The sequence below is a fragment of the Dryas octopetala genome, chromosome 5 (assembly GCF_963921425.1).
Source record: "Dryas octopetala chromosome 5, drDryOcto1.1, whole genome shotgun sequence".
Classification (NCBI taxonomy): Eukaryota; Viridiplantae; Streptophyta; class Magnoliopsida; order Rosales; family Rosaceae; genus Dryas; species Dryas octopetala.
Window position 1 is genome coordinate 10,776,003 of NC_141370.1, and position 72,089 is coordinate 10,848,091.

General features: G+C 37.1%; 2 protein-coding genes across 5 annotated transcripts; one reads left to right on the top strand and one right to left on the bottom strand.

Moving 5' to 3' along the window:
* Positions 1-20,029: 20,029 nt before the first annotated feature.
* Positions 20,030-20,742, bottom strand: LOC147284219 (hydroxyproline-rich glycoprotein family protein). Its single transcript, XM_086245200.1, has 2 exons — positions 20,387-20,742; positions 20,030-20,259 (listed from the first exon to the last, which is right to left on the bottom strand). Exons 1-2 carry the CDS (start codon positions 20,624-20,626, stop codon positions 20,086-20,088), a joined length of 414 nt encoding a protein of 137 aa, XP_086101326.1. The 5' UTR covers positions 20,627-20,742; the 3' UTR covers positions 20,030-20,085.
* Positions 20,743-29,759: 9,017 nt separating this feature from the next.
* Positions 29,760-35,184, top strand: IAA9 (indole-3-acetic acid inducible 9). 4 transcript variants are annotated; one of them, XM_086244497.1, is made up of 6 exons: positions 29,760-29,928; positions 31,229-31,901; positions 31,990-32,216; positions 32,428-32,569; positions 33,886-33,947; positions 34,760-35,184. In XM_086244497.1, the coding sequence occupies exons 2-6, from the start codon at positions 31,258-31,260 to the stop codon at positions 34,795-34,797; spliced, it is 1,113 nt and encodes a 370-aa protein (XP_086100623.1). In that variant the 5' UTR covers positions 29,760-29,928; positions 31,229-31,257; the 3' UTR covers positions 34,798-35,184. The 4 variants fall into 4 exon arrangements, with proteins under 4 accessions (XP_086100623.1, XP_086100624.1, XP_086100625.1 ...); XM_086244498.1 differs by having other exon boundaries at positions 31,234-31,901; XM_086244499.1 differs by having other exon boundaries at positions 31,239-31,901.
* Positions 35,185-72,089: the final 36,905 nt, after the last annotated feature.

The window sequence follows — 72,089 nt, forward strand, 5'->3', positions numbered from 1 at the left end:
TTAAAAATAAATCAATATGTCACCTGAATTTAAAAAAAAATTGTAATATTGTTCCTCTATCCAATTCTCTTAACTTTTTCGTCATTTTCAAGAATTTTTCGTCATTTTAAGCCTAATTCTCATCTCCACCGATCTTCAGCCACCTCTCTCTCTCTCTCTCTCTCTCTCTCTCTCTCTCTCTCTCTCTCTCTCTCTCTCTCTCTCTCTCTCCTTTCGAAATCGACAATAGCAACAATATAGAACCAGAATTGAGGTTCAGATCCGAACTCAAAATCTAGTCCCAATTAAAAGATGAGAATGTTGGAGGAGAGCTTCTTGAATCTTGGATCCATTATGTTTCCAAAAAAAGAAGGGCTTGCTGTGGAGGTAGAGAGAGAGAAGAGTTTGGGGTGGCTGGAGATTGGTGGAGATGGGGGATTAAGCTTGGAATGACTAAAAACCCCTTGAAAATGACGAAAAAACTGACGGAATTGAACGGAGGCATGACATTGCAAATTTTTAAAATTCAAGTGGCAGATTGATTCAACTTTTAATGTTTTGACAAACACTTGAAATATTGACCATTTAATCAAACGGTTAAATAGTTTTCCAGTTATTTAAATTTTTGTAAGGTTGATCTTCCAATAGATACTTAAAAGATAGACGATTTCGATCGTTAAATTACAATGTAAATGTAGTGAGTCTACAAGAGATCCCTTATTTACCATTTAAATGAGATGAGATTTCTAAATAAAAAAGGCCTGATAATTAATGTATTGCTATAAGAAAATGTAATGTATAGCAAAAGAAAGGAGAATTTTTTCAATGTAACTGATACCACCGTCATCTGGTGTAACCAATCCAACGTGTAATTACACTTACACCCCCTGAGGTTTATCGTTTTTTCACATACACCTCCTGGGGTTTCAATAATTACACATACACCCCCTGAAGTTTCAAAACTATTGCATATAACCCCCTACAAGAGAAAAAAATAAATAAACAAAAAAAAATATTTGTATTGAGGTTGGACCTTACACCTTAAGTAATCTTATTAGGCCATTTACCCCTTAGCATGCATTTTTGCATAATTTCTCATCATTTTTTATCTCACTATAGGGGGTTATATGCAACAGTTTTGAAACCTCAGGCGGTGTATGTGTAATTATTGAAACCTCAGGGGGGGTGTATGTGAAAAAATGATAAACTTTAGGGGGTGTAAGTGTAATTAACTCATATTAATAGAGTATAGTATTAATAACATTCACTCATATTATGACACATATACTAGTTACACCACGTGGCGGTGTATCGGTTAAACCGAAAAACTCTCCAATAGCAAGAGATCTGTATGTGCCATAGAAATCCAATAACAAATTAACAATTTTATTCAAGTTATAGGTTAAAGTATTGCCATATATCTCTTGCTAGATTTGGCAATTAATATTGCTATATAAATCTTGCAATAGATAAATTAAACCTAGATGTTTACATGCATGAGCAGAAATAGGTAGAATTAATCCTTACCTATCACCTCTTCCATTATAAATAACACACGTTTTGAGCCCCCAATTCATTGAACTCATGGAAGACACGACCTTGCTCTACACCTGTCTTCTCATCTTGTTCCTAATTTACACTTTAAAGTTTTTGTTGTTTCAAACAATACCCAGCCCACCTTCTCTGCCACCGTCTCTTGCAGTAACTACACTAAACTGATACATCCTAACTCATATACTAACACATTTGTCATTTGATGACTGCACTGTTGGTGGATTCAACATTCTACGTGGCACAACGGTAATGGTCAATGCATGGGCCACACATGGGGACCCTAAAGCTTGGGATGACCCTGAAAGCTTTAAGCCTGAGGTTTGTAATGGGTGAGGATGGTGAGTCACACAAGCTTATTCTGCTTGGGCTGGAAAGGAGGGCTTGTCCTGGAGCGGGCCTAGCCCAACGTGTGGTGGGCTTGACTTTGGGGAAATTGACATGACTGAAGGTGGACTCACTCACCGTGCCTAAAGCTGTGCCATTGGTGGCCATGTTTAAACCACGCTCCATTGTGAACAAGGTTCTCTATTGATTAACAATAATACTTAAAATTAAAATAGGTTTAGAGTTGAATTGCTCTGATGTAATTGAAAATAATATATATTTATTTATGTATAACTGTTAGAGATTTCATATTATTGTTATAGCCAAATAAAATGTCTCATTCACATGTAAGGTTGAGATCGACTATAACACTCATCGTCGTAACTGAGACGAGATTTTCAACCTTTGGCGTGAATGCGGGTGTGCCATTATTCGGCGTAGATCAGTTAACCGAATAGAAAAAAGAGTGGGTAAAAGATTAATAAAAATAAATATGCCACGTCAAATGAAAAATCTAATCTCTAAAACGATTATACAATAAGAAAAAGAGGAAAAAACTTATCTACATTCTTTTCTTGCCTAAATTGACTAAGACTTTAAGCATGAACAACAAAAACTAAAGAGAAACAAATATTTGATTAAAAACTAATAAAAAGATGACATTAATATAGAATTGAAAGTAAGAGAAAGTTCAATCTTAAAAGTTCAATCTTAGTAGAGCAACAAATGAAAACTATGAAAACCAAAATATTGAGAGATTTTGATAGCAAAAATTTTGCTGGGATAAATTGATATTTGTTGAGTTGTTGGAGGGATTATGTGTGTAGAGATCCTGGAAATTGTCTTGTAAGCTTCATTTTACCCCAAGGTTTTGAATGTCGGGACAATATGTCTTGCACTTGAAGTGTTAAACAATTGTCCATAAGCTGGGTAAATTCAAGAATGTCTCATAGTCTAGTGAAATAGTGTCTGCCAAGAGATTTCAAGGATGTACACCGAATGACATGGAAGGTGGCCAACCGACAACTTTTCAATATGGCTGGTCGAGGCTTTATACTGCATTTGGGCTAATGCTTTGTTGCTCATCTGGTAATCTTGACTAACTGCAACTTTGTTGATTATTTAATTTATAGTCATTCTTCTATTTCAACTATGGGAAGTGTTGAATTTAACATCACACAGTACAACTCCTAAGGCCCCATGGAAAGCTCTCCTTGCATCTATGTTACTTTTCGTCATCTCATAGAAAGAAAACCAATTTGAAACCAAACATTATTCATGTGGCCATGATTAATTTTGGGAGGGGTATGATGGAATGAATAATTGAAAAGTTCATGTCTTTCATTTATACAAACGTTGCATGCACTGCAAACTTACTGTTACCTCTCAAATGAAAAGGTATGATTTTTATGTGCAAAAACAAAACCAAAGTTATGATTTTTGTTTTTTTTGGTGAATACACTAGCTAATTGGCTATTGACAAAACGGACTCTAGAGAGCCCAACATAATCCTCAATGAAGATGTTCACAATCCTTAAGTAGGAGACTTGTCAAAAACAGTAAATCTCACCTCAAGTGAATGTCCAATATTTGCAAGCCCATCACCCATACAATTCCATCCTTGGTAGGTATAAGAGCAGGGCCGGCCTAAGCCCAAGGCAAGGATGACATGCTGTGGGCCACATTTTGAGTAAAGGGTTCGGGCCCATTTGGCATTACTTTTATAAGAAGCACTCTTGTTAGAAGCACATACAAAAGCACTTTTAGTTGTATGTGCTTCTTGCAAAAGCACTTGAAAGTGCTTCCTTCACCATGTGCTTTTCAAAAAACTACTTAAAAACACTTCTACAACTCATAACCACTTTTAATTATTTATGTCAAATGCTATCAAAAGTGCTTTTATTGATCTAAAAGCGCTTTTGGTATTCTAAAAATAGTGTCAAACGAATTATACCTACACTTTTAGAAAAACACAAATAGGAACAACAAAAAAATTAATGGCCTAGAATAGAATGAAGCCCAAGCTCTTGGGGTTAGGCCAAAGGGTGAGGGTGGGCAGAATGTTAAAAGTTAGGATTAGGATAAGTCCAAATTCAATTCCCTCCTATGTAAACAAAAATAGCAAAATGCCCAAATGTCTAACGTCGAAAAAGTTAAAACTCTATTCACACTCTTCTCCTCCCTAAAACACAAGTAATAAATTACTCCCCAATCCAGTTTTTGACAGATTTTTAAGTGGAAATTTAGCCAAATAAAAATTAAGTTAAAGTCTAATTTATTTGTCTGCGGGGGCCTGAACACCAAAAACAAGCTAGCGAGTGCTCGGCAGGATGCCGAGGGCTCGGTACTCTTTCCGAGACCTCGGTGGGTGCAGATGCATCCTCCATCTGCATCTGCAGTTTTTAGGTTGCAAATACATCTTTTATGATTGCAGATGGCAGATTTTAAGTTGTACATGCATGTTTTAGGTTGCAGATGTAGGTTGCATATGCAGGGATGAGGTCTCATTTGCAGGTTGCAGGTTGCAGGTTGCAGGTTGTATCTGCAACTGCCGAGCGCTCGGTGGTTCTTGCCTTACAACTTAACTTTGGGGCCAAGTGGACTTGTGCTTATCTTTCTTTCTCATTTTGAGCTTCTACTTAAAACACTCTTACACAAATGCACGAATAGATGTAGGTTGCATAAGAAACAAAACTTACCTCTTTCTTGACTTTTCATGCGTCAGAATAGGGGAAAACCAAAAGTTCTCCCTTCATCTTCTTTGATGTAGTCATAATTAGAGAGCCTGCTCTTGGCATGGGCGGGAGGGGCAACTGCCCTAGGCCAAACATCGAAGAGGGCCCAAAAAAATTTTAGTACAAGGTTTTTTTTTTTTTTTTGAAGAAACAAGGTACATATAATAAAATTGAGATTAGTTTGTGTGATTAGATGTTGACCTTCCAACTCAATCTCCCAAATCTCAGATTATATTTTGAATTGCTCTCACTCTAACAAAGTCATGTTACTCAGCGGCAATATCACCAATGTTTTTATTGGCAATAAAATCTAAATCATCTAATATATTCCTTTTTTCAGTTTTGATCCCGTATCCACATGTGTCAATCGACTAGAAGTAAAAATTGTCTAGAGTTTTTCTTGGTAGATCGATTGGCATATCTTTACCAATTATTGTTGCTTTCAAAGGTTGGACCAATTGTCGTCGCTTTCAAAGGTCGGCAATAGAATCAGATTCATTGTAATTTTCACTCTATATATATAACATGGTTGTAATTGTCGCTCAATTACATGTTGTAACTAAATTAGTAAATCACAAAATTAGGGTGCATGTGCTTCATTATTCTTGTACTTTTGTAGTTTGTGTTGTTGTATTAATTTTACTCATATATATATGTAATAAAAAGACAAAAGACATATGTATAAGTATCATTTTTATACGATGAACAGGTGCCAGTCGATTCAAAATAAAATTTTTCCGAAAGTTTTGTTTGGTAGATCAATTGGCATACTTTTGCCAATTGATCATCATCTCTTAATTAAATTTGGCAGGAGCATTGGATTAATTATAACTATCATGCAATAACATAGTTAGCAATAAATTCCTTAGCCTTAGCTTCAACCACACAAATCAGACCTAGTACTTTTGAAGCTTAAGTCCTTAAACCAGTAGAACCTCAAAAGAAAGGATTGTTTTTTATTAGAGAATAAGTTGCCAAAACTTTAGTGGGAAACTAACTTCCCTAACCAAAACCTAAATTAGGAGATTCTTCAAATAAGAAAGCTTGCTCCAAAAAGGAGGAAAAATTTTAACTATGGAATTACTCTCAAATGGCAGCTTGTTCTTAAGGAATTAAATGGGCAAAACTTTAGAGAAGCTCTTGATCTCAACGCCAAAGGTTGAGAGGCGCAGCTAAATGAGTTGGGAGGCCATGGTATTTATAGAAAAAATTCAAGCAATGATCGATCAGCGTAAGCTATCTTGGCGGCTTAATGTGCTGTCTCCTTCAGCTTCTGACATGTACATGTCATTGTTGTTGCTAGGGGTGTGCATGGTTCGAAAAATCAAACCATAAAGGAATAACCGTAACCGTAACCAAACCAATATTTTCGAAATGGCAAATCTGAGAACCAAAACCAAACCAAACCTAGCCCAATCTGACTGGTTTGGTTAACCGTGAATATTGGTTTGGATGATTTGGTTGTCCAAAAATCAGATAACAACTGGGCTAACATATAATAAACATATACAAAATTACAAACATATATAAACTATAATAGGAAATTTGGTTTGCTCTATAATTAATAGGTATTAAAATCATATAGAATAAACTATACAGTATTATAAACTATAATAGAAAATTTGGTTTACTTTATAATTAATAGGTATTAAAATCATATATAAAACAATTAATATATATTATCAGGGGTGGTTCTGTTTGGTTAAAACTAAAAATTTTCATATTGAAAACCAAAGCCAAACCACAAAGTTCAGATTGGTTTGGTTTGATATCCAAAAACAAAACAAAAATAAAAAAAGACCGAACCAAACCGATTCGAAAAAGACCAAACCAAACCGATCGAATCGGTTTGGTTTAGTTCGAAACTCGATTTTCCGATATTTTTGCACACCCCTAGTTGTTGCCACTTGTCTCGTGTGCTAGAGTTTCCTCATCCATCTTATGAGAAGAACTTACATATCCCCTCATGTGATAGCACATGGCATCCCTTCTCTCTCATTGGCTCTTTCTCTTCTCTTCTCTTTTCTCTCTCTCTCTCTCTCTCTCTCTCTCTCTCTCTCTCTCTCTCTCTCTCTCTTTTCTCTCATCTCTTGTCTCTATTTCTCTCTTCAAGAGATACCACATCACTACAACATGGGAATAGTTAAGTTTTTTCCCTATCTTATTGTTGATCTTCATGCTGATCTGATGTTGCTCGTTGCACCATGTGTCACACTAAGCAAAAATCTGATTGTTTTCTATTTTCCAAAATTTGAATTTGACAGAAGGTGCAATTTGAGCCATTCAGATATGCAACTTAATACATTTTGATGTGCATCCACCTTGAGACTCCCCAGGTGAACCTTTAAACAAGAAAAATTATCTTGATCTTGATGTTACCAAAATCATAAAAAATAATAATATATTAATTCGAACATTCATTCCATACATAGTGAGAAATAGAGAAAATAAGTCTTTTTTTTTTTGTGTTTGACACTAACTGACTTATTTAGTATTTGTGTTTGCATGTCATGTCATATACGGATTCGTACCAAGTAATGGTCAACTTAAATTTACTAAATTTATATCACGTTCTACTTATTTCATTGTGTCGTATTAAAAGTTGTGACTCCTAACATAGCTACACAAATAAAGCGGGAGGATAGGTATTCCTTGATTTTTTTTATTTTTTTTCGGTTGAAGGTGTTCCTTGATCTGCAAAATCAGTAATTTATATGGAGGACATTCCTACCGATTATTCATGAGAACATTAGGGTCTCATGAGAATACCAATTCTGTTATTGATATATACTCTACACAACAGGACAAACATAAGGTGTTGTATTATGTCATGTGATTCTTTATTAATGATTTTGAATTTCTAAAAAATAAAAAACGACTTAAGGTCTAGTGTGGATTACTCGCCCAGGCCGGCTCATAAATTATTCCTAGTTGAATGAACAACGTTATATATTCTAAATACACCATGAAATGGGAAGTAGAAAACAAAGGCCTATGAAATATACAATGCACTGTACAAGTTTTAGAATCCTCATGTCAAGGGAAAGACACAAAAAAATATACAAAATACACCCCCCACACCAAACCAAAAAGTGAATCAATAGAAAAGAGTGGAGGCTAGGATATATCAATATGAATGTGGGAGCAAGTATCCCACTCATACAACTTGATAATATCTGACTAAAATATTTTATGGGAATTAAATATGAAACTTATCTAGCCAAGTTTGTGATTGGCTAGGCAAACCCCATATTATAACCTTTAAATCAAAAACCATAACCTATATGGCTATAAGAAATATAAGATATAGTAAAATATATATGATACCCTTTTGGCTACTAAGAGATCAAGCATTTTGGTTGGTTCCAAGAATTATTTGTAATCAGCAGCACCTCTCTTTAGATTTGGCCAATCTGCCGTGTGCCAGGCCACTAGCTAGCTAGAAAGGAAAGAATGAAAATGTTCACTATATATGCATCCTTTTTATGATTTAAACCTAACTTTTTAAAGGGATGTCCACTATAACTACAACTAATCCTGGGACAAGTTTTATTGATGGGGTTCTTGTGCCTGCAGTGCCCCACTACATCAACATCATCAGCTTAATGAGCTTCAAGGAGCAAAGACCTAACCTTCCCAAATGTTAATGTTTCTCAGCTGCCCTTTTTGTTATGTAGTGGTGCCCTAATAACTTAATAAGGTTTGATTTCAAATTTTTAATACAATAATGCTAGTTGTCTCACATTTGTATCTCACCTGATGTGTCATTACTTTACTGAAAGGGTATTTCCTTTTTCTTTTTTAGGTTGTATTTTTAAATTTTTAGTGTCCAATGTATGAATGTCATGTAAGATGGTATGAAATTGTGGTATAAAAATGTGATAAGTGTAACATATACTGTTTTTAAGACAAGAAAAATCTTTACAAAGCACAAACTTATATTTATGTCATTTAACTCAAAAAACACAATCAATTATACCCTAATGTTATTGGTAACGGCGCAGTCACAATTTACTCGTTTCTGATTGGTATTGGCAATACTAATAACCAGTAGTGCTAGATATACCACATTTTTATACCATAATTTCATACCACCTTATGTGGCAACTTACATGGCATTCATACATTGGATACTAAAAAATAAAATAAAAAACCCAAAAAGAAAAAGAAAAATTCTGTCCAATAAAGTAATGACACGTGAGATGGTATAAAAATATGGTATAAGAATGTGGTAAGTATAGCATTATTCTACTAATAACATAGGACACGATTCTGAATTTTGTGTCATGTGCGTAAAGGGACAAATACAAAAAATGTCTCGATTTTAACAATCACATTACCAATCAATTTCCCATTTGATGAGACATTTGTACTTGATATGACATATTACGGTTACAAACTTAACACAAATTACATGATTGTGCTCAATAAATTATATTTTAATAGAAAAAAATATATGGGACATTAGTTACTTGATGTAACTAAACTAAAATGAATGTAAATAATTAAATATTAATATTGAGTTCAAAAAATCTATTGGATAATTTTGAACAGTAAAACCAAACAGATCTAGCTAGAGTTGAAAATTAACAAAGTTTTACCAAAAGAATCAACAATATTGATGAACAAAACAAAAGGTGAAGAATCTCCAACAACATTTAATTGGAAATCAAGTTTAAGATTGAGAGAGAAGCCTAGACTTTAATTTCTAGTGCCTTCTGGTGCCCCCTACTTAATGTACTAAGAAGCATGGTCGTTTTCCTAGCATCACCAAGATCTTGGCCTCCTTCTGCTACTAGCCGAGCGATGAAGAATCCCATAAGAAAAACTATTAAAAAAAAAAAAGGAAGAGGGAGAGAGAAAGACAGATCGATCAAATCCCTTCTCCAGTTCTCCCTCCCTCCCTATTACCCACAACATCATCGTTGGTCTGCCACCGTCGCCAGATCACATGTGCCCTAAAATTGAATGGCATATGACTACTTGTATTTGTGTTCAATGTTGAATATTGTCTCACAAAACCATATTTGTGTCTCTTTACTTGTGTCTTATAAGCCTTTTTCTTGTAGTGGTTTATTTTTTTCATAATCTAATTATAAACCTTACAAAATCTATCAACATGATTTAGTTTGAAATGATTGTGAGAATGGAAACTCTAACTATTAATTGTGAACCAAGTATTGATATATATATATATATATAAATAAGTGCTATGTAGAATTTGCATACATCAATAGTTGACAATATCTCAATTATCATTGAAATAAATTTCTTATAATTTAGTTCTCTTACAAATTAATTGTAATGGTAATTTAATTTTTGTGGACCATTAATGAAAACAAACCTCTTATGAAAGAAAAGAATAATTAACTTTTGAAGCCAATTAGTTGGTTTCCTTTCTTTAAAGAAGTTTTAACTTAATTTCTGACATGGCTTTGTGCTTCTTTTGGCCAACAATATTATGATATTACTAGTGCTCGTAGCCAATTCCGGCCACAAATACTAGCGGTGGGCACGGTGCGGTTCGGCTCAGTTTACCTCAAAAACCATGCACCGCTCCAGAAGTATTTTATCGGTGTTGTGAACCGGACAAAATGGAGAAAAACCAAACCAAACCAAACCAAACTATTGCAAGGACGGTTTGGTTCGGTACAACGTGCACGGTTTTAGGCCCAAAAGTTTAGGCCTAAGCCCAATTATTTTGTTGGTACTCACATTTGGTTTTTGAACTTTTTGGCCACACAATTGGGTTTTTGAACTACCATAATTACCATTCTACCAATTAAACAAATACAAATACAACTTTGAACTTTGCTTAGCTTGCTTAGTACTTAAAATTTTAAAATAAATACAACATGCTTAAGTTATAAATTATAACTATATATAAGATTATATATAACTACAATAGAGTAATGAGTATAGTATATATATAACTATATAATACTATAGTATACTACTATAACTATATATTACTTATATAGTTATATATAACTACTTTAATATGTATACAACTATATACTAAGTTACTAACTATATAGTTATATATAACTAACTATACTAAGTTACTAACTATATAGTTATATACTAAGTTTATATAACTCTATATACATAAAACATTATTAAATATATAGAATATTAAACTCATAGGGTTATATAAAATATATTTTAGGGTCTAAAAAAAAGTATAAAAATGTGCATAAAAATATATAATTATATTAAAAAAAAATTACACGGTGTGGTTCGGGCAAAATGAGAATGAAACCGGAACCGGAACCGTCCATATACGGTTTGGTTCGATTTTTTTTACGGTGTTGACTTTTTTGGTTAACTCGGTGTATTTTCGGTTTTTATTCTGTTGGTTTGGTTCGGTGTTTCGATGCGTCGATTATTATGCCCACCCCTAACAAATACTGTGGGTTGGGATAAAAAATATTATCCTCTTCATTGCTAAATCTTAATTAAGAAACAAAGTGTAAGCTAGATCTGTAGTCACTATTAGTTAATACTATTCTTATAATCGATCAATGCATATCTTAATTCCACTCAAAATAGTCAATCAATAAAACATCAATAATGTTTCATAAACAAATTTGCTTTCACAAATCACATGGAAATATTCATTCCATTGGTTTGGTAAATATGAATTAAAGATATCATAAATATATAGATGCAATTTTATATACAATAGCGTCATAATGGATAAATTATTTTGTATAACTAATATATTGACACGTGCTATAACCAGTTTATGTGTTATAATATGAGTGAATGTTATTAATATTATACCCTACTAATATAAACACATCGTCTAATAATATATTTACACGTTGAATTGGTTATACCGAGTAGCGGTATATCAGTTATACCCTATAATTTTTCGTCCTAATGAGCACCTAAGTTGAAAACTTAACTTAAAAACTTGTACCCCAACTGTTAATTAAAATGCATCTTACCTGTTAAAATTGTACATCACATCCGTTTATATCTTATCTAATGGTCGAGATGCAAATTAAACATTTTCTCTTATACAAAGGAAGTCCGAAGAGAAGAATGAGCTAGCTAGATACGAATTTTGACATTATATGTAGAGGTAAATGTTTCCTAACACTAGAATTACAAGTTTTTGCACCATCTTTATATTAGATCATCAACTTAAGTTCTTAGAAAAATTATGCTATCCATTTTATGTAATTTATAAAATAAGTTTGTGCATAAAAAATGATACAATTTATATTCTTTAAGTAATTTCAACGATGCAGTTGTTAGATAACCTAGTTAAAAGGGTTGTAGAATTATTAACTCTGCACCAAAATTTGATCCGTCCTCCCCTAAAAAAGTAAAAAAAATAAAAAAGCACTCAAACAACTTAAAGAAACTAGTTTCTTATTTCATTATTCGGGAAGCATGCAGCTCTTTCCATGCTATGTTAACGATTCTTGATTCTTGTTTTGATAATTGATATTATATATTATAGTAGAATAGCCATCAAGATCCAAGAATATTAATCAACCACTCTTTTCTTTTTCCGTGAATGATGCTCAACCCCGCCATTATTAAAGCAGGAATTAACAAAAACATTAATCAAACATTTGATTAGGACCAGGCTATGTGGGTCATGGCTTGCTTATAAGAACAAAAATGCATGTTCATCACCAAGCACTGTTGAGATAAGACCACTAGGGAATAGGGATTCCACTAGCAATTGTCCATCAAAAGCCTCTCTGTCTGTCCCCAAGTGATTTTAGTGCATTTGGGGCCCCATTGGAGGATAGCTTGCTTATCATCCGTACGTTTACAAATCATACTTTTCACTTGATTTTCTTTGAATATTTGGGAGCCAATTTGGGTCTGGCAGACCGGCAGAGGCAGAGAGGCTGCTTTTTTGGGGCGGCCAGCTATTCTATGCTTTATTAATGTAGTTGGTGGCAATGTGGCAATGTGGCATAGAAGGACAAATTTGAAATGAGATCTTTGAAGAAAACTTCAGTCGGGCAGTTGGGGTTATGTAAGATTAATTTTAAGATTAATTTTTTTTGGTCGAATATGTAAGATTAATTGATTATCTATTTTGTGGTAGTTTCTCTTTGTAATTTGCATGCCATACTTGGGAAATTGGTCTCCAAGCATTGGATATACAAAGTCACTTGGATTATCAATCATCATGGTAAAAGGTCTACGTACCTTATATAAATGTGTAGGAATCTTCTTTGAAAGTGATTTTGATCAAACAGAAAAATATGATTTAACCATAATCCAATTGGGTTTTCTTCAAAATTAGAAACAAGTTATACCTTAGTGGCCAAAAATAAAAAGAAGTTATACCTCGTTTTCATTTTAGCTACCAAAATGACTTGAAAATGTCTACAAGGATGATATTTCCTCTTCACCTTCTTTAAATTTGAGAGACCTAAATTGTGAAAAAGAAAGACAAATTGTTCTGCTCAAGGGCCTTACATGACAACATTCAAAAGAGTAAGGTTAAAGAGATTACATTTTGAAAACCACGCTATATGAAAATTGATGTATACTTATTATATTAATCATTAGAGTCAACTAGTAATTGACACATCAATTGATCTATAATGTGAATAGTTCAATGTGATAAGAAAATATAATTGTTATAACATTACTCCAGTATATACAAATATAAACTGACAAAAAGCAAGATGACAGAAAATCTAGATCCGTGGGGTTTCAATAATATAGAAAAAAAAAAAAATAGGAAGATATGATTGAAGAGTAGAAAGATTTTGAGATGTTTGTTTGGCCCCTATGCCCAATTTATGAGAATTAATGTGGGTGAATAAAGAAGAGAAATTTTAATCAATAACCTCTTTTAATACCCCACAAACTATTTTAACCCCTGGTCTCAAATTTAACTTTTTCTACCCTTTTTCTTTTTGTTCAGACCAAAATATCCTTATATAAATACACTATGGCGAATAAACAGTCCTCCTGGCGACCATGTGATGAGTCGAGTTATTGTAGCAGCCAAACCTTCCTCCATCTTCTTCCTGCAGGCTGCAGCAATTATGGAGAACAAACTCCATCATCGGCCAACGTCCATCATCTCCTCTTTCTATCTTTCTCCTCTTCTCTCTAAAATCAAATATGAAAAAAAAAAACAAAACAAAACAAAACAAAACAAAAATTCGAAAACCCAGATTTGGGTTTTTCTCTAAATAAGTTAAGAAGGAAGGAGAAAGAGAGAGATAGAGAAAGAGAGACAAAGATGAGATGTCATTGGGGCTGGTTGAAGATGATGGTGGGCACCGGCCAGCAACCCATCATCTTCTCTTCCAACCCAAATCTAAAAAAAAAAATTTGAAAACTCAGATTTTGTGGAATATGCTATAGCCAGATCTGGTTGAATTTTTGGTCGCCACATGGTCGAATTTGTGGTCACCACATGGTGGAATGTGTTATAGCCATGTGGCGATCACAAATTCGACCATGTAGCAACCACAAATTCAACAAGATCTGGATTTTTTAGTGAAAAACTCATTTAGAGAGTATTGCTGGTTTTTTTTGTGGGTTTTTTTTTTCATTAGATTTTGCTGCTGCATCTGTTGGGTTTGCTGCATCTACTGGGTTTGCTGCAGTGGCGGGGGATAGGGGTGCCGACTACTGGGACAGCGAGTGGCATGGCGACGATGGGGCAGTGGTTGATTGGGGAGGGAGGGAGGGAGGGAGGGAGGGGCATTGGTTGGCTGGGGAAGAGAAAAAAAAAAAGTTTTATATGAAGAGTATTATGGATATTGCAAATGCAAAAGGGTTTGAAAAGTTAAATTTGGGAGGTCAAAATAGTTTGTGAAGTATTAAATTTGATTATTGATTAAAATTTCTCAATAAAGAATGTGAAAGGTGATTTTCACAAACACACCAAGGAGTGCCCACTTCGTGTTGTGATAGTAACAAAGGATTATCAAAATGGCACTGTTGGTGAGAAGTAAACTGGAAAAGTGATGTCATCTGGCGGCAACAACAACAATCACCATAACATCAAGGAAGAGAGGAGAGTACAGATTCCAGTACTGGGAGGAAAGGTGTCATGACTCATGAGGTATGATATGTGGATTTGAAGCACCATGGAATTGAATTGAATGGAAGCATACGTGGCCCATGGAAACAGTAAAATTAGGACATGAAAGCTACTTTAAAGTCTAAAAGTGGTTGAAGAATGTAGAGTCTTTGTTGCCCATCGAGAGCAGATTTGGTATCAAGGTCATTGATCTTGAAGAGAGAGAGAGAGAGGGAGAGAGAGAGAGAGAGAGAGAGGGAGAGAGAGGGCTAAGATCAAAGCCTGGTACCAGTCTGGTACCAAAAACAGGGTACCAAATACAGGGTACCAAATCTGCTCTCGTTGGGCATCAATATCATGTACTCTCACTTTTTCATGACGTCAAATTTAGCGGCCAGAATGTTTGAGTATTATTAGAGATTTTAGATTTTTTTTATTAAATTTGAATTTCGATGTAAGAATGTTTTATTGAGTCAAATATAAGTTCACTTTAAAATTTATTTATTTACCACAAGTGAAATACTAACATAATACAACCTATTATTTGGAATTCAAATATAATACACAAACTTAGTATTATTCAAAATGTTTTAAGTTTTTTGAAGATTCTTACTTCCTGCTGCGTGTCATATCATTCTTTATCTCATGTTTTCTCATTTTCAGATCTTTTTTCTTTTGGGTTGTGGGGTTTATATATTGTTCTGAAAATAGAACCAGCATCATGATCCAAACATTCAAATAAAACTATAGAAGACGCGTACAAGTCGCGGATGGTGTTATTCTTTCATTCTTTTATAAGGAAAATTCAACCTAATATCTATCCACTCATACCACTTAAATAAGTGAGGGAGTCAAAAATTTGCTTTTAGGAAGGCATAATGAACAAATCTTTTGAGACATTTCATCAAACAGTTTTTGCTTCATTCATTAAAGAAAAGATCATTAGAGTTGAAAATAATAACTAAGATTTTGTTGGGAGCTAGAGATCATAGTCCAGAGATTTTAATGAAAAAAATGTTCCTTTAGGAGTAGTTGACCCACAAAACGTAGAACCGGCCACTCGCCAATGACTTGAGCTCGTTATTCTTTCATTTTAATCGTTCAAGTACTACTTGTACTAATAAATTATTGCCAAGTTATGTTTTTAAAAGATTTTAACTACAAACTAAGTCAATTAAAAAAGTAAGTTTCAGCTTAATATGTCTGTATACACGCACGTGAGGATGAAAAAATACACTACCGAGAGCTCGGTGGATGCAGTTGCAACATTTTTTAGGTTGGAGATGCATTTTTTTAACTTGTAGATGCATTTTTTTAGTTTACAAATGCCTTTCATAGGTTGCAGATGACATATTTTAGGTTTTAGATACATGTTTTAGATTACGGATACAGCTTTCAGATGCACACATATGTATTTGCTGAGCGCTCGGTGGACGGTTTGAATTTCTACTTAATTTTTGAGCCGGTTGAGGTTTGGCCTAAATTTATTTTTCATTTTGGGTTTATAATTAAAGCACCCTACTTGTTTTGTGTATGACCAAGCTAGTGCACCAAATTTTCACACAAAAGTTTGAGATCAATTCGTAAGGATAGCAAATTGTAAACTTGTACGTTTTAGGTTTGCACTCTCTTAAAAACATTTGAGTTCACCTGATACTTATGATTTATGCATGATCACATATATTTGACATTTGCCTTAAAGTCTTATACTGAATAATGGAATTGATCATTAGGGTTTTCCTCGTTACCATCGTACATTTAAGGTTTCACACATATTTTTGTGAATCTGGCTCACTGCGCGCATTCCCATCTCACACAAAAATTTCTGTTTGTGAAACCATTGTCTCGTGTACAAGTAGCTAGCTTACCTATAATAACTCTTGTGTTTTAAATGTGTTTCAAATCGAAGCATGATTACACTCATACCTAATTGATTATGACAAACAAAGGGAAGGAAGAGGAGGTCCATACGAATTTGAGAGGGTGCTCACTTTGTGTTGTCTTGTTCACAGGTAGTGGTACTTGCTAGTCTTGATTGGGTACTATGCCACGGTGTAACAAATACACTTTTCGGCTCAATATTGGGTATGTTTTCGGGGACAAGGATCCTCTGCCAAACTTTTCCTACCAGACTTGTGCCAGCCTTTTGATCTTGATCATTGAAAGGATCCAATGGTCATGACTGCACAACATTTTTAAGGCCAACCTACTATATAAAAATAAAACTAAAATAAAAAAAATGCAGAAACAATTCTCAGCCCATCCCCAACTCACCTCCCTCCCTCTCCGGCCACCAGCAGCCCCACCGCCGGCGACCCCACTGCTGCATCTCTCTCTAAAAAGAAAATTTTGGATTTAAAAATAGAAAGAAAGAAAAGAAGAGAAGGATTGAAGGGAGGGATTAAGAGAGAGAAACAAAAGCCTTTGTGAAAGAGCTTTGACTCTCACTCTCTCTGCAAATCCGTGACGTTTTCACACTTTTAGATCGCCTTTTCTCTTTCTTCCCCTTCCCAAATCTCATATTTCTTGTTTTAGCTTGAGCGCTCTCTCAGAGAGATGCAGCAGTGGGGCTGCTGGTGGCCGGAGAGGGAGGGAGGTGAGTTGGGGATGGAGCTGAGAATTGTTTCTGCATTTTTTTATTTTAGTTTTATTTTTATATAGTAGGTTGGCCTTAAAAATGTTGTTCAGTCATGACCATTGGATCCTTTCAATGGTCAAGATCAAAAGGCTGGCACAAGTCTGGTAGGAAAAGTTTGGCAGAGGATCCTTGTCCTGTTTTCGGATAGTTACTATTAAGCCATAAGCACATCTCCTTCACAACTCAAGAGTAAACTACTAAATTCTGGCTTTTTCCCTTTATGGAAGACTTTAGGCCACTAGTAGATTTTCTGTCTAAAAAAGGCCATACCAAGTGGTTTGAAAGATTTTATGTTCTTGGCAACCAACATTAGCAAAATAAATATAATAATATTAGACTGATCAAATTTGACAACTCTTGTTATATTTTCTTATTTACTTATATGTATTGATTTTTTGTATTAGTATATAAATTTGAGATAATTAGGCTTAGGTTCTTTAGAAAAATAATTTTTAGATGGAGACCGGGGGTGTTAAAATTTATAAGAAAATCATTTTAATCCATAATAATTTATAATAAAACCCTTTTAATTTATAAGAAAATTCTTTTAATTCCTAATAAAGTCATTCCCCGATTTGAAAGGTATTTCCCCCTATTTGAAGGGTATTTCCTCTCCTAAGGTATAGAGTGGGCTTTGTAGAGGCTGCATATTAGGTTTTAACTCCGAAAGTCCAAAATCTTGGAGTTAAAAACTAACATAAAGCCGTCAAAAAAGAAAAATAAAAAGACTTAATTAAAAAATTTATATTACTACCAGTTTTAATCTAAGAAAGTCTCATAAAATAGACTGAATTCTAAATCTTTCTATAAATTTTCCACATATAATACATATTAAAAAATTAAAGAAGGTAACTGAGAAAGAGTTATAATAGGGTAAGTCAATGTGCATTCAAACGCCATCATTTCGACTTGAAAACTGCACACATAATATTTTTTCTTTTCTTAGCTGCATAGTGCTTGACTTTGTATTTTGTCCTTGTATGAAAGTATGAAACATGCCCTAAAAAAAGCTATACACTCTTATCAATTTCTTTTTTAACTCCAATAGACATATTACCCTAATTAAAAAAGGATTAAGATTAAAATAATAAATAAGAATGATTAAAAAAAACCCAATGGTACGTAGTCAATCAATAAAACAAAATAAAAAATTGATTTAGCAAAACAAATATCTTAGTCTTAGAGCATCTCTAATCATGTTTTGAAACTATCTTTATTTTAGAGCACCAAAACAACATATTCTATCCCTACAAAATTTCACCTTCACCCATTCTTGATCTTTTAATATCCAAAATAACATATCTTAAGAATATTCTATCATCCAATTATTTTTTTCTTTATAAAAACTAATAATGATATCATTCTCTTCATCATCCCTTTTTTTATAATTAATTAGAAAATTGAAACTATTAGAATATATATTCAATATTCTAATTGTATATTTTTTATAATAATTAAAAATTTTAAATACAAATAATTAGTATTAGGTCAAACAGGAAAAGGGGACGTGAAGGGAATCACTTTTAGTTACTGTTAAAAACAAAGGGTAAGCTTAGTATTTTTATTTTGAAAAAGTGATCATCTAGCTCCAAAGTTTACAAGTGCCTACCAAACTTCCTCTAATTAAATATAGAGTATCCGGTATAATCTCTACAATACGTTTACATCTGTTGGAAGGCTTTTTAATTATCAGAATTGATTCCTCACACATTGCCCGATTGGAGCAACAAAGTGAGAGAAACTTCAAATCTGAAGACTGGTGGAAATGCTCTTAGTTATTTTCAATAGGGTTTTTTTTTCTTTCTAAATTGGTAACGGCATGCAAAACAGAAAACAACATTTTAATATGTCTTGAAATCCAACTTTATTACACTCATTAAATAAAATGCTTTTGCATTATTTTCTGCAAATCTTCCTTTCTTTATACAGAAATCGCAAAAGGATAAACAGACAATATCTTCCATTGTTTTTAATTCATTTTTCTAAGTAAATATGGGTAGTTAAAATAATGAAAAAAGTTTAGAGTAAAATTTAATTCCACATGGGTAGTCGTTAGAAAAAGAGACATTGATATACACTTTTAAAATATAAAAAGAGAATAGGATTATAGGCGCATAATTTATAACATGTTGATTGAAGGGGTATGATTTAATGCTATAAACAATAAATAAACGTGAATGTGGGCGTTGATATGATGCCAACATGGTGTCGATACATCATGAACTGCTGCAGCACATTTCGATTTTGTGTATCGACACTATGTCAGTATCCGCATTCATGCTTATATTACTATTCATCTGCATTGAATCCTTGCCGTTGATTGAAACAACCATCTCTGGTTGAGATAATTACTTTACTACCCTCCAAATCCAAAGGTGCCAGGTGGTGTTCATTTCGAGTTGGCTATTCAATGGAACTCCAAATGGCAATCCAACTATCCAAGTGTCCAAATTTTCAAATTGGCAGCAAATTATTGCACCGAATGATTCACTCTAGAAGAAGTCAAACAACATTTACTCTCAAAATTTAATTTTATTCACTCATAGTCCTTGGAGAAATGTTTGGCTAGAAGTCCAAGAAAAAACATTGCAATTTGCAAATTAGCAAAAGAAAAAAGAAAAAGCTTGCGGCACTGAAACAAATAATGGTTCTTACCCAGAATAAAAAATGGTGAAAGTGGTCACATATACTGATATACACAACATTGCCTGATGAGTCTGCCTTGAAAAACTGAACCAAAAATCTAATTGAAATTTTTTTTTTTTTGGCCAACAAAAATCTAATTGAATGGACATTATATAAAATTACTATGTACACCCAAATGGGTCAAATTGCTAATTATAATACAGAGGTACAGGAAAGCGAGGTGGCTTCTGCTGCTTTTGCACTTTGACAACTATTTTTTCTTCTCTTGGAGGTTCTCGTGGGCATGGCAATGCCATGAACTTTGGGATCTGATCCCCAGGCATTATCACAGGCAAGCTTTGCCTCTGTTTCTGCTTCAAATCCTAAGAAACAAACAGTTTAAAGACATAATATTAGCTAATGATTAACTTTCGGTTTAAATTTACAGTATGACAACGTAACACGTTTTAAATTTAAGAGAATAATAAGTGAATTAATGAGTGAAATTACCATGTGGGTGGGCTTAGATTTGGAGGGTGATTGTTGGATTTCGATGTCGTCGGAGTCGGGATTGGAGTCCTCCTGGGAGAAAGATCTGCGGAGTGATCTGAGCTTGTCCCAGTGGTAGCAGCAGGAGAAGATGCCACTCAAGCTGAAGATGATGATCAGGAGGAGTGCTGTGCCAAGAGGGAAGCCCAGGGACGGCCGAGATGCATCCACGTGGGGTGGTGAGAAATCCTGGCTCTCCATCACTTGAATCCGATGATGATGATGATGAGGGTGGTGATGGTGGTGATCCTCTTCCTTCACTCATGTGTTGGGGAGGGGGAGGAGGAGGAGGAGGAGGAGGAGGAGCCAGAGTTTGGGTTGAGAGGTGGGTGTTTGGGGCAGTTTTGACAAGAGTGAAGGAGAGGGGAATTTATAAAAATGAGGGGTTAAAGGTACACTCAATGTCCGGGCCAAGGTACGGAATGAGGGTGGGTCCCACTTAGTGGTGCTGCTAACTGCTAAGCACAATGAATTAGGTAATGCAAATTAATATTGTAAGACATTATAAATAAGGAAAATTTTAAATTACAATACCTAAATTTTGACCCTTCTTATAAAAATGTGTATGTATAATAAGTGCTTTGCTTTTGCTTATGTGGAAACAAAAAGTTGGGAAATTGGATCTTAGTGTGAAAACGATTAAAATCAAATTAAGAAAATGACCATTAGCTGGCTGCCGTTGAAACCATCTAGACTTTGGAGAAGACCCATTGATTTTCATGTATGGATGGCCATGCTCGCATGCACCCAAGAAAGAAATCAGATATGTATTCTGGAAAACCCATTTTAATATGCTTCAAGCCTTCAAGTTCAAGCATTTCTTTAATTAGCATGTGTGCATTAATTGGTAGCCAACAGTTTAATATTAGACTCCGTGGGACCATGAGATTGGTGAGGGATTCGGTGCATAGAATTATATGTTCAAAAGACATTTATATGGTGCTATGGTGAAAGATGTGAAGCATCTAATTCATTACCAATACTAATTATTGGAAGAAGAGACCACAAAATTATAAAAGTGATAGATGTACCACATGTGTAGTACAAATTTTACATTCTTGTATTATATGTATATCATATTTTTAATAGTAGACCCACTCATTTATATAAGTGAGCTTTATTTTCATTAAAGAGATAGTACATATATGTTACAAAAAATGTGATACAATGCTAGGTACTGTACATCTTATATCACTTATGAAATCTATTGAAAATAGTACATATGCGGTACAAATTAATAGCTTTATTCTTAGAGTAAATTATTACAATAGTTATCGAATTTTACCCTCAACTTGTTTTCTGATATCAATAGTTATTCGTGGATCACTTTGATATTGAATTTTACCCTCAACTTGTTTTCTGATATCAATAGTTATTACAATAGTTATTCGTGGATCACTTTGATCCACGAACTTGTTTTCTGATATCAATAGTTTGTCAACTTTCACATATGTATTACTTAAGTTCATTTCATCAGTTTTATTTATTTTTTCCATCATTTTGAGTCACGTGTTAAGCATTTAAGTCCCTTTTGAAAGTTAAAAATGGTAACGCACCTCCTCTTTCTTCTTTCAACGTGATATACGTGATTAAAATTAACAAAAAATATTGATAGAATTGACTAAAGTGATATACAAGTGAAAATTCGTAGACTATATAATTCAAAAAATCAGTTTATAAACTAGAGTGATACTTGAGATAAAATTCGATGACTATTGCTATATTCTCTCTTATTCTTATATATTGTAGGGCCGATTTTGTTTTTCTAGCGTAAAATATACTCTCAACAAAAAGAAAAGTGATGAGTTGCGATGCTTATCTCTTAGAGTCTTACCATATGGGTGGAGCCTTAGGCAATAGGCCCCTTCTTTTGCTCCTCTTTTTGGGCTAAAATGGTAGACACCTAAGATACACGAGCTTTTTCGAGCAAAAGTAGCCAAATAGATAGTTTGGTGAGTTTTCCAATGATAACGTTGGTGGCACTTTTGTCATACAAAGCTGCATACTCAACGTGACGCCCAACTCATGGTTAAAGAAAATGTAGGTTGTTGTCTTGTAGATGATGAGCTACTGAGCTAGTATACTAATATATATATATACTAGCAAAAATGAGTATATATTTTCTGTGCCTGCTCAAATGTTTTGAATGAAAGGTCCATTGCTTCTTTATGCTTCCCTACCTTCGTGTTTTTGTATGTGCATGTTTTGCACATAGTAATTACCATGGTTCTGGTAAATGCATTTTTCCATGACTTTTACTTATGCCGAAGCTGATGGATGAGGCTTCCTTCTTTATCTATCAATAGATAACTCTTTACTTAACATGACTGTAGTCTAAGCCACTTTTTACAACATGTCCTACAAAGGAACAACGATCACATCATCCCATAGAAATAATGTTAAATTTGCAAATATCTATAAATCCAAAGTCAACAATATGTGAGAGACGTCTCATTCACGCAAGCATAGTCAGCTTGAAATGCACCAAAGATGGTCCCAAATTAGGAATGGGAAGACCGGGTGACTTAGAGTCACTTCATTTGAGTGTTGTAAAGAGATGGTTAAGGTTGTGGAAATTAATTACAGATCGAAGCTAATGCACCAAAGCAGCCAAACACCGACTATCAAATACGGCACCGATCTCATTAGTCAGCGACCATGATGGACATGAATTGATCAACACAATTACACAAAGGATGCTGTCTTAGAAGATATGCCGTGTGGAACTCAAATTCATAAATGTTTACTAGTACAGATTTCACCAGTTTTTTTGACTTAAACACTTAAACCCCATTCCCTTAGACAAAGACTAGTACAAACCTTCCGTACTGTTTTTTCTCCAAGATGTGGACTTGTTAAACAAATGAAGCCAAAAATTGACCCAAATGATCTCCTTAAAAATGTTACTTCTTCCACTTACTCTTTCCATTTGTACGCTATGCGTACTCACTTTTAAAAAATATTCATTGTTCATTTCTCAATTATATAAAAAATTACGTCTTTTTAGAAATAAATGTATACACATATTTTCTAATTATACAAGTATTATACATGTGTTATTTATGTATTCTTGTCATATATGTGTATAATACTCATATGCACTCGTGCTTGAGTGTTCGAACGCTGCATGCATTTTTCGTGTGTTTGCACTGCAGGCTTACACCTGGTAATTATTTTATATATAGATGAACAAAATGTTATCGATAAACACTTGAAATGATGACCATTTAATTAACGGTCAAATGGTTTATAATTTATCTACTTTTTTGCAAGAATGATTCCTAAATTAGACAAAAAACATGTGGTTTGATCAAAATTCAATGTACAAAAAATTCTTTAAATAAACTTATTTAATAAATCTCCTAATAGAAGTGGCATATACAAATATTATATACATGTTATTTGAAATGGTTTTGGCCTTCTTCCACCAGAGCGAGACCTGCAGACCCACTGAAGGTATATTGGCTTGCTTCCCAAGAAGGGCACCCAAATTAACGCAGTCTGTGGAGCTAGCATGATTCCACACCAAGGCAACTTCTTGGTAGCTTCGTGATTTTGGCTTGACATCGCCTTCTTTGACATTTCAAGAAAATTTCATCCTCGTGAATAGGCCAAAAAAAGCTTGAGGAAGCGAAGTAAAGAAAAGGTTGAAATTGCATGGTAAAGACTATGGCGTGTAGTGGAAATTGTATAAATGCCAATTTCACCCACGCCCTTTTTACTATTAAAAGTGCCGTGTTTGAAATGTAATGCCCTAATAAGTAAAGATCTCGAATCTCTACTTATTTTTTGGGTTGATTTTGTACTATAAATTTGGTGGTTTTAGATTTTTATATAATTATTTTTAATATAATTTGTTAATAATAAATTATAAACTCAAATATTCAAAGGCTTAACTTTAAGGGCCCGTTTGATATGCAGAATAAAATTTTTGAAAAATCAATTCCTATTTCCTATACATTTTCAAGAGGAAGAGAATGAAAAATTCACATTCCTGTGTGTTTGGTAATGCTGGGAAAGTAACTCAAAAAATACATTTTCATTTATATTCTCATGTTTGGTTTGTGGACGAATAGAAAATAAAAATTGTACAGTTTTTCAATTATACCCTCATTTATTATAAATAATAAATGAAATGAATGTGAACGGTTTTCTTGAATATGGTATTTTTAAATTTTGAAAGGGTATAATTATCTTTAAAAAGTGTAATTAATGTTTTCTCATGGGAAGGAAAAACAAAACCCAAGCTTAGTGAAGAGATTCATTTTTCCCCTTTCCAAGGCATTAGATTCCCATGAGCAAGAAAAAAATTTCTCATGCCTACACTTACCAAATAAAAAATTATTTGGTTACTATTTATTTGATAACAGTTATATGATCAAATGATTTCCAATTTGATTGATTTTTTACAGAAATAATCTACAAATGGTGATCTAAAAAACGAACAATTATGATATGAGACTATACTACGAAATGAAAATAACAAGAAAAGATGTCAAAGAAAATGTAAATTGAGGAGGGTAGTTAGCACTTCTCTTGGAGTCATTCCCAACTTTGTAATTTTGCAGAACAGAAGGACCCTTCTTCATTATCTTGAAGCCCATTCACAAATCAGGCTTCAAACCAAAATGTGTTATACTAAAATATTAACCCAACCCAAGAGCCCAACCAGATATATATATCATACTCAATACAGAATTGGCCCAACAGGGTCCTCTCAGTTTTCTTATAAAATTGGACCAAACCTTCTGTTGGACTCTATCTTCCACCATTTCTCTGGCCCATATCTTAAAAACTCACCCCTTCATCTCCCAAATACCCAATTATCTTATGACAAAATCGTCATTGGTGAGTTGGTGAAATAAAGAAAGGAGGTGAGTAAAGAGAAATTTTCCATTTTTTGCGGCATATGAAGACTGAAGGTAAACAATTTTTTTTTTTTTTTTTTTCGTTTGGCTAGAGAAATAAAGCTAACAATGACATATATACAAACAACGTATCAAAATTTACAACATCGATAATTGAGAAGATTGAATCTAACTAGTTTAGTGAACAAGTCATTAAATTTGTCCCATGTAGAACATGATTGACCATTTACCAGATCAAATATATTGCGGATCATCAATTAACTTTTTCACTTTTTCAACTTGAATATGACGATATCCATGATCAAAAGCGCAAAAAACCCTTTGATGAAGAGCATTGCATTTAGCAATTAAAACTAAAAGTGTTACTAAGATGTTGGACCTGGGTGCCAATTAGCCTGCTAGCAGGGGTGATTCGAGGGTGGGTGAATTAGTGAACAGTCTTGACGGTTTTTAAATTTTATAAATCTCTTATGCGTAATGTACATAAAAGGAGGAAGACCACAAAGTTTATAGTTCACTTCTATTAATATTTTTCTATAATGTTTAAGAAGTCTCAAATAAAAAATGAGGTATTGATGGAGTCTTTTTTTTGTTATCAATTGAATAAGTTAAAATTAGCATGATCTTTGTCTAGAATATAGTAGCTACATACGAGTCTAGTAGATTATTCAGAAGCTGCCTCGAATAACAAGTATGATCCATGCATGTTGAACCTTTAAATACAACTCACAGATGCTTGGCAAAGCCCAAAGAGCTAAATAAGCAGTGAAGTAGGTGCAATAGCAATGCAAGTGACGTGGGGTGATGTTAGGGTGATGATGGACAACATCACAATACCAGTGGGTGTAGCAATTGGCAATTTGGCATGCACCAAACATGAATGCTTGTGCCCAAGCGTGCAACACCAGTCCTGCCAGTTTAATGATGCTGCTGAGACCCAACTAAACCAGCATTATTTTATTAATTTCAGACACTAATAATTATAATAAATAATAAAATAGACAATAAACAAATAATTTAATAGAAAACAAAAAGAGAGAGAAGGGTAATTAAGGAATAAAATAAAAGTGAGGGAGGACTGGAGGACTGGAGGAGGGAGGTTAGATGTCCGGGTCACCACCCGGCAAACCGACGTCAAGTGCCGCTTTGTTGTCCCCCAATCACACTCCCTCCCCCTGTTTTTCATTGTCCCCACTAAATCTTAATCCCTACTCTCTCCCATTTAATGTCCCTTGCGTCACCCTCACCCACTCCAATTCTTTTTCCTCCTCTTTCCTCTTTTAACCCTTATTACGATTCAAAATTATCCCAATCCTATCCATCATTTTATACTGGTACCACCACCAACATAAATACTAGATTTATTTGCACATTTATTTCTTGAAATTATAGTAACGTCTTACTTTATTCTCTTAAAATTTATTATCTCAATTTACCCTATAAGTTTTATCTATGTCTTACATAATTCAAAATCGTCAAGTTTTTTCATTCCACCGTTTGAATTACCAACGTAGTACGGATAAAATGACGGTAGAGTTGACGGTCTTAATAGTTTCGGATTATGTGAGACACATGAAAAACTTATAAAGGGTAAAGTGAAACAATAAACTTTAAATGAGTAAAGTAAAACAAAACTATAATTTGAGAGAATTAATATGCAGATAATCATAAATACTAACATAAATATGTAGCTTCATTTAAGAATACTGTTAAGGCTTGCATGATATTGTTGCAGGAATAATTTGCTATTTTGAATAAGTAAGTGGAAAACTGCTTTCAAAAAATTGTGGGGGGAGTCGGGGAGGTATTGAATTGTGAGAAAAGTTGTTTTTACTTTATATTTACCATACTATAAAATTATGATTAATCTAGAATTGTAAGAAAAAGCGGCTTTTAGTTCCCAAACCACAACCCTCTACAAGGCCAAAAGAAGCTTATTTGTAGGGCTCACTCCATATGTATTTTAAGGTTCTGAACCGTTTATTTTTTAGTTCTTTATTCAAATGTTAATTTCGTAAATTATTAGATAAATCAAAATTATTTAATTGTTTGATTAATGGTCACTATTTCAAGTGTTTGTCTAAAATTACTCGTCTATTTATTTGATTAAAATTAAATATCTTAATAATTTATTATTTGTCTAATTTTTACAAAATTTATTTTTCAATAGATACCTAAAAAATAAATAGTTCAGATTTATAAATACAATACTAGTGAACCCTACAAGAGATTTCTTAAATAAAATTATTTGAGAAATCTTTTAACATGAGTTAACTCCTCTAGTAAATACATGATATTTGGTATATTAATTGGATCAATTTGTCAAATTTTTATAAAGATAATTTTTGAATAGAGACATAAATAATAAGCAACTCAAGTGTTGAAATACAATACAAAATAGAATTCACCAAAAATCCCTTAACTTAATTAATTATTTAAACAATCATTTAATGGAAGCTCCTCCTAAAGTTGGATCGTCCAACATTCATTTTATAAAAAGAGAATAGTATTTTTAGTATTTATTGTTGCTGAAAAAGACAGTAATGAACGACCAATTAACAGAATTGATTTCCTACCTACTAAGTATAAAATTATAGAAAATCAGTTAATAACTTAAAAATTATAGAATATCAGAAGCTTTCACTCTTTAATTATCAAATCACATTCCTGGTTTAATGCATGGGTTTACTCTTCTGAATATGACAGACAGATATAATGTGTCGCCCACTTTTGTTTGTTTGTTTCTTTTCTTTTGTTTCTTTAAAACTGAATATATATAATATTTGGTAAAATATATTGTTGTCAACTTTAAACTCTCTATTTTTTTATAACCTCAAGTTTTTAAGTTTAAGATTCTAGAAACGTTTACCTTGTCAATTTGTTACAATTTGGTATGCTTATATAGAAAATGTTTTTGTTCAGTATCATTTTTATTAAAAGTTTTTTTTTCTTGCTAAAATTGTGATAATTTCATTAAAGCACTATATTCATTTATTTATTTTATCAAAATTATATGTATTAATAGATTAAACCGGAAAAGTGAAAACAGGTCAAATTTGGATTGAATTTACCTTGATTCAAATCAAAATCTATTTATAATTAGATCATAATCGAATTATCAAATTAAAATTACAAATCCAAATTACGTTAATTACAACGGGTATAGATTAAAATTCGGTCCATTTTCAAGTCTAATTCCAATATTCTGCGATAAATCTTATCTCATATATAATTTATTTATAAGGTCATGTAATTTTAACAATTTTATTTGTTTTCTTTTAAGTAAATTATTTTAAAGTCTATTTTACAATTTTTAATGATAAATAAACCCACCTAAAATGTTGAAATAACAAATAGGTTCACTTTTTGACAAATATGCTCACGTTATAACTTTCTCTGTGTTTTTTGTGCCTAGCGCTAGGCGTGTTTTTTTTTAGCAGGGCAAATTTCCACTGTCGAACAGTGAAAATAATTAGGGCTGAGATTTTAAATAAAAAAAAAATCGTAAACTGACTTCTAAACCACAACCGAACCAATTGGTTTGGTGTGCATGTGTGAGTTTTTTATTTCAGTTGGACAATCAAACCGTTTTGATAAGATCGAGGTTGGAAGCGGTGTGAATACCACCTCCTCGAACTATCAAAACACTCAAACCGCACTGCCTATCGAACTCGAGAAGTCGGTGACTGACTTACTTTGGTTTGGCGTCGGTCCTGCTTTGTGGCATCCATTTTCCGTCGGTACGGTGTCGGCTTCCTCTAAATCGGTTCGATCACCGACAAATTCCACCCCTAGTAATAATATTTGACAGTGACAATTAGTAATTGTCATTTTTACATTATAACATGGGTGAATGTGATTTTATAAGCTTAAATTTTGTGTTTTATATTAATTTTATTAGTTTTTGACATGTTTATGTAAAAAAAGACATAAAATATATTTATAAATATTATTTTTATGCAGTTCAAATAACTATTATTATATAATGGCAATTATCGAGCACTCAATAAATAGTATCGTGCGCTCAATACTATTCACTGAGCTCTAAGTGAGTTCCGTGTCTTAGGCATTTTATTAAAGTGAATTGACTAGAAGTGCATTGTAATGCGTTGACTGAGTTATCAATCTTATTTTTCAATTGAATTTTTAAAAAATAACCTTTTTCTTTTCACGGCTCATTTGCGGAACTAAAACCGGAAAAAAAAAATATTGGTATTTATTTCTCACTACACCCAAGAATTGACGGCTGAGATTCATTAGATTGTAGTCAATCTCAGCCGTGCATCCCACTGTTCCTGTCCCAGATCGGCGCCGTGCAAAACCAGCCGGTCCGTATTTCGCAGACAAACCATATATAAAATAGTAAAATACAATAAAAAAGGCAACCTTTTAGCTGTATTTCCTGTTTTGCCCCCTACTAACCTTCTTTTTTTCAAAAAAATTATTTGTGAGCTTCGAGTTCCTCGGCGACCACAGCCTAAAAAAGCTTTTGTTGCTTTCTGCTCAATGGAAGGACCTTAAACTCTCTTTCTCTCTCTCTGCTTAACTTTCACACTCTCTCTGCATTTTCTTTGAGAATTTAGAAAAGGGTTAGTCGGCCTTCTCATCTTTGTCTGATCAACACAAGCTCCTCAGGTACTTACTCCGAACATTCCTTCTTTTTTTTTTTTTTTTTTTGGCTTCTTAAAAAGCTCTTTTATGCTGTTATTACTTGTATATAATTTAGTATGTTGTTCATGCTGAGCCTTTTAGCTATGGTTGAATTCTGGGTCTCTTTGTTTCGAGATCTTGGTACTGTTTAAGTTTGAGTTCGTTCTGGAACTCAGTCTTCTGTGATTTCTCTGTGACCTCGCCTTTCTGGGTTGGTTTTGTTTTTGGTTTTTTGGTTTTTTGTTTTTTCACTTTTGCATTTTTTTTGTTCTACATTTCAAGTCGAGTTCTCGAGCATTTACACTTTATTCCCCTTTTGTAGTGGATCCCTTTGAGTTAAAAATTTCTCTTCTTTTTGTGCTCAAAAGAAAAATTGTTTTACTTTTTTCCGTAGTCTGTTTGGTTTCCTAGAAAACTTGGGGAAATGAGAGAAAGGAAATTAAAAGTTTTTAAGATAAGGTAAAGCTTAGCTCATGTAGAAAAATCCTAAACACCGAGTTGACCTTTTCTTGGGATTATAAAGAAAGTAGAAAAACATGTGTTTTTTATTTTTATTTTTTTATTGTGCATTTGTCTTGGCTTTTGATGGAATTTCATTACAAGTAGCTCTGAATGCTATTTTTCTTTTAAGCTTCAGAGGTTGATGTTCTGGAGGCCATTCGTTGTTGCAACTTTCTGTTGGCAGTGAATTTAATTTTGCATTTTTTGGTTGTATAATTTTTTTGTTGACATTATTTTAATTTTAGGACCATCTTAGGCTTTTACATAGTAAATTAGTATGTTCATTTCTTTGATTTCCTTTTTTGCTTTAGAAAGTAGTACCCTATTGAGTTTGGCTCCTAAAAGCATTCTGAACCTAAAAGTTGGACTATGGTGGTTTGTGGTATGAATCCTTTATAATTACGTGTTATCTGATTTATTGATTATAAGGCAGGTACCAGTGGCCACTGACCCAAGCTGATCATTTTTTCCTTTAATAAATTTAGTGGCCAGAGCTGTTAGCAGAAAAGTTTGTCTGCTTAAAAACCCATTATTCATGCCCTCAATGATTTTGGTGGGCCAATCATGATGAGCAAATACATAATGTCCCATCAATCAAAATTTATAGAACTCTATTTATTACTTTTTGTGAATTTAATTTCCATAAGATGGTAAACTTAGTTAGAACCTTCAATTAATGTAGCTTTCCCCATTTTGTGCTGTCAGTTTTTTTCATATTTTGGTTTGAGTATTAATTTTGCAAGCAATAAGATCTGTTGATTTGGTTATTTTTGTATCCATTTAGAGCAGTGCAGTTGATAATTTTGTAGTCTGATGTCTCCACCACTGCTGGGTGGTGAGGAGGGAGGGAAGAGCAATGGGTCTACAGTAGCTTGTTCACGCTCTATTGACATTATCTCCCAGAATGGCTTGGGACTGAAAGAACGTAACTACCTTGGGTTGTCAGATTGTTCTTCAGTTGACAGCTCCACAGTCTCGAACTTGTCGGAGGAGAATAAGAACAATCTGAACTTTAAGGCTACAGAATTAAGGCTCGGTCTTCCTGGATCCCAATCACCAGAACGGGAACCCGAGCTTTGCTTGCTGAGCTCAGGGAAACTCGACGAGAAGCCACTGTTTCCTTTGCTTCCTTCGAAAGATGGAATCTGCTCCTCATCACAGAAGAACGTTGTTTCAGGCAGCAAAAGGGGCTTTTCTGACACCATGGATGGATTCTCAGAGGTGAAAAGCTCTGTATATACTGAAGGAAATTGGATGTTTCATGCAGCTGGGTCTGATTCTGAATCTCCAGAATCTGTGGGACAAGGGAAGTTTCCTGTGAATTCAATCAATGTAATGCTATCATCCAGGCCTTCTGGGGCTCAGCCAACCATAATGAAAGAACAGTCTAATGCTACAAATGGAGCCAGCCATAACCATGTGGGTGCTTCCAACAACAGCAGTGCTCCAGCTGCTAAGTAAGTTAGAAATTTTGACAGTGAATTTTGAAGCTTTATATGAAATTGTGGTTCATTTGTAACTTTATCTGCTTTTTATTTTTGACAGGGCACAAGTTGTTGGGTGGCCTCCAATAAGATCTTTTAGGAAGAATTCTTTAGCCACCACTTCAAAGAACAATGATGAAGTTGATGGAAAACCAGGTCGCGGTGCTCTTTTTGTCAAGGTCAGCATGGATGGTGCTCCCTACTTGAGGAAGGTAGATCTGAGAACCTACTCTACATATCAAGATCTCTCTTCTGCTCTGGAAAAGATGTTCAGCTGTTTTACCATAGGTGAAGTGTTGCTCTAGTTATATTTAATTGTGATATCATGCCTTAATTTTCTCTTGTTTATTAATGTGCTCATCTCATTCTTTACATATTGATAGATGTTTGCAATCTGAGATGTCTAAAGTCCAAATACATTGACCAAAAAAAAAAAGTCCAAATACAGAAAGCATCCAATTTGGCATGGACCTAATTTCTGCACTTATTGTGTTTTCAGGGCAATATGGCTCCCATGGAGCTCCAGGGAGGGAACGACTAAGTGAGAGTAAGCTGAGAGATCTTCTTCATGGATCAGAATATGTGCTTACATATGAGGATAAGGATGGTGACTGGATGCTTGTTGGAGATGTCCCATGGGAGTAAGTTCGGCTTCACATGTTTAGTCTTCGTGTATTTCCCTTATTGCTTTTCCTCAAAGTCAAATCTTTTCAAACTGATTTAATGGAGAAACATCGTTGCATTATTTTGGGAAGTTCAAGCTTTTTGTTCAGAGTTATATATGTTATATCATATCTTAGCCTTTCTTCATACAAAATAATGGTTAAAATTTGATGTATTGGGGTATATTTTACATGTATGGTTGAGTGAGGAATATTAGAATGCATAATCCCAATATGAGAAGGGCTAGGGCTTTATCAATGAAATGCTACATTATCCCAATATCAGGAAACACATAAATGATTGCAGATGAGTATGTTGCACGTGATTGTGTTACATGCATGTGACAGAGTATCTAGAAAAATATCACTGTTCAGGAATTGTAAACTCATTACCTGTTTCTCATTAACTTTATTTTACACTTTAAAAATCCAAGAAATCTGAATCATCAAAGACTGGTTTAATTTACATTTAATCCTTCTTAATCTTAGATTCTTAGATTGTTCCATGAAATTATATACATATGATGAACAAACATATGCAAATTGTATATATATTGATTATATTCATATGATGCAAGTTTAAGGTCTTATAAAAAAAATATGCAAATGATCCTACATTTGATATGTGACTCAAGATGAATCATGAGATGAACAAAGCTACCATGTAATCTTTCATCGCCTATTTACAGAGAGATGAAAGCCACTTTGACTAAGAATGTGAGGTTGACCATCATAGTGTCATTTATTGTGTTGATGAAACTATGAATATGTGCACGAGTCTTGTTTAATTAACTTATAATCATCTGATCCCCAGATGAAGTCCTGCATAGACTATTTAAGTTATACATCTTATACTTCAATTTCCGTGCTGTTCATTGTAGTATTAAACTTTAAATGCAAGATAAGTTTTTCAATTGATAAAACTAACTCATAAAAAATTAGAAAATGTAATAGTAGGAATGAAACACTTAAAGTAGTTATTTATAATGAACTACAAACTCAAGAAAGCCTTATCAAGGAATATGCTAAATTAACCTCTTCTTTTTGGTCCAATTTATATCCTTCTACGGGTGCAAAATTTTTCAACAGTTTAAGCATTAAAGGGAAATCAAGAGTAGTCTCATTATTCTCAGCCAAAAGAGGAAGGGAGTAAAAAAAAATAATAAGAATAGTTTCATTCTAATATCATGTATCTTCTAAGTCCCATAGGCCATTAGACTCATCTCATATTCATTTTTATATTTTGATTTATGTAATGCATCTACAATCTTACCTCTAATTCAACGTTATCACAGGATGTTTATTGATTCATGCAAGAGGTTGAAGATAATGAAGGGCTCCGATGCCATTGGCTTAGGTTTGTTTCTAGTTTAATAATCTCTCCTACTACTATCTGCCCTTTGACTGATAATTACTACATGATATGGTCGACCATATACATTCATGACAGCCAGAGAGTGTTATGTCTGCAGTGGAAATAGAAGTGTAGAAAGTTACATATCTAGGTCTTACCAAATTTCTTTTTATGTTGCTAGCATGCTCAGATGGGCCATTTACAAATATTTTCATGGCCTTGTCTGTTCGATGTAGGAACCAAAAATTTGTGGAAACATGTCTCTGTTTTCCTATGTGTGATGGCAGTGTGCCAGTTGAGGATTGGAATCCAGTAGTGAATGGATCCCTTGTAATTGACTCGATTTCTTAAGGCCAAGATGATCATGTGATTTAGGAATATCTTTGTCGACACCCCGGAGTCCTAGAATCAAAGGTCCAATTGGCATTTTGACATTAACTATTTCCTAGAAACTAAGTAGAATTCTGCACCATAAAAAGTATGGCATCAACGGGAAGTAGAATGCATTGGAAGTGAGGTTTCTGTTTAATGCATTGTTGCCACACAACTTCATTTAGCCTTGTAGTAGACAATTGCATTTGTTAATGCTAGTTTTCTAAGGATTACTGTGCATGTTTGCAATGCTTATTAAGAACCACAGCTTCAAATTAGAATTCAAGATTATAACAGGTCCCAGCTTATATTTTACAAGATCGATTCATTTCTGTTAATCTTGGTTAGTAACCTGTAGCATTTATATTCATTCTGGTCATTTCACCTTGTGATATGATAAATTGTACTCTTATCTACCCTATGCTGTTGGTTTGTGCCATTAGCTCCTAGGGCCATGGAGAAATCCAAGAACAGGAACTAGACCGTGTCTGGAGACGACTACTTCTGGTTGCCAAGATCAAAGTGAACATCTGAGTTATGTGGGGAAAGAGGAGCAAGCTGTAAAAGTTGGAACTTGGAGGGAAGAACACTGACTGGATGGCCTGGGCTGCATGGCAGTATCATGTTACGCATCTTGTCTTGTTAATGTTTTGATTGTTCAAAAAAAAAAAAAAAAAAAGAGAGACAAGTTTGTGTCGGTCTTTGTTTTGAGTCTATTTATTACAGAACATCTTAAAACTTGTTAAGAATATTAGTATTTGTGGAGTCCATCATGTTATTTATAGCCAACTAGTTGAAGTTGTTTAATCTGATGAATCTGTGATCTGTATTATTGATGATTCTCGCATATCAAGCTGCTTCATCACTCTCATCGTTAGCTCCCTTTACAATTATGGCATGATTTTCCCTTAGATGGGTTCTTAACCTCATGTTTAGGGATGCTCTTCATTCATGGCAAGATTGGGCTGGGTTCGGACTGGGCCATAACTGTTTACTAATAGGTTTTGGTATTACCCGGCCCGGCCCAACTTTCACAGATTTATAGAGAACATGCTCTACAGGCCTTGTTAGTTTTCATTCCACAGAACGAATTTTATAAGATTGAGTATACAAAGGTAGTCAGAGATGTATTTTCAGCATTATATTCCAATGACTCCAAATGGGTTTATTGGTGGGCACATACTAAATGTGCTGATTCTGTTCTCTGTGCCTTGACTACCGCCCCATGTGGCCAAACGGTAGTCTGGTTGTGTCCTATATTAAATTTGTCATTCCATGTGTTCATATTTATTCAAGTGATTCCTAGTATAGTAAGTACAACAAAGATGCTGTTGTCTGTTCACAAGCTGATGCATTAGATTGCTCTGATTCCAAAATGGGGTGGGTCTAATCTGGGTTTGCTCTTAGTTGACATGTTTTTTTTTTGTCAACTCACCTTGGATGAGTCTTAAATGGTTCTCACAACATGATAGTCTCACTCCATGTGAAAGAGTTGAGCAAAAATTAAGTTCTAACAACATTTTTTCTTAAATTTATTATGTAAAGTCTTTTTAGAGTAAGAAGTTATGTACTTATGTGTAAGCATAAATTATGATGTACAGTGGGCTATCGTTTAAAATTTGATATCAAAAAATTTAAAATGTGGATTTTACACCTTAAAATATGCAATTCTAATGAGAATATAATAAAAAATTTAAAAAGTTGCCAAATTTCTAAAACTCTTATCGATCCACCTCCTCCGACAATCAATCAGTAATTAATGAACTTAAAACTATTAATAAATGATAAAATTATGAATAAAAACAATACAAATGAAATGAACGCACTAGATTTGAAATCAGTTCAGAGTGCATCTGTGCAAATATACACACCCAATGGGTCGAACTTGAGCCTGTTTTTTCTTAGGCCTTATTTCCTCACCCATCATTAAATTTGAAAAAAAATACAAACACACTTTTCATACTTCTTATTATTCCTACAATATCCTTTAATATACCAACTCAAACACCTACCTAGTAAACACTCTTCACACCTCCGTAACTATCATCTCACCCACCCATTATTTTCTATAATTTTTTTCTTTCAAAAACCCTAATTCTACTCTATCACCAAAACTTAAAATCTATGATACTATTTTGTTGATGCCCATGCATCTATTAAAATATTTGATTATTCTATACCCTAAACCCTTTTTATTTATTTATTTATAGTTTTAGATAAAAAATTCATTCCATTTTAATGTTTATTTTGATTTAAAAATTGAATATTAATCTTAGGGATTTAATTTAGAATTTATGAATGAATTATAGGATGGGTATAAGATATTTTTCTTCTATTTGGAACAAGATGGGTGGGTGAAGTAATAGTTAAGGGGGCGGGAAGAGTGTTTAGTAGGTAAGTATTTGAGTTAGTATATCAAAGGGTATTATAGGAATAATGGGAATTGGGAAGAGTGTTTCTATATTTTTCTCAAATTTAATGGTGGATGTAAAAATAAGTGGGTGGAGAAATAGAACAAGATGGTCGAAATATAAGCACTTATAAGAAAATAGGGCCGACATCTTTCTCCTTTTAAAAAAAAAAAATGCAAACCCACTTTCTCTTGAAAACCACCACATCTATGACATGTTTAGTCACAGTCAAAATATAAAGGAATCAAAATAAGAAGGAATTGGAAAGAAGTAGAATCAGAGTAGGAATGAATTGGAATAAGGCATTTGCGATTTACCAATTAAGATGTGTTAATGCAAAAATCCGCTTGGTGAAGCAACAACTTAAGATGGATAATATGGCTGATGAAGAAGCCTTGTTGAAAGGTGATTATGATGATGACTTGTGATGATCAGACTTTGTTGGATTACTGGTTGGTGTTAATGAAATCTTCCTGTGTAAACAAAGATCAAAGGAGATAGAACTAATGTGGTACCAGTCAAATACACTATGATGATGAAGTCATTGAAATGTATATGATGGTGTTTGAGCAAGAACAAGTGATGAACTTGAGAGAATATGGAAGAATAATGTAAGATCTTCTGGGTTATTCTCAACTGCTTCTGTGTAGTTTTGTAAGGATTTTGTGAACCTTTCCTTTGTGCATATAAGTGAGTTTATATAGGCAAAAGAAGAGGTAATGATTAAGTTACCTACATGTGGATAAATGGATGAGGAGATGCTACGTCTCCGGTTGGGAATAGTAGCATGCACAGCTACCAAGTGCCTTTGTATTCAATACTGCATTAAATGCAAGCATGGCTAAATCAAGTTAGATGCCCTAATAGTCATGGCCATGAACTGGGTTGTCAAGTCTGTCAGAAGGTCATGTCAAGTACATTTGAGTATAGTGGTTCGTCCCAACTAGATCTTCTAGGATGGCAGTGGAAATCTGAGCCAAGTCGAACACATGTGCCAATGTCCTTATATGTTGATATGAGATCCTTGAATGATCGGATCGGGAAGACTTGGTGAATGAGCCGGGATGAACTATTTAAGTGGTAGTGTAGATATTGCTTCAAGTGCATGTAAACCAACTGTGATTGAAGATAAGATAGTACTTAGATCCGAGTCGAATCGAAGATTGCCTGGAGAAAAGATAGTCTCGAGTTTTGGTAGATCTCGATGCCAGATCGAATCGGATTTGGACATCTTGGAGGTTAGAGTCGAACCCAGGTGTGCACATTGTTTTCATTGCCGAGCTGGCTTGATGACATGGATAGCTATGTCTGACCAAGTTGACCATTAAGAAGTCAGAACAAAAAGTAAGACCTGAAGTGCCACATATTGGTCTGTGATTGACTATTGAATCTATGTGGATTTATCTACAAACAAGATATTTACTAACTCTTAAGATTAGAATCAAAACTTATCAGTTAACTATTGATCTAGTTGGAAGCCCTTTCCTCCAAATCAAGAAAAGAAAAAATCAGAATCAAAACTAACCTAATTATTAAAATATCATTGTACAAAGTAATGCTTGAATAGCTTTATACAAAGATTAATTAGCTAAGTCAATCAGATCCAAATGCAATATCAAGGTTATAATAATTTGTTTCAACACACAAAATGGGCCTATGCCACGCAAGAAGCTACTAACTTGCCATGTGGCAAAAAGAGTGCGGGCGTGCCACGAGTGAGGGCGGAAAAAACAATAAGTCCGGCCGAGATCTAGAAGATACGGCCGTAAGGGTGATCAGACGATTGTGAACTGAGATAATCTTGTTTTTTCAGCCGAGATTCTTTTCTTGCCTAGTGCTGGCTAGGACTTCACCTTATTGTGGTTATGGTTACCCTATGACTGAACTCGAAAGTAGTTACTACGAGGCTAAATGTTTCTTGTCCTAAGTAAAAGCAAAAATACCTTAAATCGAAAAATAAATACAATATACTGGGGTGGGGTTGGTAGCTGATGGTGGTTCTCACCACAAATCTGACCATGTTTCAATCCCTAGTTATATCATGTTTGTGTGACCATAATGGAAAATGTTTGTGTGACTATAAGGGAAAAAGTATTTAAAAGTTTTAAATAACAAATAAAGTACAATGCAAGTAAAGTAAATGAATCTGAGAAGTTACAAGTACATGGATTTAACCAACGTGCAATACCCAGAAAATAAAGGAAAGCTTTAACTATTTAAAAGAATAAGAGAAATAAAGACAAAACATTACAAATCTAAACAGTAAACCATATTCAACTCAAATCGAAATAATAAAGAACAACAACTCTTTCTCACTATTCATGGAAATGTTTACACTAAAAAGGAAAGATGAAATAAAGAAATAGCAAGGCAACAAAATAAATACAACAAGACTTTGGTAATAACTACCTTAAAAGCCAAAACAGTGAAGAAAATTGGGATTTGGGTTTTGTGTGGGGGTTTGATGATGCCTTCATTCCTTATGTAGCTTGGCTTTTATAGTGTTTTTAGGATTAGGGTTTTCAGGTTGCCTTTTGGGGATGTCTTACACGTGTAGGGTCGACCTTGATTCTCTTTTACTCCAACAAACTTTGTACTATATTGTCAGCCCTTTGCATGCCACCTCTTGTCCTTTGCTAGCGGCCATGCAAACACATTTTCAGGTTCCTCCCCCTTCATGATGTCATAAAATGCTTCTCTATCTCTTAAATTGGTTGAGATATTTGTCACGGTCGGGACATTGCTTTTTGGACAAGAGGAAAAGATCTCGGCCGAGGAGATGTAGGCCTCACCAAAAAGCCCAAGGTCCGAAGCCCGCCCGGCCCATTAGGCCCGAAACCCGATTTGGCCCGAAATTTGAGTTGGCCCGGCTCGGCCCGAAAGTCTCTTGGGTTGGGCTTGGGTCATCCCTTTGAAGCCCATGGACCGCCCGAAGCCCGGCCCATTTAGGTCCACCCAAAGCCCAATTTGGGAATCATAACATATTTAATAGGTTTTTCGTTTGTTTACTCTAATAAATTATTAATATGCTTATTAATATGCTCATTTTAATAAACTATAATGTTAATAAATATGTAATACCCTAAATAATAAAGTAATAAACTTTTAAAATTATATACAACATTACAACTATAATAAAACATAAATGTATATGTGTATATACAACTTTTATAATACAACTATAATTAAAGTTATTAAACCACGATAGTCAATTCATTAATTCAGCGATCTGAACCATTCATTTTCTATTTTCATAGTCAAAGATCATCCTTACAAAAAATCGGCTAAATCGGAATTTATCAACCCATTCGATTATCATTAGAAAAACCATGATCGGTCATTAATTCGACCACCGTTACGTCACTTTTGCATCTTCGATTAAGCTAATTTTTTTCAAGAATTCTCTTTGAGTGGAGAACTAAAACTTGAACGGTTCGGATCGTTGAAAACACGATCGATATGTGAGCTTCTACATATAAATACACTTGAAGAGTATAATTCTAATAACTTTCCCGTTGAAACCTTGTTGTTTCCATAATTATAAAGACCACAACGTGATTTCAACAATCTGACCCGTTCATTTTCTATGTTCATAGTTAAAGATCATCCGTACAAAAAATCGGCTAAATCGAAATTCATCTACCCATTCGATCATCATTAGAAAAACCATGATCGTTCATTAATTCGACCACCATTATGTCATTTTTACATCTCCGATTGAGCTAATTTTTTGTATGAATTATCTTTGAGTGAGGAACTAAAATTTGAACAGTTTGAATCGTTGACAACACAATTGCATCGTTTGTTTATAAAAATATGTAATAAAATAGATAATAAAACATATGTCATTTATGTTTTATTATAGTTGTAATGTTGTATATAATTTTAAAAGTTTATTATTTATGGTATTACACTATTACTAACATAATAGTATTATATAATAACTTAATAAGCATATTAATAATTTATTGAAGTAAACAAACGAAAGAGCTATTAAATATGTTATGATTCACAAACTTAAAAAATAAACTAGTCAGCTCAGTTAATTGAGAGTTGAAACTTGTTATGTGAGGTCTCATGTTTGAATCACAACATAGCCAAAATCCTATATTTTTTTTTGAAAATATATATGTGTCTAAACAGGTTTTGGGCCCATTTTGGGCCTAGCCCGACCCGGCCCTCCAAGCCTGCAAACCAAAACAAGCCCAAAGCTGGCCCGATCTGGCCCAAAAACCCTATTGGGTTTCTATAATTCAAACTCGAGCCCGGCCCAAACTCAAAAAATTTGGCCATTGCGGACCCCTAAGGAGATGTTAGTTTTGATGACCTATTGAATTTCCTTTTTATTTAAATGGCTAAAAAAAAAAGAATTTCATTTTTGTTCTGGGTCGTGTGGCAGGATGAGTGTGACACGTGGCATTTTGTTTCTAGTACCAACATAATTCCATCTTCCTTTCATGCCAAAACTTGTGTTTGCTAGCTTGCTGACTGCATTATGTCAATATTCCTTATTCTGTTCAGGTGATGCAATCGGATCCAACAACTCAAATAAAGTGCATTTGAATATTTGATATATATCCGGTTCATTGGATACATTGACTTTTGATGCATCAAATACTTCACTTTCTTGTGGCAGGAATATTGTGTAGATTTGCTAACTTATTAACTATGATCTTTATAAGTGGAAGCAATAATTCTAAAGTTAATGCTATGCCAACAATGTTAAGTCTAATCTTTATCAAGCCCTAATGATTTAATGATTTATCCACATTTTTTCTTCAAGTTAAAAGCTTTTTCTTTAATCATCCAATCACATAGTATATTTAGTCTAATTCTAAGCTTCAACCAGATATTTATATCAAAAAATATATATAAATTTATAACACTACTTGTATATTGATGAAAATGTGATTAAAAAAAATTAAATTGTTATATAATATTCGTCCACTATCATAGAACAACCTATCCAAACAAGTACAAATGGGTCCAATGGTGGGATGATCACAAAGCTTTCCGGCTGCAATTCTGTATTTGTCATTATGTGTGATTTGACAATAACACGAACTTGATTAATGCACCTTTTGACTTTCTTCTCTGCAATGTTGACCTCTTTCGTTGGCAAAACTATTAGCCCTTGGCTTTTAGCCTAATGGGTGATGCTGGTTGATTCATAATTCCTTTTACTATTCTGAGGTTAGTGAGTTAGTGCAAGCTTAATCATGACTAATTGCATTTAATATAGTACCAAAACTTAATATCTTTTGATAGGACTTCATTACTTAATTCTGGATTCCATGGATCATCATGTTCCCTTGATTTCAATCATATAAAGTGGGTGGCTTATGATGTTGTTGCTGATTGAAGAAATCATGACCCTTAAACTAAGAGTATTTTTGGACATTTTCTTGCCCATTTTTTTATTCTGCTGTCCAGCTAAATAGCAGCATCTAAAGAAAGCAGTACTAGCTAATTAAGGGCAGGAAATTTGTCTTCTGGAGATTGGGGACTCAGTGTGACACTTTTCAAGAGAGTTCAAGAAGGCCCTGGTTGCTTATTTTTACTGCAAGCTTCAAGTACCACTTTTGGTGGAGATGTCTAGGATATCCAATACCTAAATGGTGATGATATCAATAGATCTTATTGTCTATTCCATCATTCGAGTCTTGCTAGGCTCTTGAGCATATATAATCACAAATGCGAAAAAAAAAAAAAAACAATAAGGATTTTACTCATTTCTGGTGTGGGTTTTGCCTCAGATTTTGGGTTCCTATTCTCATTATTACTTGTACCTAGCAACACTCTATACAATACTGTCACATATAATTTCTTGCACTCATAATTGGGTAAAGCTAGAGTGTACAATGTGATTAGAACTTGATCACTCCTCTTTTCACTTGTATAGTTGTATCTGCATTTTGTTTCATATTTACCATCAAAATGAGTGGTTCAATGTTTGAACTCTGTCTCTGGTTGACAATAAATTGTATGTAATTAATATTTATTTAATACTATTGCCTGGGTCTGCAAAAGCAATGGAAGAGTGCTTGCTGCAGAGAAACTATATATGTCTTCCAGAGTCTTGTCTCCTGTGTTTTACTTTGACAATTGACAAGGATGACTGGTTCTCTTTAAGTTTGTGAAGATACAATAAATTTGTATGTTTGTCTATTTTGTTTTGTTTGTAGGGTGCTGGTGAGTAGTGATTGTATTGTATTTTATTAATTCAAACTTGGAATTCATATACGTTGTTGTAAGTGGCTTATATATTGGTTGTCAAGAAGTACACTGGGAATGAAAGAAACCAGAACAAACACTAAAGAAAGCTGAAGGGGGTTGCTAAAATTAGTTGGAATCATTAACAAATTAGTGAGAAAAAGCTGTGGTGGTTACTAAATAATTAAGATTCTTTGTAATATTTATTGCTTCATTTGAAGTTGTTCAGTTGGGAATATTCTTTTTTCATGATTATAATTAAGAGTGGAGTAATTCATAAAAATTTGAGTGAGTGTAGAAGTGTTTAATGGCCAATCCAATAATAGGAGCATCATGTGGCTGAAATTGAAGTCTTGTTTGAATTGAAGCAATAGATCGATAATGCCAGATGTGGCTGCACGATGCACATTAGCCGCAGAAAAAGTAATGTGATTGACGGAAAATGTCATTCTTTTTTTGGTTGACTAGTGGGGGGAGAAAAGTACTAGTAAATTAATCTTTAATTTGATTGGTAAAGATTTGAAGCTTTGAATTAAAAAAAAAAAAAAAACAAGGAAAAAGAGAAGGATTAGAAGCCCTTTTTTTTTTTTTTTTTTTTTTTTTTTTTTTTTTTTTTTTCTGAAAATCATTCATAAACCCCAAGAGAAGGACAAAGAATCACCCAAGGCGCAATGGCCACGACCAAGAACTAGCAAAAGTTTCTTGTCATTGCTTTCTTCAGCACAAATTGCTATATTTGATATAGTGAAGGTTGGGAGTTAGAAATCACACGCAAGAGGCTCTTGCCTGTTCTTGTTCTTGTAGAAGTGGAGCATTTAATTCAATATTAATTGATAATAAAATGAGAGATACAAGAAGATTACATTGTGTGTAAGACTTTAAATATTTGATATGAGATTTATATTCTCAATAGATCCCCTTATGTGTGACATGATTTGAGTAAACACATCGACAATTATTAGGGACATGAAACACATGTGACCGTTGGGCTTAATACATAGATTGGATGCTCATATACCATATTGAATATCTATCTCAAAAACCTAAATTCTTAGGTGGACAGACCTATTGAGTATTATTACCTAGTTAGACACTTGGTCAATCCAGTGTGAGACTAGTGCTCATAAACACGTTCCCTCAATGCGGGGTGATTTGAGCCAAATACATGAATATGTATATTAGGTGACGTCGAGCACGTGTGGTCGTTGGATCTGACACATGGATTGTCTGCTTTAACACATTGGTATTTTGCCTTATTAGACACTTAGCCATCCAATGTGACTAGTGCTCAACACTCCCCGTCACATGGGACCCCTCATTCAGGTGGTCATACAGGTGCCCATCCAAATCCGAGTTATATGCATGATCTCTATTAATGATAACCTACTCTTGTTGGTTTTGATACTATATAGAAATTAGAACATTCAAATCAAAACTAATTAACAATGAGTGAAAAGACCCAAATCCTTGTATATTATGGTGCAAGAAATCAAATACCCGACGTGAGATTTATACTGTCAACAACTCTTAATGCACAACTCATTGATCGTTTGGTTCCAACTAGTTTAGACATGTTTGGCTTCTTAAGAATAGGTGGACTTATATTAGCATCATGACGTGGTATGACAATCTCACCCAAATTTATGTAAGATGTGAATTTGTAATAGTAGTTCTACATAACTCAATATAAGAAAGAGTAAATTATAATATAGCTAATTAGAGATACACTCATTTCTGAGACCCAATTTGATATTACCTTATCATTTTGATATACACCCATTTTTGAATTTGTTACGTAGGATTATCTATTTTTCTGCAAAAAATTCATTTTGTGATTTCCACTTTTACCCTTTGAGTTGGAAATAGGTATATTTTAATTTTGACAATTAATGTCTTATTTTAAGGTATTGTCATTTAAAAATTTTGTAATTAATTGCCATTAATTTCTGAAGTTGAATATTATGACCAACGTTAATTCAAAGATTAAGAAGAAATGTCATTTACATTTTTCAAACATCACTAAGCTTCCATCCTCACCTGTTCTCTAGATAAGTAACGTATTATTTTGCTTTGGTTGTGTTTGTGGTTTCTTCGATCATTTTTTTTTCTTCTTCTTCTTTGATCTTCCTTTTCTTTGATTTTTCTTCATCATCAATCTTCGATCTTCTTCTTCTTCCTCCCATCTTCTTTTTTTTTTTTCAACACCAAGCCCTCTATGATTGTTGGTTTTATTTTTCTTCCACATATTTCTACCTAAGTAAGAGGTGATGAAATCATTGGTATATATACCTCAAAAGGGATAGGTATCTTCTTCTTGACTTGAGTGATATGTATCTTCTTCTTGACTTGAGTGATAATATCTTCTTTTGTTTTATGTACCTGAGTCCAAAGTATTGGTATTTTTATTTATATTCGTATTGTGATGAATTTCTTAAATTTTTATTAGATTTTTTTTTTAACCCAAAGTGGAGGCTTACTGTGTTCATTTTTTTTAATCTGTATTATAGATATATTATATGTATATTGGGTATTTAATTTTTTTTTGTATTTAAGTGTTTATATGTTGATGTGAATTGGTAACAAATGTTTTTTGAATTAGATGCATGAATCATGAAATTTCATCAATAAAAACATTCAAAATTAGGAGTAATAAATGCCTCAAATAATATATTTTTAAATATTGCTCAAATTGGAGCAATGATATCTTTTGTAAATATCCACAAATTCATACCTAAACCATTATCTGACGTAGAAAAAAAAAAAAAACCCTAGCGCACACACATTTATTTACCTAGTAGGCCTACTTTAAAATTAAGTATTGAAAATGGAGGAATATCTAAATAATCCATAATGGTTCTCGAACTTTACCTTGAGTTTCATTTTGGTCCCTGAACTTATTTTTTGAATTTTATAGTCTACATTTTACTCGTGTATTACTTAAGTCCATTTCGTCAATTTCATCCATTTTTTTCATTAGTTTTAGTCACATGTCAAGCACATGACCCTCATTTGAGGGGTAAAAATAGCAACTCACATTCTCTTTATTCCCCCAACATGCTACAAGTGACTAAAATTGATGGAAAAAAAAAATGAAATTGATTGAATGGACTTAAGTGATACACGAGTGAAAGTTCATAAACTATAGAATTCATAAAACAAATTCGTAAACCAAAGTAATACTTAAGATAAAGTTCGAAGACCATTATTATAATTCTCTCCAAAAGAAAAGATAAAGATAAAAACATGTACTATATCATCCATCTACTCGCTAATTGAGAATTTTTGCCGTATAAGAAAGGTACGTGTTTAATTTGGAAAGTACCCATCCATTGAACAATCGCTTTAACCTATCGGCCGCCCAAATTTTTCCAAAGTTAATGGTGATATCATTTGACCCTTGGAAATATTGTGATCATCTCCTTTTCCCATTAGTGATAATGGGCCACTTTGAACTGTCATGGGATCGAGTGATCATTTTCATGTACCTCCAGGCAACAACTCATATGAAGTGCCATGAATGTGACATTTCATATAAATTGGATTATTGGTTGTAGCATCTCACAACTGTGTACTGATATTACTTGTCTAACATGAACATTTTATTTTGTTTCATCTGCTTTTCAGGGTGACCAAGGATTCATACAAAGGGAAGAAGATAAGATTTTGAAACTAGAGAGTTATATATATTTACACGTCCCTTGTATGCAAAATTGGATCCATCTACATTATTATTGTCATGTCTGTGTCGATGTAATATAGGCACACCACATCAAACCGGTTGAATGACACGTTAAAAAAAATATCAAAACACACATTTTTCAAATTTAAAATTAATTTAGATTTTAATTCTTAGATTTTAGACTAACAAGTAACATCTAAAATTTTCGAGTTAAAATATATAAACTCTCAAGTTTTACATGGTTTTACAACTGAAGTGAACAATGTTGTTGGAAAAATGAGCAAAAATCTAGTTGAACTTATATTTATATTATATTTTTTACGAAATCAACTGTCTAAATTAATTTTGTTTTGCATAATTATATAGAAGAATTTGAGGATAAAGCTTTATTGAAAATGAAAAAGGAATTGGAGTACAAGTCAAAATTGGTACGTCCTTGATTAGAAGAATCTGCTTTCTAGCCTTTCTTCTTTTCAAATTTCTTTTGTAAAATTAATGTTGCAAACTTGCAGTTGACAAAAGTACCTTTTTAACAAAGGTTGATATGTAGTACGCACTATATTATATTATTATATGCATATGAAAGCGAGAAAAGAACTGATCAAGACGGTTGTTTTTGTTAGTGGGCACTGGGAAAAACAATTGCATGGGTGGATTCTATTTTTATTAGAGATCGATAGATGTGATATTAATGTATTACATCTAGTATATATTACTCAATTCCAATTAATGAAGTATGTAATTCAATGCGAAATTCATACCAATTAACTAACTGTTTGTGGGTAAACCCACACCGATCCAACGGCTAATCCTGGCTGGACACGTGGCTGGTCAGACTTTGACATCCACATCATCACTGCCCAGCACTTCCTCCACCAGCTCGGACCGGATCTCCATGTCGGGTCCACCATGTTCGGCCCGGTCCGAACCGATGATCTTCCAGGGGATTGAGTGCCCATCTTACCACGGTCATTCCAGTTCGGCTCGGCTCGGCACCGGAGTGACCTCCTTTCGAGTTCTAACGTCGGCCAGTTAGAACTCGGATGGACCCTTATCTCTCGGGTCGGCTCGGTCTGGAATCTCATGCCCGACCCGATCACACATAGATTTCATGCATACGCATAAGGACATGTGTTCGGCTCGGCTCGGCTCTCCGCCGCCATTCCCGGGAAGATCACGTTGGGATGAACCGCCACACTTGAATGCACCTGACACAAATCTTCTGACAGATAGAATATCCAGTCTGCATTCATGACTACTGGGGGAGTTTGCCTGAACCTTCCAACCTTGCATTTAATGGAGCATTCATTGCAGCATTGAATGCTGAGGAGGTGAGCAGCTGAACATGCAACTAGTTCTGACCAGGCGCGTGGGTCACTGGCAACCTTTCATTCACATGCAGGTATCTTACCCATCAGGTTTTCCTTTGCTTATATATATATATATTAACTCATATGTGCAAAAAACAACATTATCAACCTACCCACAAGCACTTACACAAAAATTTCCACTCACCAAAGAGCTTACCCAACTTGCTGAGAATAACCCAGAACATTTGCCTTGTTCTTCCTATTTCTCCCAAGCTCATCCTCTGTTCTTCCTCATCCACCATCAAACACCATCACTGACTTCATCATCGGAGCGTGTTTGGCTGTTACCACACCGGTCCATCTCCTTTGATCTTGTTTCTTTTGCAGGAAGATCTCAACCAACATCCACTTCATCATCCGGCAAAGCATCTGATCAGCCAGATCAGCTATTCTAAGTTGTTGCATCTACCTTACGAGAATTTGCTTCAACAGATTGGCGCCGTCTGTGGGAACTGACTTCAGCCATTGTGTTCATCACCACAAGTGCTAAGCTCTTCCTTCACACAAGTCATCATGACTACCATCTTTCGGGACATCAGTTCTTCTTCAGGGGCATCTCAGAATGATGAACAACATCAGCCTGAGACACCTGAGAAGAGGAGGGGAGCACAACTCCCCAGGACATCCAAATCCAAAGGTCCCTCAAAAATCAGGGCTGCACACAAGCTCCTTAAGGAAAGCCAACGGCACCTGGCCGCCGAGAATGCGCTTCTCAAGCAGAACAATGAGCTGCTTGCGAAACAGGCCGAGCTGGCCGGGGAACTTGCACGCCATCGTGCTCGGCTCGAGAACAGTGGAGGATCGGGTTTTCGATCGCGCCAGACCCGAGCCGAGCAAGAGGTCCTTTCACCGTCCCCTTCTCGGCAAAGCACTCCTGCCTCGCCGAACGACCAGACCGATCGGCAGGATACTGATTATGCCTTCCCGGGCTTCGAGGACATGCCGCCGGCCGAACAGGCCGAGTTCCTGAACGCCCACCGTCTCCTTCAGCAAAAGCAGGCGGCCTTCGGAAAACGTTTCCCCGGGAGTCCGAGGGGAGACCGTGCCGATCCGAATACAAATCAACGACCGCCGGCCCAATCCAGGTTGGGGGTCAACAATCCAGCCGATTCGGCCGAAACCAGGGTCCCGATTGGGGATAGGCTCGGCCCCATCGCCAGCCAGGATCCTTCCCCATCAGGGGCTCACTCAGGGAGACGATCTGTGAGCGACCGACTGGGATCTACTATGATCATGTCGGATCGACGACCGGTAAGCGAGAGGATCACTCGTCAGCCGGTAAGTGAGAGACTCGGTAACCGGGCCGAGTGCTCAGGGGAAAATGCGGCCGAGCCGACCCCGCCCAATGTGGAAAATCTTGTCCGGACTTTGGTCCAGGACCAAATTCGGAGCGTCCACGATCGGCTCGGCCAAGTCGAGGTCTCCAGGGGGTATACCGGTAGAGCCGACCACGGAGAGGAACTCCCCCTCCCGTACACCAGCAGAATCATGGATGCTGAGGTCTCCCGCGACACCAAGCCCCCCAAGATGGATCAGTACGATGGGACCAAGAATCCCTACGACCATCTTGACAGCTTCAGATACGCCATGGAGGCCCGTCAGGCATCTGAAGCTACTAAATGCCGAATCTTTCCTTCAACCTTGAAGGGATCGGCTCGGGGTTGGTTCCGAACCCTCCAGCCCAACTCCATCGACTCCTTCTCCGACCTCCGAAGGGCCTTCCTGGCGAGATATCGGGTTGTATCCGAACAACTCTACAACTTGAACGATATGTCGCTCATTAAACAACAGGAAGGGGAGAGCCTCAAAGCCTATCTGATCCGCTTCAACATCGAATACACGAAGTGTGACGATTGCGATGACAAATCGGCTAAGAACGCCCTCATGCAGGGTCTGCTCGCCGGGGGACTCCGCTCCCATCTGATGAGGAACCCTCCCTCTACTTATGATGAGCTCTCTGCTGAAGCCACTAAGTGGGCACGGGCTGAAGAATGGGATGCTCAGGTGGAGGCCCTGAATCCCAGGCCGACCTCAGCCAAGAGGAAGGAGGGAGAGGTTGCAAGCCCCAAACCCCAGGTCCAGTCCAAAAAGACCAAAACGGAAGAACCGCGCCAACTTCTGGGCAAGGGGCCCAAGTTCATCCAGTACACAGAGTACACTCCTCTCAACGCCGGTCTGGAGACGATCTTCTCCAAGATCAAGGACCAACTCCCAGCTGCCAGGGAGATCAAGGGACCACCCCCGGACAAAATCAGGGAGGGCATCTTCTGCAAGTACCACTCCAATCACGGCCACGTCACGGATGATTGCTACGCTCTCCGCGACGGGATTGAGACTCTTGCCCGGGCGGGTAAGATCAATCAATTCCTGGCCGGGGGGCCTAGGGTACCCAAGGCCGCGCCGAAGAAGCCCACCAATACCATTGACGTCCGGGATGCTGCCATCGGATAAATCGGAGGGGGACCAACCTTCGTAGGGAGCTCGAACCGATCCCAGAAGGAATACATCAGACAGGCGGCTCAAGCTCACGAGTCCCTGTCGATCCAAGCAGGTCAGCCCAGCACTTCCAAAAGACAACGGAAAGACTGGGCACCGGTCACCTTTGAGCCTAACGAAGCGAATGAGATCATCTTCCCCTACTATGATCCTGTCGTCGTAGTAGCTGAAGTGGCCGGGACTACCATTGCACGCTCCTTCGTCGATGGAGGGAGCTCGGTCAACATCCTCTACCACTCTGCGTTCGCGCAGATGGGCATCGGCGAGGATAAGCTGGAGACCGATACACCCGCCTTGGTCGGGTTCGGGGGAGAAGTGGTCCAGCCCCTCGGACACATCTACCTTCCCCTTTCGCTCGGGAAGGGACCGATCAAGAAGACCTGCATGACGTACTTCATTGTCGTCAAGCGGCCGTCGGCCTACAACATCATCTTGGGCAGACCTGCTCTGGTCGACCTCGACTGTATCGTCCACTACGCCAACCTCCTCATCAAGTGTCCGGTGGGCGACGACTGCATTGTTATTCAGGGAGATCAGTGCTCGGATCGGTTTTGCTACGCCGATTCGATCAAGCAGAAGGGTCAACTGCCGAACTCGCAGGAACTTGACTCCATCGCGGATTCGGGCAGGTGGCCGAGGGCGGAAACATTCGACTTTAGTTCCGAGCCGAACCCAGAATCTCGGCCCCTTCCGGCCGAGGCCTGGGAGGAGGTGCCGATCTCGGGCGATACCCCGGATCGGCTCGTCCGAGTGGGGACTCAGATCAGCCCCGAGCAACGTTCTGCCATAGTCGACTTCCTCCGTGCCAATGCGGAAGTGTTCGCCTGGTCTTACGATGACATGCCGGGCATATCGTCCGACGTAATCACCCACAGGCTGAACACCGACCCGGGATGCAAACCGGTCCGTCAGAAGAGGAGGTCGTACGATCCGGTCCGATACGCCGCCATGGCTGAAGAGGTAACCAAGTTGCAAAACAACGGGTTCATCCGAGAGGTCAATTATCCCGACTGGCTTGCCAACGTGGTCATGGTGAAAAAGAACAATGGGAAGTGGAGGATGTGCGTGGACTTCACCGACCTGAACAGGGCTTGTCCAAAGGACAGCTTTCCGTTGCCCAGAATAGATCAGCTCGTCGATGCAACAGCAGGACATCAGCTCCTCAGCTTCATGGACGCCTATTCTGGGTATAACCAGATCCTCATGCACAAGTCCGACCAGGAGGGCACATCTTTCATAACAGATCGCGGCATGTACTGCTACAAAGTCATGCCCTTCGGCCTCAAAAACGCCGGAGCCACCTACCAAAGTCTGGTCAACCACATGTTCAGATCCTCCATCGGCAAATCCGTAGAGGTTTACGTGGATGACATGTTGGTCAAAAGCATCAAAGCGGACGATCACGTCAAGGACCTCTCAGACATGTTCGGAGTCCTGAAGGAGTATCAGATGCGGCTGAACCCAGCCAAATGTGTCTTTGGGGTTCGGTCAGGAAAGTTCCTTGGCTACCTGGTCAGCCAACGGGGGATCGAGGCCAATCCAGAGAAGATCCAGGCCTTGATCAACATGAAGTCCCCAAGGACACGCAAGGAAATCCAGAGTCTGACTGGAAGAGTCGCCGCCCTGAACCGGTTCATCTCGAAGTCCACTGACCGGTGCCTCCCTTTCTTCAAGGCCTTAAGGGGAGCAGGGAAGGGCATAGAATGGACCTCCCAATGCGAGCAGGCCTTTCAAGATCTGAAAAGGCACATGGGGGAACCTCCCATCTTATCCAAACCAGAGGAAGGTGAAGAACTTTTTCTCTACCTCTCTGTTTCTGACTCGGCTCTCAGCTCAGTTCTAGTGAGAGAGGTCGGCGGTGCACAACACCCCGTCTTCTATACGAGCCGAGCCCTCGCCGATGCCGAGACCAGATATCCAAAATTCGAGAAGATGGCTCTCGCCCTGGTCAGCTCGGCTCGAAAGTTGAGACCCTACTTCCAGGCTCATTCGATCGTCGTCTTGACGGATCAGCCACTCAGACAAATCCTGGCAAAACCCGAGACCTCGGGTCGGCTCATCAAATGGTCAGTCGAGCTCGGCGAGTTTGATATCATCTACCGTCCCAGGACGGCCATCAAGGGTCAGGCCATGTCGGACTTCATCTGTGAGTCGACCACCTCGACGGAGGACCCACCGTGCACCGACGCTACGCCAACGGCGTCCGATCCGAGCACAACCGACGAACGCGGCCAGGTCGATCTTCTCACCTGGACCCTCTATGTGGACGGATCTTCCAACGCCATGGGAAGCGGAGCCGGGCTTGTTCTGATCTCCCCAGAACAAGTCGTGATGGAGTATGCTCTTCGCTTCAAATTTCAAGCATCCAACAATGAAGCAGAGTATGAGGCACTCATCGCCGGACTCAAATTGGCAAGGGAGCTCGGCGCGACCAAACTGAACATCTTCAGCGACTCCCAACTCATTGTCAACCAGATTTCGGGAGATTACGAGACTCGAGAGCCTAGCATGACTGCCTATCTCGAAAAGACCCGTTCGCTGCTCGGGAACTTCCACGAATACAAAATATCCCAAATCCCGAGGGCAGAAAACTGCAGAGCCGACGCCTTGGCACGCCTGGCTTCGGCCACAGACACCGGATCCGCTAGGCACGTTCCAGTTGAAATTCTGGACAGACCTAGCACCGCCGAAAACGAGGCCGCCGTTATGCAGACCGAGGCCGAGCCGAACTGGATGACGCCGATCATCAGCTACTTGGTCTCCGGGATCCTCCCCCCGGAGAGGGACAAGGCACGTCTCGTCAAGACCAGATCGGCTCGGTTCAGCATGATCGATGGTCAGCTCTACAAGAGGAGTTTCTCCCTGCCATACTTGCGGTGTGTCACTCCCCAAGAAGGTCAGGATGTGCTGAGAGAAATTCACGAAGGGATATGCGGAAACCACTCTGGAGGAAGAGCCCTTGCCTACAAGACAATCCGACAGGGCTACTTCTGGCCGACGTTGAACAAAGACGCGGATCATCTCTCTCGCGCTTGTATCAAATGCCAGCAGTTCACCGCAGTCCCTCATCAACCTCCCCAGTTGCTGACCTCCATATCCAGTCCCTGGCCGTTCGCGCAGTGGGGACTCGATCTGATCGGCCCTATGCCGAAGGCGAAAGGGCAAGTCACCATGGCCGTAGTAGCAGTCGACTATTTCACCAAGTGGGCCGAAGCCGAGCCCCTAGCCACTACCACAGCCGAACGGATGGAAACCTTCGTCTGGAAGAACATCATATGCCGGTTCGGCATGCCGCACACCATCATCGCGGACAATGGCAAGCAGTTCGACTGCAACAAATTCAGGAGTTTTTGTTCACGTCTGAACATCAACTTACGCTTCACCGCTCCTTATCATCCGCAGTCGAACGGACAGGTCGAGGCCATCAACAAGATCATCAAGAAGACCCTCAAGACTAAGCTTGATAATGCTAAGGGGAATTGGCCTGAACTCTTGCCAGAGGTACTTTGGTCTTACCGAACTTCTTATCGCAACTCCACGAAGGAAACACCTTACGCATTGGCATTCGGGACTGACGCTGTCGTCCCGGTCGAAATGGGGACTCCCTCATTCCGAACCGGTACGTACAATCCCGAGACCAATGACACCGGACTTCGGCTCGGCCTGGACATGATTGAGGAGAGGCGGACCGACGCCAATCTCTGCCGAGCCGCTTACCAACAAAGGGTAGCCAAATACTACAATCAAAGAGTCAAGCCCAGAAGCTTCAGATTGGGCAGTCTCGTCATGAAGAAGAATCCCCTTGCTGTCAAGGAGAGCTCATTCGATCCGAACTGGACCGGACCATACAGAATTACAGGCATAGTCAAGCCTGGCACTTACAACTTGGCCACTCTGGCTGGGAAGCCTCTCAAGCATAGCTGGAACGCTGAACACTTGAAGACTTATTACCAGTAAAAATGTAGTTAGGATCGGGGACTGTCCGACCTAACACACATTCCAATCAATGGAGAGATGAACACATTTTGACTCATCTTCTTCTTATTTTTCGAAGCAAACACTGGGGACTCTACTCCTATACACTTTCAACAAAGAGGGAAGCTCTAAGTGTTTCCTTCAAAAAATTATTAAACCCATATGCTGAGCCGAAGTGCCATTTCCGGCCCGACGCTCGGCATATTACAGACTCATCAGGTCTATAAACTCATGTGTCGAGCTGGCGCGCCATTTTCGGCCCGACGCTCGACATATTACAGACTCATCAGGTCTATAAACTCATGTGTCGAGCTGGCGCGCCATTTTCGGCCCGACGCTCGGCATATTACAGACTCATCAGGTCTATAAACTCATGTGTCGAGCTGGCGCGCCATTTTCGGCCCGACGCTCGGCATATTACAGACTCATCAGGTCTATAAACTCCTGTGCCGAGCTGGCGCGCCATTTTCGGCCCGATGCTCGGCATAGTACAGACTTATCAGGTCTATAAAAATCCCTGTCCGAGCCGAAACGACTTTCTACAGTCCTAACGTTCAACAGGATATTTCTAAAAGAAAACATATACACTCCAACCAAAACTTTCATCGTGCATGCCGAGCCGATCTGAAAGTAGGTTTGAATATTTTTCTCAGAAAACAAAATTCCTAAACATCTCAATGGGTATGCCGAGCCCATCTGGGATCACTAGGGTTTTCAAAATTCCTACTTAATCTTCATCATGCTTATCAAGCTGATTCGAAGACAATTGGGAATTTATTATTACTATTCATTTTCATTGTGATCGGCATGCCGAGCCGATCTCGAAATGTCTTGGTTTTCATTATGTCTCTTACTTTTATCATTTTCTTATTCATGTGTTATTGGGTTATATCTTTAGCTTAATTTCCGAGCTGAACTGACAATAACTTGACAAAAATACTGAATAAAGAAAATATTGATAAATTAAACAAGATAAACCAAATACAAAATTGTTCCAAAAACAATGAAACCCGAGCCATACTTCGGCTCGGAAACAAAAAACAAAACAACATGAAAATTAAACAAAAAACAGCCATCATGCAGATCGCTCGGCAGGCCCTTCCTGGATCGGCTCGGTGGACTCCTCCGGCGTCTCCTCGCCGAGCTGCACCACCTCAACCCCGCCGATCTGCATCTCAGCATTGGGATCGGATTCAGGGACTGGGGGGATCGGGGTCGGCTCGCAGTCAGGCAGCGGAGGATCCTCCGGAGTCGGCTCAGCTTCGGCGGGGACTTGGCGATCGGGAGGAGGAAGCTCATCCTGCTGACTTCCCTGGGTATCCTCCTCACCATCGGACTCGCCGAGGAACGAGACATCCCAGTCCGGCCTCTTCGACCGGATCTCCTCCAGCAGCTCCTTGTACCCCTCGAACTGGGCATTGGCAAGTGCCTGCACGCTCGGCAATCCGGCCTGACGCCGAGACTCGACAGCCCTCCGCTCGGCAGCCTCGACGTCCCGCTGAAGGTCGTCAGCGAACTGGCCCAGCTCGGCCACCTTCTGCTCCGATGCAAGGAGCTCCTTACCGAGCCGAGCGACTTCCACCTCTTTCTCGGCCAGCTTGGACCGCAGACCCGCCGACCGATCGCGCTCGGCCTTCACCACCCGCTCGGCCTCAACCAGCTTCTCCTTAAGCTCCTGGATCCGCTCCCGAAGCCTCCCCATTGTCGCCTCGGCCTCGACGGCGGCATGGGCGGCTTCAAACTGCCTCATGGCGAGCTGCAAGAACAAAAGAGAAGGGTTATTACTAATCCGAACCGAGCGGATAGACGAAATCCGAAGTGAAAAGGACTTACCAACATGGCTTGCCGAGATGTGGTCAGAGCTTGGTGGCTGAAGCTCGGCTCGTCCTGACCGGCCCAGAGCCCCTCCCGCGCCTTCGCCGTCATCACACGCTTGAGGCCCGAGACGAACGGCTCGATGCAGAGGTCGACCTCCACCGTCTTCAGGGGCACCGAGCCAGAGGCTTCGGCATCCCCACCACCAGGTTCGACCCGGGTTCTCTTCTCAGGACGAGCCTCGGTCGCCGGGCCCTTCCTTTTCTCTCCCTGCCGAGCCGGTCTCGTCACGGAGGGCCCGGGTCGGGCTGCGGCGGCGGTAGGCGCTGGTACCGGGATCGGCTCGACGGGCACCCGACCTGCAGCTTTCTTTTGGGCGCTCCTCTCCGCTTTCCTCCTGAGCCGAGCCTCTAGATCTGCCGAACTCATGCCTCTCTCCGCTCTCGGATTCCACCTGGGCACAAACCAGGAGATTCCGCTCGACCTGATCTGGGTCTGCCCGAGCAAGAACTTTGTGGATAGGTATTCGGTCGGCGAGTCTCTGATCACGGCGATCTGATCCCTCAGCTCGCCTCGGAGTTTATATTTACCCCAGCTGACTGCAAAGACGAACCAAAAAGGAGTTAGACAAAAAACAAAATATATATACAATTGTTACAAAATATATACAAATTGCCCTCGGATCGGCCCAGCCCTCCAATGCCCACTTGGGATCCTAAAGGCTCTGGGAACCCGAGCCGGGGTGGGTCTGCTCGGATCGGCGAATTCCCAATCCCCGGAGACGAATAAGTATCTCCTCTTCCAAGTCTTCTGGGAAAAAGGATTCCCTGTGAACAGCGGCCCCGAGTAGGCCTGCAGATTGTAGAAGCCGAGCTCGGTCTGCTTCGACCTCAGCGCATAAGAACAAAACAGGATATCCTTGTCCGGCACACACTTGTGCACTTTGTGCCACAAGATGTGCAGGGATAGGATGATCCTGTACACGTTCGGGTTGAGCTGGTGCGGCGCCGCGCCGATCATGGCCAGCCAATCCTGAAGGAATGGGTGTAGGGGGAGCCGAACCCCGTTCTCAAACATCTCCGGGTACATGGTCACCCATCCCTTGGGGGGTCGGCTCGGCTTCTCCCCTTCCATCGGCAACCTCATCATTATGGCCTCGGGAACAGAGTACCGAGCCCTCAGATCCTCGAGATGAAACTCGGTCATCTCGTTTGGGATCTGATCGGCCTTCCAGGCCAATTCTTCATAAAAATCCGGATCGATCGGGCTCCCCATCACGGATCCGAGCCGATCCGAGGTCGATGCCTCATGACCCCTGTCCCTTTCCTCCGAACCCGAGATAAGTCTTCTCGGAACTCTTGGGCTCGGCTCGGCTTGAGCCTCCTCTTCATCGTCTCGGGGTTGCCGCACTCTACCTGGGTTCCGATCTAAGGTCGAGATGACCTCATTCAGCTCCTCGGATAGGCTATCCCAGCCTGCCTCCCCCCTGGTGGGCTTCGGCTCATCTCGGCCTCGCTGTCCCCTTCGAAAGCATCCCCCGAGCCGAGCCGATCACTCGAATCGGATTCAGACATTGCTAAAACACCTTTTTTCTGTTTTTCTCTCACTTTTTGGATCGAAAAGTGCCTTTTTCAAGAACTCTCAAGAACACACACCCAAAACCCGAAAATGCAAAACTCAGAAAATAAGGAGAATCACTTACTGGTTTTTTCTCCGGCCAAAGTCTCCACCCCTCACACACTCAGACCAACCTCGCCTATGGCCACGCTCGGTCGGAATTGCGGCCGGACTGCTGCACTGACGACGGAGACAGGAGAGGATTCGCGGTGGAGGAGGGAATTCGCAGAGAGAGAGAATGGAGATTTCTGGAAAACTGGAAAGTGAGAGGGAAGAGAGAGAAAGGCATGATTTATACCCCATGCAAATCAGATCTCAGCCCTTCATTTCTGGCGCTTCGCATACCAGATCTTGACACCTGTCAAGCATTCAAAATACCCATAAATGAGGTGACCCTTACGTTCCCCCATGCAAAAATCAAACGTCCATTCACCTGCCCCCGAGATATTTCGGCCAAACACAAGTCATCGCTTGTTCGGATCTTCAGGAACATGGTCCTGTTGAGTTCGGCTCGGATTAAACAAAAATGCCATTCTTGTGAAAGTCATCACACTTCAGCTTCCAACCCACCACTGTCCGCTCGGATCGGAAGCTGGGGGACTCCTGTTTATGGGTAAACCCACACCGATCCAACGGCTAATCCTGGCTGGACACGTGGCTGGTCAGACTTTGACCTCCACATCATCACTGCCCAGCACTTCCTCCACCAGCTCGGACCGGATCTCCATGTCGGGTCCACCATGTTCGGCCCGGTCCGAACCGATGATCTTCCAGGGGATTGAGTGCCCATCTTACCACGGTCATTCCAGTTCGGCTCGGCTCGGCACCGGAGTGACCTCCTTTCGAGTTCTAACGTCGGCCAGTTAGAACTCGGATGGACCCTTATCTCTCGGGTCGGCTCGGTCTGGAATCTCATGCCCGATCCGATCACACATAGATTTCATGCATACGCATAAGGACATGTGTTCGGCTCGGCTCGGCTCTCCGCCGCCATTCCCGGGAAGATCACGTTGGGATGAACCGCCACACTTGAATGCACCTGACACAAATCTTCTGACAGATAGAATATCCAGTCTGCATTCATGACTACTGGGGGAGTTTGCCTGAACCTTCCAACCTTGCATTTAATGGAGCATTCATTGCAGCATTGAATGCTGAGGAGGTGAGCAGCTGAACATGCAACTAGTTCTGACCAGGCGCGTGGGTCACTGGCAACCTTTCATTCACATGCAGGTATCTTACCCATCAGGTTTTCCTTTGCTTATATATATATATCAACTCATATGTGCAAAAAACAACATTATCAACCTACCCACAAGCACTTACACAAAAATTTCCACTCACCAAAGAGCTTACTCAACTTGCTGAGAATAACCCAGAACATTTGCCTTGTTCTTCCTATTTCTCCCAAGCTCATCCTCTGTTCTTCCTCATCCACCATCAAACACCATCACTGACTTCATCATCGGAGCGTGTTTGGCTGGTACCACACCGGTCCATCTCCTTTGATCTTGTTTCTTTTGCAGGAAGATCTCAACCAACATCCACTTCATCATCCGGCAAAGCATCTGATCAGCCAGATCAGCTATTCTAAGTTGTTGCATCTACCTTACGAGAATTTGCTTCAACACTAACGATTGTCAATTATCTACATACGTAATATGAAATAGATGATGAAAGCTATGCCAATTAACGACTGCGCCTAATCATTCATATACACGGCAAGAAATATTATTTAAAAATAAAATATTCACTAATTAACAATGGTTAATCATTCATAGATTGTTGATTGTAGTATTAATAGTTGCCCCATCATTCTCGATCGGTTTTTATGCTCTAAACACAGAGAGCTAGAGGAAGTAGATTTTTAATTAATGTTATTTCTACCATTTTAATGAATTATATCTTATATCATATCTCTAATAAAAATGAGCCGCACAATTGGATGCATAGTACTCTAATAAACACAGAGAGAGAGCTAGCTAGGGTCGTTGAAGATGCAATAATGCTTCTTGGGATTACATTCACACACATTCCTTTCCAATTGATTATGAGTAGATCTTGTACGTTTGACATGGACTGGACTGGATATAGTATAGCTTGCCCGACCCTACAACCCACCACATTAATTCATTCATTAATCTCAAAACATTGATATATGATGCAATATATATCAGTGACACATTATTGCCGTCATAGATAGACTCATATGTAGCTACCTATTTAGCTTCTGAGCTAGATAGATATGCTGATATTGCATATATGGCTCAACTAACCAACTAATAATTAAGTTGGGTACGTACTTATTCTACTGGCTGCAAAACACTGATCGTGTTCTTCACCAGCCTCTCCACGCGTTCTTCCTACTGTATCATTCAAATTTCCGCAGTTAATTTCTAAGGAGATGCTGGTCCTACAGATTGAAATTGAAATTGAAACGTGCATGTATGGCTATTGTAGTACTCTTGTAGAAAGAGATTGATAAAGATAGTTATAGGAGGAGTAGTACCATATTATTGTTATATGCAACCTCATCAGGAAGACCAGCCCCTTGGATTAGGATGTTCTAGATAGCATATATAAACTTACAATCCTTTTTTATAAGAATTGAAATGGATTGCATATATGTAGGCCTAATCATCAATTAATGTAATTCAATGATTTGAATCATTCATTTGTTAAGTCCTCACTCAAAGATCATTTTTATCAAAAATTAACTAAATTGAAAAATCATTTAACTATGACTGAATAAATAAACAAACATAATCTTTTTGATAAACGTACATAAAAATAATTATGATGATAATCAGTGATCAAATAATTTCCGATTTTGTTAATTTTTTGCATGCATAATTCTTAAATGATGACTTAAAAATTAGACGATTAATTTGATTTATTGGACCACATTGTGGGATGGCCCCACCAATGCGATCCTTTTTGCTTCAAGTAAAAAATGATCCCTCTTGAGAAAGAGACCCATTCTAAATATATTTCAAAGATGCAATATGAGAGCTTGCTAATTTCTTTTTCTTTCTTTTGTTAAAAAAAAAAATGACAGAAAATCGTGCGTGTAATATATTTTGAATTTGGTTTTCAAATAAGAATTCAAAAAAAATCTCAAACTTAAAAGTTCAAATCCTAAAACTTTTGTGAGCCTCAATTTCTATAGCAAATAAACACAAAAATGGATATTGAAATTAGTTTTAGAAATCCCATTATAAGATGGTCTTTCAATCTCCCAACAAAATCTCAGAAACAAAGAACATAAATTTATCCGAAAATTGAAAGTATGAATTTTGTACTCGAATTAACTGACAAAAGTTCAAAATATTCTTGATTACAAATGACATAAAACACAAGTATTAAAATTTAAAACTTTAAACTACGAGAACCAACTATAATTTGGAGTTAAAATACATGGACTAAAAATATAATTGACCCTTGATTAATTGTTGGATATATATATATATAGGTACACTTTCTATATGTAGGTTGTACCTTATGCCTAGATAGGTACAATATTACCACATTGCTACATCTAAGTACATAACTACATTACACATGTAGCTAGGTACGTAAATGATTACTACATTATTTCATATATATAGGTACCTTATCCTAGATATATATAGGTACTTTATCCTAAATAACAAGTACATCACCACACATGCATGTAGGTAAATGATTTTTTTTTTTTTTTGATAAAGTATCTCATTGCATTATATCAGCCAAAAGGCAGAGAAAATACAAAAAAAGAGCCTAAAGACTTACAAGAAGGCAAAATCCTACAGAACTGGAGCATTAAAGCCCACAGAAATTCCAATATCTCATCACAGCGGTGTTGAGCAAACATTATAGCCACCAAACGGAGCTAGTGAGGCGCCAAAGGACTTAAAAAACTTGTCGCATTAGGGTCCACGATCCTACCAATAACTCTAAATTGAGGTTGACAGTAGCTCGTAGTGGCGGATCGGGCAATAGTAACTGATGGAAACATGACCGGTATCGGCGAAAATAGTGCCAACCAAACACTTTGAGATGAGCGTCCGACAAAACTTGAGAGTTCCAAAGCACCAAACAAGCTAAAACAAGTGAAAATAAAAGAGAAAACAAAGCTGCAAGATGCAGTAGGAAAGACTTCCAAAATGGAAGTATGGAAAAACTCTCACTATTGAAGGAGGAGAGTATCCCTGAGTTGGGGGGAGAAAGGGAAGGGAAGGGGGAGAAAGGGAAGGGAAGGGGGAGAAAAGGAGGGGAGGGGAAGGAAGGCCAGCTCCCCTCACCCTCCCTAGAGTGTGCAACTGTGGGAGGGCTTGAGGAGAAAGAAGAGAGAAAACAGATGGGGCGGCTAGGGTTTTTCCCATGTAGGTAAATGATTACTACATCATACATGCATTGGCAGAGGCGGATCTACAGAGGAAAAAAGGTGGTCAATTGACCACCCGCCCGCCAGAATACCATGCCCAAGCAACTGAGTTTGACCCCCCCGCCTTCAGCCTTCGACCACCACCTCGCAGCCAAGATGTTTGATGAAATGCCTAGCCTAACGCCAAGAAGCAATTCTTGTTGTCTCGCTTTTTTTTTTTTTTGGCCAGAAGGCCAAGAACATGTTGTCTTGCTTAACTTGCAGACTTGCAGTGATAAAAGAGAGAGAGAGAGAGAGAGAGAGAGAGAGAGAGATTTGTTAATTATAATATATATATGTAATAAAAAAAATTAAAAGAAATAGATCTTTATATGTATATAATAAAATAGGGCCGGCCCTGACTGAGGGACTGCTCTATTATTGCATATAAATCTCAAGTCTGTGGTAGTCCCTAAAAAATTTCATCGCTGCTTTGCGGCGCCGGGCAAGAAGGTGTCCTAACCTTAACCCCCCCATATTAGAAATCCTAGATCTGTCACTGTGCATTGGTATGGTGGTGCATTGAATTTTAGGGTTTCAAGTTTAAAACTCTTTTGTTTGCATCTATTGTTATTTGACTAGAGGGAGATTTGGAGAGATTTTTCGAACTCATTGGGATTAGATATATTTTAGGCCAAATTGTACGTTATGGTCTCATCATTATTTGATTGTTACGCTTGTAGTTTTAATTTTAATTTTTTTTCTACTAATACCCTTGTGCTTGTGATCAATTTCCATCACAATCCAAGGATAAGGTCCAATTTTTTGTTTAATTTTATGTCATATGAAAGTGATTTGGCACGTATAAATATGACTAAGTGAAATGAGGATGAAATGACGCTTATACCCCTACACATAAAGTCTACATGAACCATCTATTACTTCAATTATACAAAAATTTTAATTTGGTATTGGTAACGCATATTAACCGTAAGGTTATTATTGAAAAAATTCAACCACATGAGTAATATTAAAAATGGCCAAATCACTTAAGACTTTTTTTGTTTTTTTTGAGAATGTCAAATCACATAGACTAATCGTGTAATTTAGCCTAGATTTTATACCTGCTAATTCCTTAATCAAATCCCTGAAATTTAAGAAGCATCTTATAGTAACGGAATATTTATGAAAATGGTAGGCCTGATAATTAGGGGAGAACCTCCAGGCAAGGAGTAAAATTTCGTTTTTTAGGGGTATGAAAATTTTAACACTATACCAAATTAATTTCGAAAAATTTTGAAAAATTTTGCCGAAATTTCGACGAAATTTTCGAGTCGCGGGGTGGGAGGTGCGGGTTCTGGGAGAGTGAGGAGGTGAGAGGTGTGAGGCTGGCTGGGGAAGGAGGGAGGAGGCGAGCGATGGGCGAGGACGGTGGTTCTGTGCTAGGTGGGGGAGGAGACGAGCGAGCTGCGCGAGGCTGGTTGAGGAAGGAGGGATGAGGCGAGCAGCGCTAGGCTGGCTGGGGAAGGAGAGAGGAGGCAAGCTGCAGGTGCGGGCGGCGCAAGCAGTGGGTTTTGGTCGCGGGAGGTGGGCGCAGATCTAGTGGCTGGGGAAGGAGGGAGAAGGAAGGGAAGGCCATTGGGGGAAGAAGAGGAAAAGGAAAGAAAAAAATAGGAAGGTCAAGGGGGAAGAAGAGGAAAAGGAAAAAAAAAAAAAAAAAAGAGAAAAGAAAGGAAAAGGAAAAAAAAGAAAAGAAAAAAAAAAGAAGAGAAAAGAAAAAAAAAAGAAAAAAAAAAGAAAAAAAAAGAAGAGAAAAGAAAAAAAAAAAAAAAAAAGAAAGGAAAGAATTTTTTTTTTTTTTTTTAAGGTAGATTGAGATTTAGAGTCTTTAGGCAATTGAAAAGAAAAAAAAGGTTTGAGATTTTATTTGGGGTTTGATCTGGTCATTTTGGTGTTTCGTTTAGTTGTAACTTGTAAACATAAATTATGAAAAAGAAATTTATCCCCTTATCATGAAGTTTCATTTCTTTAATGTTTTGGTTTTTCAATTTTGATAATTTGTAAAATTGAAATTTTAGGTAAACAGTTGTCGCCGCTGCTGCTATCGGATTGGTTCTATTTTAACCCAATTCGGCTTAATTTAACTATTGAAGACCATTTCCAAGTCCCTTTGAGTAAACTTGCTACTTTCCGTTGCCATATTGGTGATTTATTCGTGTAATTTTATTATGTAATTATTAATTAGTGAAGTATTTTTTTAACAGTATTGTCTCCAGCGCACATTATATTCATCACATATCACATAAAATCTACTATATTATTTGATTTCTTCAATATTTTTTATCAATGTAGTAGATAATATGTTAAATAAACATATGGTCAAGTTTCATTCAAAATTTTCATATTTTTATAGCAATTTTCATCATTTTTGTCTAATTTTATCGAAATCGAAATTTTAATCGAAATTTCCACGAAATTTTCATCGAAAATTTCCACGAAACCGAAATTTTACTCCTTGCCTCCAGGTTTGTATATTAATTAGTTGGTTGAACTACTTGAATTTGGGTTGCATCCACCAACAAAAAGTTTAATGGACTAGAAATTATAGTATATGTGTCACATAAACCATAATTTATTTTTTTATTTTTTGTGTGTTACAAATTAAGGAGGCCTAAGGTCTAACTAGGGGAGGAGGAACTTATGCTTTAAATGTAAGGGCTTTGCATCGATAACAACCTAAGGTCTCTCTAAAACTGTTAATGCTCAAGTTGACATTAGTTTTTATTCTTGGCTTCGTTTGGTGCATATGATAGGATTTAATAGGATAAATAGTTAAATTTATGTATATTCAAGGAAGAACATAGAGTGTATCTTCTAACTTGAAGAAAGAAGATAAGAAGAAGATGAGAAAAATATGAATTTTTTAATCCCAGCATTTTTGGGGTAATTGGAAGAGATAAGTCTCCTATTATGATTAGTCAATCTTAATACATTTTATTCCTTTAAGTTGGAAACTTCTTTCTTGAATACACATAAATTTAGTTATTTATTCTATCCAATCATATCCTATACACCAAACGAGGCCCAATTTCCCTCAAATATCCTATATCTGATCACCCAACACATAACCACAATTTTCACATTACCCAGCTTGTAGAGTTTAGGGTTTAAGTCATGGTCATAATTAACTATGGTCCTTGAATCTCACATAGGTAGTAGGATGTGATCCTTAAATCTCACATAGGTAGTAGGCCGGATGTGTTGTTCACTTTTTCTCATACAATTTGTAACCGCTCAAGGTGATTGATCTCCCTAAAATGCTAGCTCAAGTTTACATTAAGATTACCAGGCCTTATTTAAGTATCATAAATCTCCCCAACCCATAACATATACCAAACTTTAAAATATCATAATTTCATTCTTACAATAATTGAGTCTTATTCTCGATCTTAAAGGTGATAAACAAATAATTGAGTCTTACTTCTTAAAGACGACATATCATTTAGTGAGCTTAGCTACAAATATTAATTGATGCACAGTGCACAAATCCATTATCAGCATTTTTTTCTTTTCGCTGCAATTAATTTTGATTGGTTGATAGGGATCGTAACTGTTATACTGAAGGCATGTGCCCCAATAATGCCAACCTCACAACTTACCAACAGGAGGGGAAAATCTTTCAACTTTCAAGTTTGATCACATTGAATGATTAATTTAGTCCTATTTAATTGGGAACTGATTATGTCTCATTTCCTGTCATGCTTGAATATCAATGTGACTTTACCTAGTTACTTCCATAGTTAGCTGAATTTTTTATCATCCTTTTAAAGAAAATAAACCATGTATACAGGGGGCGGAGTTAGAAATTTTTTTCTGAAGGGGCTAAAAATTTAAATGAATTAATAGAGGGGGCCATGCCATTATATAATTTTTTTCTGATATTTTTAGAAAAATCATAAATATTTTTAAAACTTCTTAAAAATATTTATAGAGCTACATGTGGGATGGGGGAGCCGGCTCACATGTAGCTCCGCCCCTGCACATATATATGTAATTTTGTCGTGTTGTGTATTACGTATTACTAACTATGGTTAACTCTAATAATATTAAATGTATATATAATACCTTTTATCATGTAGTAGTTCATATTGTTTAGATTCAATTTCACTTTAATGCTTATAATCTAATTCCAAAATATTAGTTCTTATAGTTTGCTAATCTTTCTGATGTAGTCCAAATTTATTTTTTTATCACATTGATTGGTCAACAAAAATGAATAAAATGTGAACAAAGTTACTCTTTATATATCGTAGCTTAACTCTACATATGTGTCACAATATTGTTTTTCTGTTCTAGTGAAATTAGAGTAGAATTTACGTTTTTGTCAACCAATGCAACAAAAATGTACATTTAGATCACTTTGAAACTTTAGAAAACCACAATGATAAATTTGTTGAAATTATATATAACTATGAAGATTAAGTAAAATTAGACCTAAACTAGATGAACAGAAAGCAGATTAACCATATTTTTATACATATATGTTTCCGTGCATATACAATGTATATAAAAACAAACTTTGATTTAAAAATAATGAATAGTTATCATTAGGTCAGGGTATGCATTCTTTGGGTTTGGACATGGGAGGCCGATTAATTTAGTTAGCCCATCATTGGTTTATGTCCTTTTGGGATGAATTTCATACTTTTGGCAGGCACTCGGCATTCCTACCAGATGGTGGAAGGGATGATTTATTTTAGAACACTACTTTGGTTAGCCCTTGGGTACCCCCAAGGTCACCTCATTTTTCTCAAATTATGATTTCGATAATGTCGGTGCATAATCGAAATTGTTCATTTTTTAGATAACATATTAAAAATTATCTCTGCAAAAAATCAAATCAATCGGAAATCGTTTGATTATGTAACTGTTGTCAATTAAATAGAAAAAATAGATGGTTTTCAATTAAAGAGTGATTTTTTACCAAACCGTTGATTTTTTCTATTTAATTGACAACAGTTATATAACCAAACGATTTCCGATTGACTTGATTTTTTTGCAAAGATAATCTTTAATATGTTATCTAAAAATTTAACGGTTCCGATTATATACTGACATTGTCAAAATCATAATTTAGGAGGGTGGGATGACCTTAAGGTATCCCCAAGGGGTGACCCAAGTATTGTTATTTATTTTAAGCCTTCATTTGTTATTTCATCAAATGCTAATGAGACCCAGCTGTTTAGAACCTGACAAATGCTCAAAAGCTTTCATTAACTATTGCTCTTTATGATAGTTTGTAAGTGTTATCCTAGCTCTTTTCCAACATTAATGCTTATCCACCCCACAACCTTAATTATGCAAAAGTTGCTTTCAAACATTAATATGGGTTTAGTAAATATCAAGAGTGCTCAAGTACAAACCGGTATGTAATTTAATATAATAGTTACAATTCTTTGGATTCGAATCTTCTGATATATATGATTAAACAATTTTTAATTTAGTTAATTATTTACAAAAATTATTTTTAAAGAGTGACTTAATAAATGAACAATTTCAATCATTAAAATATATTAAAAACTACATAATTTTAATTTATAGTATAAAATTAGCACACAAGGAATTAGCAGATTATCCAATTCCCAATTTTCTTTGGAATACACTTATCATTGTAGTTTTATATATAACTCAAATTGTAATTTTTTAGGTGGTTCTTTAAAGAATTTGTAATCTTATAAAAGATCAGTCAAATAAAATTATTTATCATTTAAATGTGATCAAATTAATTAAAAAAAAATAACATTTTGGTAAAATATTAATACGAAAATCATCATGACGATAATAAATCGGTAAAGTTTGCAACAATGTGCATGAACCTCTATAAAATGCAACTCATAGTGGTTTTGTACTAAATTAATTATAGCCTAAACCAAGATCTAAGCAGATATCATTATGATGTCCTAAACTTTGCTAACCTTTGCAGAAGATGAACTTATTAAGTGTTTCTGAATCGATCTATCATGTGGGGGTGTCCAAATTTCATGTGCAAGGGTGATATATTAAAACCCTTCTAAGTTTTTTGGTGTTTTGAAAGGGGCAATGATATGGGTGCCCATTAATTATATTTGAAGGTGAGAAAAAGACTATTGTGCCTAGTCAAAACAATACCACCCTTGAGGATATGAAGGACAACTCACATGCCCTTGCCTTAGCCCAAGTCAGGTGCATGCATTGGGAATCTCTTGCAAATTTTTATTTTTTTGATAGAATCTCTTGCAAATTAAGATTATGATAATATATGAGAGAGGGTTTTCTATTCATTTACAAAGTCAAAAGGGAAATGGCCCAAATGGGGTAGCTAGGTTATGGTGGTCAGTGGTCACACTTTGAAACATTTATTTATATAAAGCTCACCAATACATAATCTTGTGCTACATATTTTATGTCAAATCCCAACTTACATCCATTGATGGAGTGTGCCCAACGTATTATTAAATTTATTATAAGAGAAAGGGTTCTCTTATTGGCAACAATTGCCTTAGCATCATGCTCTACCAACGGCCTCTCACCATGTGGATTTTGTGTATGGGCGTGGGGATACACTAAGAAATCATTTGAACAGTCCATAATTATATAGAAAGGAGAAAAAAAATGATTAGGTTGCAATATACCAAACAACATGTTGCCAATCCGCTCGTATGTCCTCAAGCAAAAGAGCATGATATTTGGTGTATGCATGAGGTGCATGATGTTATAATTCTGCCCAATTTTGATTTTTCCGCTGTACAAAAAGATTAAAAACATTTTTTTTTTGTTTTTTTTTTAATAATAATTTTGGCAATCAAGAATGATTATGTACGAGTAGTCGAGTACTCATATTTTTTGTTTCGAATCAAAAGCTATTAAATGAAGATTTCAAAAGTTACACAATCATATTAAGTATAATAGCTAGAAAAATATTTTGTAGTTAAACTAGAAAGAATCGAATTCTAAACATATTTATCATGCTTCTAAACTCATTATCCTAATCGTATTCATTATCAGCATTTATATTAACTAAGAAACTTAGTATACTAGAAAAATTAAAATAAGCATAGTTAACATAACCCTATATGAAGCCATATATTGGACAACCATGACAACTCAAAAGAGTGATGGATATTGTGGAGCCCATGGAACCCAAAGAATCCTAGGATCCCTGGGAACCAATCCAATATGTCCATCATGCCATCCTTCATATGATCGCATGAAATTAGATTCGTTAATATTAGTAGAGGCAAAACTTTTAAAATAGACGTTTAGAATTTGGATATTAATTTGATTTTAGAAGTGCTTTCATTATTTGGGATGCTACATTTGTAATACTCTTAAAAGGAAGTAAACATTACATGTAATATTTGAGAAATATAGAAATTATTATTGATATTTAATAGCAAGCTTTTACACATGTTATAAAATTGTAACATATATCTTGAGAATTGAGACCAGTATTGTGAGGTACTCTGACAGGCAATTGCAGCCTAAGGGCTAGGCTTGTAAGTAGGGAAGAGTCACGTGCCACATGGGACATAAATGGCTTATTGCATTTGCCCCCAGAAAATCAAAATTATAGCTAACTCAACTGCAGCCTCAGCCAGTACAAGCTAGCCTACCAAAGCAGTAGCTGCCAGTCAATATTAAGCTCTGATTACTACAATCACAGCAAAAAAAACAGTGTGAACCGCGAGCAGAAAAAGCAGAACGCTGAAAATGACTTTTGCGTTTGGATTTGGATTTGGACCCAATTAACGAGGACCAGCTTAAGCTTAACTGCTTAACTACTTAATTAATCATTTAAAATCATTAATTACATCATACGCAAATCTGAACCAAAGAAACTTGCATTACGCACATTTTTTACCGTGACGTTGGTGATGACTTTAAATAAAGAAAAGACTAGAGACATGTCAATTTTTCGAGAGAGTTGACTAACGCCGTCCCAATAGTGTTCCATCCGGGTGTGTTTGTAGATGAGGAGACCGTTACGGCGTATCTAACGGCGTTAAGGTTTTGAGGAGGGCACGTGAGTGTCAGAGAGTTAAAGACTGTCAATGGTCAAATCAATGGCTAAAGGTTGCTTTCGGAGAAGGTACTCTCTACTCGTCCTTTGAGTTGTTGGTAAAGGCTTGCATTGCAATTTGCAAGCATCAATCGATTGGGACATTCTATTTAGAGCAAGAAAAAAAATAAAATGATGTCCTCATTTCTTTAGGGAAATTTGATTTTGGTATATAGTTGGGTCATTTTTCACTTTAATGTTGGTAATTTCAGATTTTGTTAGTAATTAAAGACAAATCAAATAATTTAGTCTTGTGGTTTAGATCATTTTTCAGTTTAGTCATTAACTCATTACACTATCTAAATCCTAATATAATGAAGACTATTATTAAACTTTCAAAACACACTCTATAGTTTTTCCAATTTTCCCGAAAAGATACCTCCTTTGAGGTGTATCTAGTCGTGCACAATTTCAAACGAGAAGGATATGAAAGGGAAAAGATTTTTTTTTTTTTTTTTTTCATTTTTAATTTGCAAAATTGAATTTTGCTTAATTGGACTTTAGGAGCAAGAAGCTCTACGAGTCAAGTCTGAAGAGTGCAATAATCACTTGGGAAAAAAAAATCGCTATCATAGGTATATATATACTCATTACAATAAAGTTTTTAGGCACATCCAAAAAGTCCTATGCCAATCCAAAAAATCATATGCCAACTTAATTCTTCCTTAAACACCATCAATAGGAATATAGATGGCAACACAAAGCCCATAAAAACTCACAATAATACTCCTCATTTGGGATAGAATATCTGTGAAACAACCATTAATACCTAGAGCCACAAAAACTACCTCTCCACCACCTTCAAAATTGGGTTCACCATCGATGGTGGCTCTAGGGGTAGGCGTGGGTCAGGTCGGGCCCATATCAGCTAAACAACTGACCCACTCGACCAACCGAACTTGGTCATTTTTCACAACCAACAACCGACCCAACCTTTGTGGGTTGGTTGTGGGTTGGGCAACCGATAAAGTCGGTAGAGGTCGGGTCGGGTGAGGTTTAGCCTGACTTTTTTGTTTTTGTTTTTTAATCCTCTCTTGCCTCCCTTTTCATTTCAGGGTTTGAAATGAAAACATAAGGCTCAAAACCCATTCATTTTAGAGAAATCAAGATCAGAGGGGAGAAAGATGGGTTGGTTGAACTCGGAAAGGAAGGAGTTGACCTAGGAGGCGATGCCGAAGGGGTTGAAGAGGATGGTGTTGGAAGCAAGCTGGGGAGTTGACATCCATGACAGTCTCGAGGCATTCGAGGCGCTGAGCGACATGTCGTAGGTCGGAGGAACTAACCTTGTAGCCGGCCTCAGCGAGATATCCATTGATCTCGAAAGGCGGGGTTTGGTGACGGTGGAGAAGGAGGAGGAAGAGCTAGCGCTGCTGCTGACGCCACTGGAACAAACGGTGGAACCGTAGGGTCCCATATCGATCTGGTGGGCGTTGAAATTGAAGAAGTATTTGTTTATTTGGTGGGTGAAAAGGGGGATTAGATACGAGGAGGTGGGTGTATGTGGGTTTTGCTTTTGTTGTTCATCATCTCCATCTGGAGGAAGACATGGAGAGAGAGAGAGAGAGAGAGAGAGAGAGAGAGAGAGAGAGAATGTGTATGTAGTTGTTGTGTAAGAGTGAGGGAGTGAGAGGAAAGAGATATGTGAATACTGAAATGAAAAGGGAGGTAAGAGAGGATAATTAAACACAGCAACTATCACACACACAACGCAAAGTAGCAAAAGGCCCAAAAAAAATCCCCAAAGTCGGTTGATT

Coding starts and splice junctions, on each gene's coding strand:
- LOC147284219 (XM_086245200.1), bottom strand. CDS start 20,626: ATGGAGAGCCAGGATTTCTCACCACCCCACGTGGATGCATCTCGGCCG. Junction 20,260..20,386: donor AATCTAAGCCCACCCACATG/GTAATTTCACTC, acceptor TTTGTTTCTTAG/GATTTGAAGCAGAAACAGAG.
- IAA9 (XM_086244497.1), top strand. CDS start 31,258: ATGTCTCCACCACTGCTGGGTGGTGAGGAGGGAGGGAAGAGCAATGGG. Junction 31,902..31,989: donor AGCAGTGCTCCAGCTGCTAA/GTAAGTTAGAAA, acceptor TATTTTTGACAG/GGCACAAGTTGTTGGGTGGC. Junction 32,217..32,427: donor GTTCAGCTGTTTTACCATAG/GTGAAGTGTTGC, acceptor TTGTGTTTTCAG/GGCAATATGGCTCCCATGGA.